The following is a 72,089-nucleotide window of genomic DNA, read 5'->3' on the forward strand; positions in this document are numbered from 1 at the left end:
GTCTATACTCCCTCTGGAGCTGAAGTACTGATTGGTCTATACTCCCTCTGGAGCTGAAGTACTGATTGGTCTATACTCCCTCTGGAGCTGAAGTACTGATTGGTCTATACTCCCTCTAGAGCTGAAGTACTGATTGGTCTATACTCCCTCTGGAGCTGAAGTACTGATTGGTCTATACTCCCTCTGGAGCTGAAGTACTGATTGGTCTATACTCTCTCTGGAGCTGAAGTACTGATTGGTCTATACTCCCTCTAGAGCTGAAGTACTGATTGGTCTATACTCCCTCTGGAGCTGAAGTACTGATTGGTTTATACTCTCTCTGGAGCTGAAGTACTGATTGGTCTATACTCCCTCTAGAGCTGAAGAACTGATTGGTCTATACTCCCTCTAGAGCTGAAGTACTGATTGGTCTATACTCCCTCTAGAGCTGAAGTACTGATTGGTCTATACTCCCTCTAGAGCTGAAGTACTGATTGGTCTATACTCCCTCTAGAGCTGAAGTACTGATTGGTCTATACTCCCTCTAGAGCTGAAGTACTGATTGGTCTATACTCCCTCTAGAGCTGAAGTACTGATTGGTCTATACTCCCTCTAGAGCTGAAGTACTGATTGGTCTATACTCCCTCTAGAGCTGAAGTACTGATTGGTCTATACTCCCTCTAGAGCTGAAGTACTGATTGGTCTATACTCCCTCTAGAGCTGAAGTACTGATTGGTCTATACTCCCTCTAGAGCTGAAGTACTGATTGGTCTATACTCCCTCTAGAGCTGAAGTACTGATTGGTATATTCTCCCTCTGGAGCTGAAGTACTGATTGGTCTATACTCCCTCTGGAGCTGAAGTACTGATTGGTCTATACTCCCTCTGGAGCTGAAGTACTGATTGGTCTATACTCCCTCTAGAGCTGAAGTACTGATTGGTCTATACTCCCTCTGGAGCTGAAGTACTGAGTGGTCTATACTCCCTCTAGAGCTGAAGTACTGATTGGTCTATACTCCCTCTAGAGCTGAAGTACTGATTGGTCTATACTCCCTCTGTAGCTGAAGTACTGATTGGTCTATACTCCCTCTGGAGCTGAAGTACTGATTGGTCTATACTCCCTCTGGAGCTGAAGTACTGATTGATCTATACTCCCTCTGGAGCTGAAGTACTGATTGGTCTATAATCCCTCTGGAGCTGAAGTACTGAGTGCCCTATACTACCTCTAGAGCTGAAGTACTGATTGGTCTATACTCCCTCTGGAGCTGAGGTACTGATTGTTCTACAGCCCCTCTGGAGCTGAAGTACTGATTGGTCTATACTCCCTCTGGAGCTGAAGTACTGATTGGTCTATACTCCCTCTGGAGCTGAAGTACTGATTGGTCTATACTCCCTCTGGAGCTGAAGTACTGATTGGTCTATACTCCCTCTAGAGCTGAAGTACTGATTGGTCTATACTCCCTCTGGAGCTGAAGTACTGATTGGTCTATACTCCCTCTGGAGCTGAAGTACTGATTGGTCTATACTCCCTCTAGAGCTGAAGTACTGATTGGTCTATACTCCCTCTAGAGCTGAAGTACTGATTGGTCTATACTCCCTCTAGAGCTGAAGTACTGATTGGTCTATACTCCCTCTGGAGCTGAAGTACTGATTGGTCTACACTCTCTCTGGAGCTGAAGTACTGATTGGTCTATACTCCCTCTAGAGCTGAAGTACTGATTGGTCTATACTCCCTCTGGAGCTGTAGTACTGATTGGTCTATACTCCCTCTGGAGCTGAGGTACTGATTGGTCTATACTCCCTCTAGAGCTGAAGTACTGATTGGTCTATACTCCCTCTAGAGCTGAAGTACTGATTGGTCTATACTCCCTCTAGAGCTGAAGTACTGATTGGTCTATACTCCCTCTGGAGCTGAAGTACTGATTGGTCTATACTCCCTCTAGAGCTGAAGTACTGATTGGTCTATACTCCCTCTAGAGCTGAAGTACTGATTGGTCTATACTCTCTCTGGAGCTGAAGTACTGATTGGTCTATACTCCCTCTGGAGCTGAAGTACTGATTGGTCTATACTCTCTCTGGAGCTGAAGTACTGATTGGTCTATACTCCCTCTAGAGCTGAAGTACTTATTGGTCTATACTCCCTCTAGAGCTGAAGTACTGATTGGTCTATACTCCCTCTAGAGCTGAAGTACTGATTGGCCTATACTCCCTCTAGAGCTGAAGTACTGATTGGTCTATACTCCCTCTGGAGCTGAAGTACTGATTGGCCTATACTCCCTCTAGAGCTGAAGTACTGATTGGTCTATACTCCCTCTAGAGCTGAAGTACTGATTGGTCTATACTCCCTCTAGAGCTGAACTACTGATTGGTCTATACTCCCTCTAGAGCTGAAGTACTGATTGGTCTATACTCCCTCTAGAGCTGAAGTACTGATTGGCCTATACTCCCTCTAGAGCTGAAGTACTGATTGGTCTATACTCCCTCTAGAGCTGAAGTACTGATTGGTCTATACTCCCTCTAGAGCTGAAGTACTGATTGGTCTATACTCCCTCTAGAGCTGAAGTACTGATTGGTCTATACTCCCTCTAGAGCTGAAGTACTGAGTGGTCTATACTCCCTCTAGAGCTGAAGTACTGATTGGTCTATACTCCCTCTAGAGCTGAAGTACTGATTGGTCTATACTCCCTCTAGAGCTGAAGTACTGATTGGTCTATACTCCCTCTGGAGCTGAAGTACTGATTGGTCTATACTCCCTCTAGAGCTGAAGTACTGATTGGTCTATACTCCCTCTAGAGCTGAAGTACTGATTGGTCTATACTCCCTCTAGAGCTGAAGTACTGATTGGTCTATACTCCCTCTAGAGCTGAAGTACTGATTGGTCTATACTCCCTCTGGAGCTGAAGTACTGATTGGTCTATACTCCCTCTAGAGCTGAAGTACTGATTGGTCTATACTCCCTCTAGAGCTGAAGTACTGATTGGTCTATACTCTCTCTAGAGCTGAAGTACTGATTGGTCTATACTCCCTCTGGAGCTGAAGTACTGATTGGTCTACACTCTCTCTGGAGCTGAAGTACTGATTGGTCTATACTCCCTCTAGAGCTGAACTGATTGGTCTATACTCCCTCTGGAGCTGAAGTACTGATTGGTCTATACTCCCTCTGGAGCTGAAGTACTGATTGGTCTATACTCCCTCTGGAGCTGAAGTACTGATTGGTCTATACTCCCTCTAGAGCTGAAGTACTGATTGGTCTATACTCCCTCTGGAGCTGAAGTACTGATTGGTCTATACTCCCTCTGGAGCTGAAGTACTGATTGGTTTATACTCTCTCTGGAGCTGAAGTACTGATTGGTCTATACTCCCTCTAGAGCTGAAGAACTGATTGGTCTATACTCCCTCTAGAGCTGAAGTACTGATTGGTCTATACTCCCTCTAGAGCTGAAGTACTGATTGGTCTATACTCCCTCTAGAGCTGAAGTACTGATTGGTCTATACTCCCTCTAGAGCTGAAGTACTGATTGGTCTATACTCCCTCTAGAGCTGAAGTACTGATTGGTCTATACTCCCTCTAGAGCTGAAGTACTGATTGGTCTATACTCCCTTCTAGAGCTGAAGTACTGATTGGTCTATACTCCCTCTAGAGCTGAAGTACTGATTGGTCTATACTCCCTCTAGAGCTGAAGTACTGATTGGTCTATACTCCCTCTAGAGCTGAAGTACTGATTGGTCTATACTCCCTCTAGAGCTGAAGTACTGATTGGTCTATACTCCCTCTAGAGCTGAAGTACTGATTGGTCTATACTCCCTCTAGAGCTGAAGTACTGATTGGTCTATACTCCCTCTAGAGCTGAAGTACTGATTGGCCTATACTCCCTCTAGAGCTGAAGTACTGATTGGTCTATACTCCCTCTAGAGCTGAAGTACTGATTGGTCTATACTCCCTCTAGAGCTGAAGTACTGATTGGTCTATACTCCCTCTAGAGCTGAAGTACTGATTGGTCTATACTCCCTCTGGAGCTGAAGTACTGATTGGTCTATACTCCCTCTGGAGCTGAAGTACTGATTGGTCTATACTCCCTCTGGAGCTGAAGTACTGATTGGTCTATACTCCCTCTAGAGCTGAGGTACTGATTGGTCTATACTCCCTCTAGAGCTGAAGTACTGATTGGTCTATACTCCCTCTAGAGCTGAAGTACTGATTGGTCTATACTCCCTCTAGAGCTGAAGTACTGATTGGTCTATACTCCCTCTAGAGCTGAAGAACTGATTGGTCTATACTCCCTCTAGAGCTGAAGTACTGATTGGTCTATACTCCCTCTAGAGCTGAAGTACTGATTGGTCTATACTCCCTCTAGAGCTGAAGTACTGATTGGTCTATACTCCCTCTAGAGCTGAGGTACTGATTGGTCTATACTCCCTCTAGAGCTGAAGTACTGATTGGTCTATACTCCCTCTAGAGCTGAAGTACTGATTGGTCTATACTCCCTCTAGAGCTGAAGTACTGATTGGTCTATACTCCCTCTAGAGCTGAAGTACTGATTGGTCTATACTCCCTCTAGAGCTGAAGTACTGATTGGTCTATACTCCCTCTAGAGCTGAAGTACTGATTGGTCTATACTCCCTCTAGAGCTGAAGTACTGATTGGTCTATACTCCCTCTAGAGCTGAAGTACTGATTGGTCTATACTCCCTCTAGAGCTGAAGTACTGATTGGTCTATACTCCCTCTAGAGCTGATGTACTGATTGGCCTATACTCCCTCTAGAGCTGAAGTACTGATTGGTCTATACTCCCTCTAGAGCTGAAGTACTGATTGGTCTATACTCCCTCTAGAGCTGAAGTACTGATTGGTCTATACTCCCTCTAGAGCTGATGTACTGATTGGCCTATACTCCCTCTAGAGCTGAAGTACTGATTGGTCTATACTCCCTCTAGAGCTGAAGTACTGATTGGTCTATACTCCCTCTAGAGCTGAAGTACTGATTGGTCTATACTCCCTCTAGAGCTGAGGTACTGATTGGTCTATACTCCCTCTAGAGCTGAAGTACTGATTGGTCTATACTCCCTCTAGAGCTGAAGTACTGATTGGTCTATACTCCCTCTAGAGCTGAAGTACTGATTGGTCTATACTCCCTCTAGAGCTGAAGTACTGATTGGTCTATACTCCCTCTAGAGCTGAAGTACTGATTGGTCTATACTCCCTCTAGAGCTGAAGTACTGATTGGCCTATACTCCCTCTAGAGCTGAAGTACTGATTGGTCTATACTCCCTCTGGAGCTGAAGTACTGATTGGTCTATACTCCCTCTGGAGCTGAAGTACTGAGTGGTCTATACTCCCTCTAGAGCTGAAGTACTGAGTGGTCTATACTCCCTCTGGAGCTGAAGTACTGAGTGGCCTATACTCCCTCTGGAGCTGAAGTACTGAGTGGTCTATACTCCCTCTAGAGCTGAAGTACTGATTGGTCTATACTCCCTCTAGAGCTGAAGTACTGAGTGCCCTATACTACCTCTAGAGCTGAAGTACTGAGTGGCCTATACTCCCTCTAGAGCTGAAGTACTGAGTGGCCTATACTCCCTCTAGAGCTGAAGTACTGAGTGGCCTATACTCCCTCTAGAGCTGAAGTACTGAGTGCCCTATACTACTTCTAGAGCTGAAGTACTGAGTGCCCTATACTACTTCTAGAGCTGAAGTACTGAGTGGCCTATACTCCCTCTAGAGCTGAAGTACTGATTGGTCTATACTCTCTCTGGAGCTGAAGAACTGAGTGCCCTATGCTATCGCTGGAGCTGAAGTACTGAGTGGCCTATTCTATCGCTGGAGCTGAAGTACTGAGTGCCCTATACTCTCTCTCGCTCATCCACACCATTAAAAGGCTTTGTTTTAATCCAGCAGGGATTCCAATGTCCCCTCAGTGGCCTTTAGGTCTTAGTGTGGGAGATAGCAAGGGGCAGGGAGGGTTTGAGCGCTGGTAGGAATGCCCAAACAGTGCTAAAACAACCACAGCATTTCAATCCTGTGAGTAAAAACAACATACCTGTTTTGATGAATGGGAGTTTCTGCCTAGTTTACTCTGCACTGTGAACACCAGGTCATTTTAGCTGAAACAACACACACATAGCTAACGCAACAGAAAAGAACAAGGTGAACGTAGGGAGTGTAGGGTAGAGGTAGCAGAGAGACTCTGCTAATGTGAAGAAGATAAGCTGTTCTTCCATGCCCAGTTACACACAAACAGACAAGGTCCTACGCACTACTGTTAGCATGTTAGCATTCCACTGATTTCTCACTGTGAGAATGCCACACAGAAAGTGGGTTCAAGACTCCACAGAACTCCCAGAACCCCAGCGGTGTAGTTATCGTGCTCACACTGTAGTCGCCATGCTAGGGAAAACTACTAGTTACACCACGTGTCATATTGATGGATGTGATGGACAGGTATTGTATGATAGTTCTGAAAATGCGAATGAAAACATGGCAGTGGTATAGGTCAACCCTGGATGTTTTCCTATGTTTCATAACAATGATACCACTTCGTCACACAATTGCAACCTAACATACTGACCAAACTTTGATGTGCGCAGGGCGTTTAAAAAAAAACTTGTTATTCAATAATTTCATCCAAACTGCACGTCAACAGGCGTCTGTATAACCCGGCTCTGAAAAAAAAAAAAACAGCTAGGTTATATTTTTTTAGACTCTTGACACGCTGCAAGTCCAGCCTCTCCCATCTCCTCATTGGTTTTTATGAGCATATACAGACGTGGGTGATTAAAAGATGAACTGAGGACCACACTCCACTCCAGTTAGAGGAGGTAATGAACCTTAAAGTTGGTTGCCACCTGCCAAATATAGAAAAGAAGAAGAAGTAGAAGAAGCAGAAGAAAGATGAAGAAGGAGAGATGAATCAAAACAGTTCCCCTTTTTATCTGTGGATTAATTGTCGGAGTAGAGAAACACACGATTTTGTGTGACTCAAAATTCTACAAAGATCCACCTAATAAAAAATGACATATGCATTTCAGGTAAAACAACAACCCAATGTTTATCTCCCATTACAAATTAGTTAGCAACAGCAAGCTAGCTAAATGTCCATAAATGTTTCATGTGTGTTTCAACTCCAAATGAAGATAGTTGTCTCACAGCTGGATTTGGTATTTTTAAATGCGTGTCATGAACGCGTCTGGTGGAGCTAGAAATAATGTGCACGATGGAGCAAGCAGACCCAGGAATGGAACCGGTTTGGTCCACACGCAGACCCAGGAATGGAACCGGTTTGGTCCACACGCAGACCCAGGAATGGAACCGGTTTGGTCCACACGCAGACCCAGGAATGGAACCGGTTTGGTCCACACGCAGACCCAGGAATGGAACCGGTTTGGTCCACACGCACACCCAGGAATGGAACCGGTTTGGTCCACACGCAGACCCAGGAATGGAACCGGTTTGGTCCACAAGCACACCCAGGAATGGAACCGGTTTGGTCCACACGCAGACCCAGGAATGGAACCGGTTTGGTCCACACGCAGACCCAGGAATGGAACCGGTTTGGTCCACACGCAGACCCAGGAATGGAACCGGTTTGGTCCACAAGCACACCCAGGAATGGAACCGGTTTGGTCCACACGCAGACCCAGGAATGGAACCGGTTTGGTCCACACGCAGACCCAGGAATGGAACCGGTTTGGTCCACACGCAGACCCAGGAATGGAACCGGTTTGGTCCACAAGCACACCCAGGAATGGAACCGGTTTGGTCCACACGCAGACCCAGGAATGGAACCGGTTTGGTCCACACGCAGACCTAGGAATGGAACCGGTTTGGTCCACACGCAGACCCAGGAATGGAACCGGTTTGGTCCACACGCAGACCCAGGAATGGAACCGGTTTGGTCCACACGCAGACCCAGGAATGGAACCGGTTTGGTCCACACGCAGACCCAGGAATGGAACCGGTTTGGTCCACACGCAGACCCAGGAATGGAACCGATTTGGTCCACAAGCAGACCCAGGAATGGAACCGGTTTGGTCCACACGCAGACCCAGGAATGGAACCGGTTTGGTCCACACGCACACCCAGGAATGGAACTGGTTTGGTCCACACGCAGACCCAGGAATGGAACCGGTTTGGTCCACACGCAGACCCAGGAATGGAACCGGTTTGGTCCACACGCAGACCCAGGAATGGAACCGATTTGGTCCACAAGCAGACCAAGGAATGGAACCGGTTTGGTCCACACGCAGACCCAGGAATGGAACGGGTTTGGTCCACACGCAGACCCAGGAATGGAACCGGTTTGGTCCACACGCAGACCCAGGAATGGAACCGGTTTGGTCCACACGCAGACCCAGGAATGGAACCGGTTTGGTCCACACGCAGACCCAGGAATGGAACCGGTTTGGTCCACAAGCACACCCAGGAATGGAACCGGTTTGGTCCACACGCAGACCCAGGAATGGAACCGGTTTGGTCCACACGCAGACCCAGGAATGGAACCGGTTTGGTCCACACGCAGACCCACGAATGGAACCGGTTTGGTCCACATGTAAACAAACAAGCTCCATATAAATGTGTGATCACCTGCATGGCTGACTTGTGCTGGTTCCGTGGTGTGGGAACACCTTTCACATCTTGACCTGAGACAAATGTATAGAGGAGAGTAGCAATACTGGGTGTCTCTGCTGTAGGGTTGTTACTGTGGGGCCACCTACGACCCTAGGTGACCCTAGGTGACCCCGTGCAGGGGGTCAGTGGCGTGCCAAATGGCCTGTCCATGTGACAGAGCAGCAGGCATGATAGATTATGGGACTGTTGTGTCAGGACGGCGAAGAACGATTGTCCAAAGTCAATTTCGAGAAAGGGAGTTCCCTCAAACGCTGTTCAATAGAAAAACAAGTTTTGTCTAAAACAAAGGGCAAGCAAGTGTCTTTAGTGGCTGTGAAAGACGTCTGTCTGTCTGTCTGTCTGTCTGTCTGTCTGTCTGTCTGTCTGTCTGTCTGTCTGTCTGTCTGTCTGTCTGTCTGTCTGTCTGTCTGTCTGTCTGTCTGTCTGTCTGTCTGTCTGTCTGTCAGAGAAGGAAGGCCAAGTGAAAAACAAGACTAGAAATTGTGATTTACCTTTTTTTTGGACCTTTGAAATACAATTCCCATGATTTGAGCATTCATAAAATATTGAAAATGTTTCAATAGATTTGATATATGTTGTGTTTTTTTCTTCTTCTAATTCTTTCACATTTTGTCCCCAGGCTTCTGTGATCTATGAGAAACATTTAAAGAGATCTGAGTTAGACATCTAAGAAGCAGGTCATCACGTAACGATCTATCTGAAAACTGAATACAAAACAGGAAACAAGACATGAGGGAGTGGAGAAATGTATAATCACACCACACCATTGTTGTCAAAATGATATATAGCGGCTGTGCTTTGTCAACACTGTAGGGCTGTATGTAATGACAATGTTTATTTTGTTGTTACCATGGATACTGTTCAAAAGTCTACGTATATGGAGGGCGGTATACTTTGACTACACATCATGCAAAGAAGAATTGGCTTGTTGGAATAATTCAACCATGGAACAGGCTGCAGCAACTCCAGCTAACCGAGGCTCTACAGGCTGCAGCAACTCCAGCTAACCGAGGCTCTACAGGCTGCAGCAACTCCAGCTAACCGAGGCTCTACAGGCTGAAGCAACACCAGCTAAGCAGGGCTCTACAGGCTGAAGCAACACCAGCTAAGCAGGGCTCTACAGGCTGCAGCAACACCAGCTAAGCAGGGCTCTACAGGCTGCAGCAACTCCAGCTAAGCAGGGCTCTACAGGCTGCAGCAACACCAGCTAAGCAGGGCTCTACAGGCTGCAGCAACTCCAGCTAAGCAGGGCTCTACAGGCTGCAGCAACTCCAACTAAGCAGGGCTCTACAGGCTGCAGTAACACCAGCTAAACAGGGCTCTACAGGCTGCAGTAACACCAGCTAAGCAGAGCTCTACAGGCTGCAGCAACACCAGCTGAGCAGAGCTCTACAGGCTGCAGCAACACCAGCTGAGCAGGGCTCTACATTGTGCTTTGAAGTATATTTCATCAACAGATTATCTGAAGGCAGAGAAAAAAGAACAGGAAGAAAAAAATATGAACTTAAAAAGAAGCACTCTCTTTTTCACTCTGTATTAACACACTGAGGCCAACAGGACACATTACATTCATAATACATAAAAGGCAGTCACTAATATCCATCAGTCAACACTCCTCTGGTCAACAAAAAGGCCCTCAACAAAACAATATTTGTCCAGATTTGTCTTTTTTTTACCAGAGGGTGTGTGGTGTCTCGGGTTTCTCTGTATCTCTGTTGACCGATCCCATGCTTTAGTATTTCAATGTTTCCGTATTTCTGTGTTTCAGATTTTCAGTGTTTCAGTATTTAATCTCAGCCCCTCTGTGAGAGAGAGATGTCTGTTGAAATACTGGTTTGAAGTGCAGGCAGGCTTTGATGTGGGCCTAATATGGCTTGTAAAAAAGGGATGCTGCACTTTGATGTGTTGGCTGAGGCTGTCCAGACACACACACACTAGCCAGGCAGGCAGGACGCTCTAGCTAGGCTAGCACCACTTGTCCTGTTTCTGCGGCTGGCTGGCTGTCATCCCTGGGCAGTAAAAGTAATGTAAACATTTGGAGGGACTAGTTACGGAGTGTCGTGTGGATCTGCGAGGAGAGTTGGGGTTGCATCCCAAATGGCACCTTATTCCCTATATAGTGCACTACTTTTGACCAGAGCCCCTATAGACCCTGGTCAAAAGTAGTGTACTAAATAGGGAATAGGGTGTCATTTGGGACACAACGAGAGAGAGAGAGAGAGAGAGAGAGAGAGAGAGAGAGAGAGAGAGAGAGAGAGAGAGAGAGAGAGAGAGAGAGAGAGAGAGAGAGAGAGGGAGAGGGAGGATCTGGAGGGGAATGGGAATGGTGTGTCTGTCTATATGCTGCCTGGCTGTCACATCAAGACAGTGAAGGCTAAGTACTGTGTGTTTATCTCCAGCCCTCCCTTTGCCACTGTGTACATCCCGTGTGAAAGGAGTGGGTCTTCTTTACACAGCACTTAGTGAATGACGGATCAAATGAATTCAGGTCTTGACAGATCCTACATAAACAAATTGTATAATATTTCAGTGATATTCTTTTGTTTGTTTTCTACTTAAGACTGATTGATTATACTGACTAAATGGTTTTGTATTATATTACAGATAACTATAGTTTACAGCCATGCAAGCAGCTCACAAAATTGATGGAAGTTGTATATTTCTAAACGACTAAATTCTTTCAGACTGTAATTGGCTAATATTCTCTGATCGTTCTCCAAGGGGAGCTGTATAGCAATGCAAGCAGCTCACAATTAATGAGAGTAGTAATTTTCTTGGGAGACTATAGCAGTGCTCAAATATGGCTGGTGTCGTGAGATGTGGTGAGATGAGGTGTGGTGTGGTGAGGTGTGGTGAGATGTGGTGAGGTGTGGTGTGGTGAGATGAGGTGTGGTGTGGTGTGGTGTGGTGAGATGTGGTGTGGTGTGGTGAGATGTGGTGTGGAGAAGTGTGGTGTGGTGAGGTGTGGTGTGGTGAGGTGTGGTGAGATGTGGTGAGGTGTGGTGAGATGTGGTGAGATGTGGTGTGGGGAGCTGTGGTGAGGTGTAGTGAGGTGTGGTGAGGTGTAGTGAGGTGTCGTGAGGTGTGGAGAGGTGTGGTGTGGTGAGATGTGGTGAGGTGTGGTGAGGTGTGGTGAGATGTGGTGAGGTGTGGTGAGGTGAGGTGTGGTGAGGTGTGGTGAGATGTGGTGAGGTGTGGTGAGGTGTGGTGAGATGTGGTGAGGTGTGGTGAGGTGTGGTGAGATGTGGTGAGATGTGGTGAGGTGTGGTGAGGTGTGGTGAGATGTGGTGAGGTGTGGTGAGGTGAGGTGTGGTGAGGTGTGGTGAGATGTGGTGAGGTGTGGTGAGGTGTGGTGAGATGTGGTGAGGTGTGGTGAGGTGTGGTGAGGTGTAGTGAGAGGTGGTGAGGTGTGGTGTGGTGTGGTGAGATGTGGTGTGGTGAGGTGTGGTGAGGTGAGGTGAGATGTTGTGAGGTGTGGTGAGGTGTGGTGAGATGTGGTGAGATGTGGTAAGGTGTAGTGAGGTGTAGTGAGGTGTGGTGAGGTGTGGTGAGTTGAGATGTGGTGTGGTGTGGTGAGGTGTGGTGAGATGTGGTGAGGTGTGGTGTGGTGTGGTGAGGTGTGGTGAGGTGTGGTGAGATGTGGTGAGGTGTGGTGAGATGTGGTGAGGTGTGATGAGATGTGGTGTGGTGAGATGTGGTGAGGTGAGATGTGGTGTGGTGAGGTGTGGTGTGGTGTGGTGAGATGTGGTGTGGTGTGGTGTGGTGTGGTGAGATGTGGTGTGGTGAGGTGTGGTGTGGTGAGGTGTGGTGAGATGTGGTGAGGTGTGGTGAGGTGTGGTGAGGTGTGGTGAGGTGTGGTGAGATGTGGTGAGATGTGGTGAGATGTGGTGAGATGTGGTGAGATGTGGTGAGGTGTCGTGAGGTGTGGTGAGGTGTGGTGAGGTGTGGTGAGATGTGGTGAGGTGTGGTGAGGTGAGGTGTGGTGAGGTGTGGTGAGATGTGGTGAGGTGTGGTGAGGTGTGGTGAGATGTGGTGAGATGTGGTGAGGTGTGGTGTGGTGAGGTGTGGTGAGATGTGGTGAGGTGTGGTGAGATGTGGTGAGATGTGGTGAGGTGTGGTGAGATGTAGTGAGGTGTGGTGAGGTGTGGTGAGGTGTGGTGAGATGTGGTGAGTTGTGGTGAGATGTGGTGAGGTGTGGTGAGGTGTGGTGAGGTGTAGTGAGAGGTGGTGAGGTGTGGTGAGGTGTGGTAAGGTGTGGTGAGGTGGGTGTGGTGAGATGTGGTGTGGTGAGATGTGGTGAGATGTGGTGTGGTGTGGTGAGGTGTGGTGAGATGTGGTGAGGTGTGGTGAGGTGTGGTGAGGTGTGGTGAGATGTGGTGTGGTGAGATGTGGTGAGATGTGGTGAGGTCTAGTGAGGTGTGGTGAGATGTAGTGAGGTGTGGTGAGGTGTGGTGAGGTGAGGTGTGGTGTGGTGTGGTAAGGTGTGGTGAGATGTGGTGAGATGTGGTGAGGTGTGGTGAGATGTGGTGAGGTGTGGTGAGATGAGGTGTAGTGTGGTGAGGTGTGGTGTAGTGTGGTGAGGTGTGTTGAGATGTAGTGTGGTGAGGTGTGGTGAGGTGTGGTGAGATGAGGTGTAGTGTGGTGAGGTGTGGTGTGGTGAGGTGTGGTGAGGTGAGGTGTGGTAAGGTGTGGTGAGGTGAGGTGTGGTGAGATGTGGTGAGATGGGGTGAGGTGTGGTGAGGTGTGGTGAGGTGTAGTGAGGTGTGGTGAGGTGAGGTGTGGTGAGATGTGGTGAGGAGTGGTGAGGTGTAGTGAGGTGTGGTGAGGTGTGGTGAGATGTGGTGAGATGTGGTGTGGTGAGATGTGGTGAGAGGTGTGGTTAGGTGTAGTGAGGTGTGGTGAGGTGAGAAGAGATGTGGTGAGATGTGGTGAGGTGAGATGTGGTGAGGTGTGGTGAGGTGTGGTGAGGTGAGGTGTGGTGAGATGTGGTGAGGTGTGGTGTGGTGTGGTGAGGTGTGGTGTGGTGAGGTGTGGTGAGGTGTGGTGTGGTGAGATGTGGTGAGATGTGGTGAGATGAGGTGAGATGTGGTGAGGTGTGGTGAGATGTGGTGAGGTGTTTTGAGGTGTGGTGAGATGTCGTGAGGTGAGATGTGGTGAGATTAGGTTTTGAGGTGTTTTGAGGTGTGGTGAGATGAGGTGAGATGTGGTGAGGCGTGGTGTGGTGAGGTGTGGTGAGATGTGGTGAGATGTGTTTTGAGGTGTGGTGAGATGTGGTGAGATGAGGTTTTGAGGTGTTTTGAGTGTGGTGAGATGAGGTGAGATGTGGTGAGATGAGGTTTTGAGGTGTGGTGAGATGAGGTTTTGAGGTGTTTTGAGGTGTGGTGAGATGAGGTTTTGAGATGTTTTGAGGTGTGGTGAGATGAGGTTTTGAGGTGTGGTGAGGTGTGGTGAGATGTGGTGTGGTGTGGTGAGGTGTGGTGAGATGAGGTTTTGAGGTGTGGTGAGATGAGGGGTTGAGGTGTTTTGAGGTGTGGTGAGATGAGGTGAGGTGTGGTGAGATGAGGTGAGATGTGGTGAGATGAGGTTTTGAGGTGTGGTGAGATGAGGGTTTGTGTCTGAGGTGTGAAGCGGATGTATATATCATGACGTAGGTAAAGGTCAGGCACAGTGCATCTAATTCTTCTCCTGATTGTTATGAAGGGCGTTGTGTCAGCATCCATCAGCCCACTTTATAAAATCTCCTGCCGGTTTGTAGTGCCTCTCTTCCAACAGGCCCTAATGCATTCTCTATGACCTCCTGGGTGTAAATCACATATCTGGCCTCAGATCTTCCACACACAGCGTGCGTGTGTGTGTGTGTGTGTGTGTGTGTGTGTGTGTGTGTGTGTGTGTGTGTGTGTGTGTGTGTGTGTGTGTGTGTGTGTGTGTGTGTGTGTGTGTGTGTGTGTGTGTGTGCTTACGTGCGTGTCCCCGTTGGTGTTTGTGTATGAAAATAGAGAAAAAGGGGATCCTCCTTTTTCTCTTTATGTTTAGACAAGTAGGACCTAGACAAGTAGGACCTAGACAAGTAGGACCTAGACAAGTAGGACCTAGACAAGTAGGATCTAGACAAGTAGGACCTAGCTTTCACATAACAATTGCTTTTAATATCAATATTGCTTTTAAATTACTACACGTTGGGAACTAACTTTGACTGTGGCCTACCATTCCAGACTCTCCTCTGTCTGCTCTCTCAGTGTAATATTGAGACCAACAGGTGGCAGTAGCTGGCTTGTGTTTCTACTGCAATGTTTTTTTACTAGGCTCACACAGTGAGTTACAGCATACACATAGGTCTGAGTAAATGCACCATCATTAACTAATCAAAGGACTTCAGAGGACTTCAGTCACTCCTACTATACTGACTGCATTTGCGTCGTTCCTCTAATATTTTAAGTAGAAATTGTGCACAAGTACTGCATTTAAAAAGCCTTTTGTATTAAATCATGTGCCTGTTTAATATAGACCAAATGAAAAATTCTATAAATCAGATTTTTCATATGAATAAAGACTTGATATATTGCCAAAATTCGACATTTTGACATGTACCTCTAAGCATCCACTGTGACTCACTTAATCCCAACATTTCTCCGTGTTTTCCCCCTCATTTTATCCCACTTAACCCCAACATTTCTCTGTGTTTTCACCATCATTTTATCCCACTTAACCCCAACATTTCTCCGTGTTTTCACCATCATTGTAAAGTCCTAGTGATGTTGTTGCTTTGACAATAATCTGAAGATGATTATTTATTTAATGTGATTAGTGATTCACTATAAATGTACAACAACAACAAAAAACTATGACTCATTTTAAGGTCAACCCTGTTAGGTGAACTGAGCTCTCATTTTAATATGGTGAAAAGATTCCTTAAAAAAAAAAAATCTCTATTCATAAGAAACATTTGACTATTAGTGTTAGATCAGCTGCGTTAGTTGTTCTCTTTTAGAACATTTTCTTGTGTTTTGTGGTGGAATACTGAGCGGGTCGAGCTTTATCACGTCAACCCTATTACCCATAGATAGACAGGCTAGAATTTGTTTTAACAATTTAAATGTTTTTTTTGGGGGGGGGGGTTTTTTGTGAAGCTTGCCTTCAATTGCCCCTCCTTGTTGCACACAACAAGCTTCCATTCCCTCTGTCACAAAGGGGATTTATGGCTGATTTAAAATGAAGACATCATCCCTGTTATGGCCAACCGTGTTACTTTATTTGGCACTTCATAGGCATATATTATAGTCATATATAAGTAACCTCTTGAGACATTTGCTCCTTATGACAGAATGTTAAAATTTGATGAAATCAAACTTTTTTTTTTCTTCTTCTTCCATTAAGTTACACTACTCAAGAAGTGCCTAATTGGTGGAATGACCGATAGTAGTACTACACATTGTATGCCTAAATATGACGTTTTCCCCCTTGATAGAAATGCATAATTCAATGTAGATGGATTTTAGATATGCAGCAGAAGGCAAACGTTATGTTTTATAATTTGAATAAAAACTTTTGGTTCACTTGGTTTATTATCCACAGAGCTGTCAACAAGACATTTGGGAGTGTTTTTATTTTATTTAGGAAACAACTATGCTTTGTTCTCAATAATTGCTTAGTTTAAATATTTAAATATACGATACTATCATTAGAATACAATAAAGCCAGATAGCGTGAGAACTGGGATGTACCAATATGCAAATAGGTTTGTGAGCGTGTTTATATCTGTTTAACTGTTGTGTACATGCTAAAACTCACAAATATTTATGGATACTTGCTCTGAATTGTTTTCTGGGGAATATCAGATAAATAATAGGAATCAATGTGGTCTTAATTAAATCCTTATCAAACGTACTGTTCGCATTCCAAAGGAGACATAATCAGTAGTTAACCAAGGAGGAAGACAGTGGCATCCTGTCTCTGTCTGAGTGTCTTCACTAAATCCTTCTACTGTTCTCTTCTTCCTCCTATAATCATTCACAGTCAATTCACCAAACTAAATAACCAACGTTTTGTATTCTTTAAAAAAAAAAAATTCTCAATATTCAGAATGTAACGATTTTGGAAGTAGCTATCTGTGAGATCAGGAGGCCTTGGCAGTAGCTGTGACTGTTGCCAAACACAACAGTCAGGTCTCCCCCAGTCACCTCAGCCCAAACATACACCTAATCCCACATGACCCACCAGATCAAAACTTAGAACGCACAAGACAGTTTAAAAATAGAGAGGGCAAAGGTAAAATCTACACAGGGATTTAGGGTCTTACCATTATCACGGAACGGCCAGCCTCTATGAGAAAGTAGTACCCCAGCCAGCCTGGAATATTATGGGGGGGGATTGCGTGTAGAAGTGGAATTCCGTAGGCTGAGGCAGGGGCCCGGAGCGAAGACGCCGTGAAGCAGTTTGAAGTGTGTATATTTAGGAAATAGCAATAGCCACTCATTGGTTCGGCAGGAGGGAGGCCGTGGAAAGTCAAACGGGAGCGTGTATTTACCCAGGTGATATCATAGAGAGAAAAAACAACATTTTGGCAGATCTGGGGGTGTAATCAGTGGGGAAACAGCTGATGTCGACCCCGTGACTATTGGTGATAACAACATGGAAACAGGGGGTCTGTCTAGCCAGTCCCTCACACTGTACCCCTAGTCTCCATCATGATGCCTTGTGTGCACAGGGGGTCATGTTATGAAGGACACCCAATATGAAGGGCACTTGTGGTATGATGAATAGCACTTCAGAAGGCCCATTTATTCCATTATGAGTGGTGTTCAAACACACTTTGAGAGCCACTGGGTTCAGTAGCTGCAGTGTATCAGGTAAAAGCTGCTAGGGGGGATTTTTCAAAGGCTATTTTCTTTTCTTTGTTTTGATCTTAACACCTCTGATTTGGGATCATGGACATACCCTTTGTCCTGGGAAAATGAAATTCCTCTCCCCATAGGACAACTTCATTTCTGGCCTATCTGAATTGATTGCATGGTGTGCTATGGTTTTATGATAATTCAATAATGCATAATAAACCAATTGGATAAATTATCAAAGAAACTTCTAAGATTTTTCTTTTTTTTTTTTAAGTTGAAAATAAACTGTTAAAAAAAGAAGAAAATAAATACCACTTAATTAAATATTCAGTAATTTTCAAGACATTGTAGCCTGTCTCTCAATCCACAGTAAGTAGCAGGATTTATTAACACCTTGTAGGTTATTACACTGTATACAAAGTCATTACCGACATGAAAACAGTTAAGCTCCTTAAAAGAAAAGGGTGTTCTGAAGCTTGACAACAACAAAAAAAAGTATGTTATTTCAAGGGGAGTCGGAGCTTGGGTTTATTGTTAGCTTTTGGCCACAAAAAAAATAGAGACAGAAATGCTTTAAAGCACACTCCAAAGCTGACCTTTACGGCTCAATCAAAAACAGACTGTTTGGCTAAATGAGGCAGGCAGCGAAGCTTTAGCACGTTGAAGCGGGAGAATGAACATTTTTACTGTGGTGCATTCCGATTGTAAAAAATGCTCATAGGAGCGAATGAAAAAAAAATTAAAAAATGAACAATAGAAAAGCAGTTGTCTCTGTCATTGGAAAAGAGCTAAATAACTTGCATTCTGTATAACCTGTCATTTGAGGAGTGAAGGCTTGAACAATAGCGCACACCGCACACTGACAAGCTGTAGTCACTTTCGGATCAATTCTTGACTAAACCTTTTGCGATTTTGAGACTTTTTTTCCCTATAACGTTAGAACATTCATTGTATTCAGTAGGCCTATATATTTATGCATATTTTCATGTTTGTAAATGTCGTTCATTGCATGAATGATTCTCTTTACTGTAATAGGCGAATTGTTCTTTATTTTCCTGTTAGGGTTATACCATTTAAAACACATACACGCAGGATAATTAGGCTAGACCTACTATTGTCTAAAAATAATAATATAAATTGTAAATCTTAAATGGGAAACAAAGAATAAATGACGCAGGCGGTCAGTTTTCACGACAATAATTAGCCTAAACACAAAAGCATCAGAGACGCGAAGTAATGAGGTCGACATTTTTTAAGAATAATTATTTTAAATTCGTAAAAGCTGTCAACCTTTAATCTTATATTTTATTTAAATTAAAACTCCACAAACGTATTCATGTATTGCACTCAGAAGGATGGGCTAGCCATATCTACTCAGAGGTACATTTGTTTAAATGAAAATGATTTATATTAGTTACTTACAAATGCAAACGCATCAAATCCTAGAACTTGAGGCTAATTCAATTGACATTTATTTGCGGCTTGAGATAAATTCATATTTTGTTAAGAGGCTAGTCACATGCACCATATAAAAAATTGGAACACATTCATGGCATTTGTCAACAGCCAATCATCAATTTCTTATTTATGCTCACGGAGAGAATAAGTTCGAACTTTTAAAATAGCATATTATTGCCACGTAGGCATACTGTAAATTACTGTAATTATTCCCATGTCAATTACTGTAATTATTCCCATGTCAATTACTGTAATTATTCCAAAGATAATTAAAACAATTGCTTCATCTTATTCTCTTCAACTATTGGTTTAAATTATGATTTAGTTTCCTGTCGTTTTACATGTCATTCTTTCTTTTTACAAAACAGACTGTCAGGTGCAATGGTGCTAAAGAAGAGTATCTAAGAGAAATTACATGACCCTGATTTGTTTCTATACTTATATGCATTTCCTTATTGTAAAAAAAACAAACTTTAGGCTATCACAAAGTTGACAGCTATTATCCTAACTAAAACTTAAACTGATTAAACAAATAAGGAAACATATGAAGAGTTTCATTCCAAAATGCTATATATCCATTTTCAGAAATGTTAGTATATTAGATTGTATTGTTTAGAGAAATTATGAAAGAGATTGGTGTCTAATCATGGCATGGGGTTGTTCAGTGACAGACATGTATTTGTTTAAAATCTACCACTCGATGGTTTCAAATGATCATATTTTATTATTTTTTAACAAAATCCTTTATATGCGCACTAATAGAAGAGGTAGGGCTGCTAGGTTTTATACAGTCAAATGTAACAAATAACTACTTTTTTTTTTATAAAGAACTGTACAAACTATACCTTTGTGACATCAACGTTTAAAAAAGGTTGAAAAAGAATAATTCAATACAGTAATATGAGATATTTGACATTTTAGTTATTTAGCAGTTCCTCTTATCCAGAGCAACTTCCAGTTTGTGCGTTCAACTTAAGACGGCTAGGTGACACAACGACATATCACAGTCAAACACAAGGGATAAGATCATTATATTCCAGCTAAACAACGGATATATAGCATTTTGCAAAAAACAAAATATATATACAAATTTCAATACACATCTAAAAATCTATGAATTAAAAATATGAGAATAGTAATAATTTTACGTACACATGAAGGTGCCCATAAGGAATCATTTCAGATGAGAAAAAAAAAGGAAAATAAATTGGTTGATATAGCATTTTGGAAATAAACTCCTCATATTTAAATTGATTGATTATCAATTATTCTATTTACAGACATTGCATCAAATATGAAAATTATGCCTCACCTTTTTCATTGTCCCTTTTTGATGCCATCAGTGTTTGTGTTTTGGTATTTCAATTTATAGACACTTTTCACATACACCAAAATGTATATGCAAACAAATAATAATACAAACGTGAATGGTATAGTGACATTATTTTCATAATTATTATGCTATCTCTCTGATATTATACATTTTGACAGAAAGCTCATTGAACTGGACTACAGTAGTAATTGCTTTAAAAAAATATAAAATAATAATCATCAAAACAAAACAAAACATATCACCATGCCCATTGATAGTGCATGATGTGTGATGTGATGGTAGGGGGGATGTAACTGGCCTCTACCTGGGGAGGGGGAGGGGGAGGGGGGTGTAACTGGCCTCTACCTGGGGAGGAGGAGGAGGAGGAGGGGGGGGATGTAACTGGCCTCTACCTGGGGAGGAGGAGGAGGAGGAGGAGGAGGGGGGGGATGTAACTGGCCTCTACCTGGGGAGGAGGAGGAGGAGGAGGAGGAGGAGGGGGGGGGGATGTAACTGGCATCTGAGGAGGAGGAGGAGGAGGAGGGGGGGGATGTAACTGGCCTCTCCCTGAGGAGGAGGGGGGGAGGAGGAGGGGGGGGATGTAACTGGCCTCTACCTGAGGAGGAGGAGGAGGAGGAGGAGGAGGAGGGGGGGGATGTAACTGGCCTCTCCCTGAGGAGGAGGAGGAGGAGGGGGAGGGGGAGGAGGAGGAGGGGGGGTGTAACTGGCCTCTCCCTGAGGAGGAGGAGGAGGGGGGGAGGGGGGGGTGTAACTGGCCTCTACCTGAGGAGGAGGAGGAGGAGGAGGAGGAGGGGGGGGTGTAACTGGCCTCTACCTGAGGAGGAGGAGGAGGAGGAGGAGGAGGAGGGGGGGGGGTGTAACTGGCCTCTCCCTGAGGAGGAGGAGGGGGGGATGTAACTGTCCTCTCCCTGAGGAGGAGGGGGGGGGGGGGGGTGTAACTGTCCTCTCCTTGAGGAGGAGGAGGACTTACCTCTTATTGTTCCTCACTTGAGCCTCCCAGGGATGAAAATGATTGACTCTACATAAAATCTGCTGCTTTCAAGTCCTCTGAGTAAAGAAAGAAAAAAGAGCAGAGAAGATATAACTGATATAAGACGTCAATCATCCTCTTTCTGATACACTGCCGTTTGGCATCACCTGTTTGAAACCCAAGTCGAAAGAACCTGAGTTGGGGTCAAATCTTTTGTTATGTTAGTAAATAGAGAAAACTTTATCAATTTCAGCAGTTGAAATTTGCCCATATCATTTTCAATCCATCAACTGAATTTAAATGTGTTTGTTAGTTGAAATACATTGAAATTGAACCCAGTTCCATGATACATGGCAATATTTTCAAAACAAATGAGACTTGTATAATTTGTTATTATAATCAAAATTCCTATAACCATTCTCTGCTAAGATTGGTATTATAGCTTCCATTATCAGAGCAAAATCAAGGGCCAGAAAACCTCCTCTACAGCAGCACCTACCTCAGGTAAAGGTTTGACCCCGCTACAATCTACACCATGACTTTCACAGGGTCTAGACCCCTCAAACTCAACTCTGGACCTCAAAGCCAGTTCCACTGCTTTTTTCCATTGTTCGCCCTCTAATCAAGACCTGTTTTAGACCTGGGACACCAGGTGGGTGCAATTAGTTATCAGGTAGAACAGAAAACCAGCAGGCTCCGGACCTCGTAGGGTAAGAGTTGAATAGCCCTGGTCTAGACCCTGCTAGAGTCAATACGGCGGGCTTGGCTCCCCAGCCTCCCAGCCTCACATCCTGCATCCTCCCAGCCTCCCAGCCTCCCTGCTCCCAGCCTCCCATCCTCCCAGCCTCCCAGCCTCCCATCCTCCCAGCCTCCCAGCCTCCCATCCTCCCAGCCTCCCATCCTGCATCCTCCCAGCCTCCCAGCCTCCCAGCCTGCATCCTCCTAGCCTCCCAGCCTCCTAGCCTCCCAGCCTCCTAGCCTCCCATCCTCCCAGCCTCCCATCCTCCCAGCCTCCCAGCCTCCCAGCCTCCCAGCCTCCCATCCTCCCAGCCTCCTAGCCTCCCAGCCTCCTAGCCTCCCATCCTCCCAGCCTCCCAGCCTCCCAGCCTCCCAGCCTCCCAGCCTCCCATCCTCCCAGCCTCCCATCCTCCCAGCCTCCCCTCTACTCTACTCTACTCCAGCGAGAGTGCACGGAGAGAGCAGCGTGGCGAGCAGATGTGGGGTGGCCAGGCCTAGCAGCGCTGCAGGGCCTCCCTCAGTCACATAAAACCTGAGCTGTGCTGAGTCCAGCACAATGGTGGGTTAGGATTACAGCTGCAAATAGGCCTCACAGAAAGCCAGGGGCCTAACAACTAATGTATCCAATTAAGGATAATCCAATGATGAAGCATTGTCTCAGTCAGATAACATAGCTGCTAAGTGCCCCTGCTAATGAGAATAGTGACAGACAGAGAAGCAATATCCCTCCTCTGAGGCCCTGGACGACATCAACATCCTTCCTCAGAGGAACTGGACAACAACAACATCCTTCCTCAAAGGTCCTGGATGACAACAACATCCTTCCTCAGAGGTCCTGGACGACAACAACATCCTTCCTCCGAGGTCCTGGACGACAACAACATCCTTCCTCTGAGGTCCTGGACGACAACAACATCCTTCCTCAGAGGCCCTGGACGACGACAACAACAACAACATCCTTCCTCAGAGGCCCTGGACGACGACAACAACAACAACATCCTTCCTCAGAGGCCCTGGACGACAACAACAACAACAACATTCTTCCTCAGAGGTCCTGGACAACAACAACAACAACATCCCTCCTCAGAGGTCCTGGACGACAACAACATCCTTCCTCAGAGGTCCTGGACGACAACAACATCCTTCCTCCGAGGTCCTGGACGACAACAACATCCTTCCTCAGAGGTCCTGGACAACAACAACAACAACATCCTTCCTCAGAGGCCCTGGACGACGACAACAACAACAACATCCTTCCTCAGAGGCCCTGGACGATGACAACAACAACAACATCCTTCCTCAGAGGTCCTGGACGACAACAACATCCTTCCTCTGAGGTCCTGGACGACAACAACATCCTTCCTCAGAGGTCCTGGACAACAACAACAACAACATCCCTCCTCAGAGGTCCTGGACGACAACAACATCCTTCCTCAGAGGTCCTGGACGACAACAACAACCATCCTCCGAGGTCCTGGACGACAACAACATCCTTCCTCAGAGGTCCTGGACAACAACAACAACAACATCCCTCCTCAGAGGTCCTGGACGACAACAACATCCTTCCTCCGAGGTCCTGGACGACAACAACATCCTTCCTCAGAGGAACTGGACGACAATAACATCCTTCCTCAGAGGTCCTGAACAACAACAGCATCCTTCCTCAGAGGTCCTGGACGACATCAACAACAACAACATCCTTCCTCAGAGGAACTGGATGACAACAACATCCTTCCTCCGAGGTCCTGGACGACAACAACATCCTTCCTCTGAGGTCCTGGACGACAACAACATCCTTCCTCAGAGGTCCTGGACAACAACAACAACAACATCCCTCCTCTGAGGTCCTGGACAACAACAACAACAACATCCCTCCTCAGAGGTCCTGGACGACAACAACATCCTTCCTCTGAGGTCCTGGACGACAAAATCATCCTTCCTCAGAGGTCCTGGACAACAACAACAACAACATCCTTCCTCAGAGGAACTGGACGACAACAACATCCTTCCTCAGAGGTCCTGGACGACAACAACATCCTTCCTCAGAGGAACTGGACGACAACAACATCCTTCCTCAGAGGTCCTGGACGACAACAACATCCTTCCTCAGAGGAACTGGACGACAACAACATCCTTCCTCAGAGGTCCTGGACGACAACAACATCCTTCCTCAGAGGTCCTGGACAACAACAGCATCCTTCCTCAGAGGTCCTGGATGACATCAACAACAACAACATCCTTCCTCAGAGGAACTGGATGACAACATCATCCTTCCTCAGAGGTCCTGGACGACAACAACATCCTTCCTCAGAGGTCCTGGACGACAACAACATCCTTCCTCAGAGGTCCTGGACGACAACAACATCCTTCCTCAGAGGTCCTGGACGACAACAACATCCTTCCTCAGAGGAACTGGACAACAACAACATCCTTCCTCAGAGGCCCTGGATGACAACAACAACAACAACAACATCCTTCTTCAGAGGCCCTGGACGACGACAACAACAGCCCTCACACACACGACTCTGTGTGTGATTTTAGGGACCATCGTCATGTGGATGCTGTGACATAATTGGATGTTAGATTAGATGCATTGATGAGATACCGTGTTGTACATCTCTGCTCCTGCCTGGATGGGTTGTGCTGTAGAGTGAAGCCCTCCTCTGCAGAGCAAAGGGACTACATAGAAAGTAAACAGTATCATATACTGCATGTTCTGAGTGGTATTTTATTAATGAAAAGAGAGTTCTAATCCAAAACAGCAGCTTTAACAGACTTTCGCCCTATCAGACTTTAGGCCTGTCAGACTTTCGACCTATCAGACTTTCGACCTATCAGACTTTAGGCCTATCAGACTTTCGACCTATCAGACTTTAGGCCTATCAGACTTTCGGCCTATCAGACTTTCGACCTATCAGACTAGACCTATCAGACATTCTAACCCTGTTCCTGGAGAGATACCCTCCTGTAGGTCTTCGTTCCAACCCCAGTTGTAACTAACCTGATTCAGTTTATCAACCAGCTAATCATTAGAATCAGTTGTGCTAGATTAGGGTTGGAGGTAAAACCTACAGGACTGTATCTCTTGGAGAGCCCTGTTATAACACATTATACAGTAGTAGTCAGGCATTTCTAAGTTGTAGTCTTCAGCAAAATCAACGGCTAATATAAAATTCATTTAAACGTTTTTTTTTTATTAAGTAAAAAAAAAAGGAAATTCTAATCCCGGATTACCCATTTAATGTAATTACAGTTTTTACGCTCATTGACGCTTTTACACCTCTGTACTAACACGGGGTTACGGTCACCTGTTAACAGGAATGCCATTTTAAACACCCGAGGAAAGAAAAGAGGTGTCAATTGTCCTTAAGTCTCTTCTAACCCAAACTAATTGAACTGACACTCAAACGCAATGGGCTAATTGGTAAGCGACGTTTGCTCAATGAATTATAATCTGCAGGTGTTCATAAAGTTGTATTTTTGGAGCGAAGTTATTAAAGGAGTCATGTGTTGCTGAATAAAAAGATATATCTGTGTGGGAGAGGCCTCTGGGGAATTTCTCATTCATTATTCCGGATTTAGTTTAATGGTGTACACATAATGAGACCTTTGCTCACAAAAACACCCGCTGGGAAAGCAGTTCAGTGTCAGAGAGAAGCACATTTATTCCAATACATTGGCTCTCACCACGTAACTAGAATGAATAGAATTATTAAAACCATAGAAATATATTCTTTTTCCGTGGCTCCAACCAAACCTCTGAATAATTCAGCTATACTAAAACATGTATATATTTGTGTAATACTAAAAACATGTATATATTTGTGTAATAATTAGTTATTTTTGTCCTTGTCAGTTATACGTCAATATTCTTTTAATTATTTAGCCATTAAATATTTTCTGGTAATAAAAATAATGATAATAGCAAATTTACAAAAATAGAAACCCAATTTTCCACACTCATTTAGGAACACAGAAATTCATTGCAGCAAGAAAATTCAGTTCACTCTACGGAGTCTTGAGTAGCTGAAGGAGCAAAATGATTGTATTGCTTGAGTGAAAGCCTCCTTCCCTCCATTTAAAACCTCACTGTGTTATCCAGCTGTCTGATCTGTGTCACTGTGTTATCTAGCTGTCTGATCTGTGTTATCCAGTTGTCTGATCTGTGTTATCCAGTTGTCTGATCTGTGTTATCCAGCTGTCTGATCTGTGTCACTGTGTATCCAGCTGTCTGATCTGTGTCACTGTGTTATCCAGCTGTCTGATCTGTGTTATCCAGCTGTCTGATCTGTGTCACTGTGTTATCCAGCTGTCTGATCTGTGTTATCCAGCTGTCTGATCTGTGTCATCCAGCTGTCTGATCTGTGTCACTGTGTTATCCAGCTGTCTGATCTGTGTTATCCAGCTGTCTGATCTGTGTCACTGTGTCATCCAGCTGTCTGATCTGTGTCACTGTGTTATCCAGCTGTCTGATCTGTGTTATCCAGCTGTCTGATCTGTGTTATCCAGCTGTCTGATCTGTGTCACTGTGTCATCCAGCTGTCTGATCTGTGTTATCCAGCTGTCTGATCTGTGTTATCCAGCTGTCTGATCTGTGTTATCCAGCTGTCTGATCTGTGTTACTGTGTCATCCAGCTGTCTGATCTGTGTTATCCAGCTGTCTGATCTGTGTTATCCAGCTGTCTGATCTGTGTTATCCAGCTGTCTGATCTGTGTTATCCAGCTGTCTGATCTGTGTCATCCAGCTGTCTGATCTGTGTATCCAGCTGTCTGATCTGTGTCACTGTGTCATCCAGCTGTCTGATCTGTGTTATCCAGCTGTCTGATCTGTGTTATCCAGCTGTCTGATCTGTGTATCCAGCTGTCTGATCTGTGTCACTGTGTCATCCAGCTGTCTGATCTGTGTTATCCAGCTGTCTGATCTGTGTTATCCAGCTGTCTGATCTGTGTTATCCAGCTGTCTGATCTGTGTTATCCAGCTGTCTGATCTGTGTTATCCAGCTGTCTGATCTGTGTCCTCCAGCTGTCTGATCTGTGTTCTCCAGCTGTCTGATCTGTGTCATCCAGCTGTCTGATCTGTGTTATCCAGCTGTCTGATCTGTGTCACTGTGTCATCCAGCTGTCTGATCTGTGTCATCCAGCTGTCTGATCTGTGTTATCCAGCTGTCTGATCTGTGTCATCCAGCTGTCTGATCTGTGTTATCCAGCTGTCTGATCTGTGTCACTGTGTCATCCAGCTGTCTGATCTGTGTCATCCAGCTGTCTGATCTGTGTTATCCAGCTGTCTGATCTGTGTTATCCAGCTGTCTGATCTGTGTTACACTGTGTCATCCAGCTGTCTGATCTGTGTTATCCAGCTGTCTGATCTGTGTTATCCAGCTGTCTGATCTGTGTTATCCAGCTGTCTGATCTGTGTTATCCAGCTGTCTGATCTGTGTCATCCAGCTGTCTGATCTGTGTCATCCAGCTGTCTGATCTGTGTCACTGTGTCATCCAGCTGTCTGATCTGTGTTATCCAGCTGTCTGATCTGTGTTATCCAGCTGTCTGATCTGTGTTATCCAGCTGTCTGATCTGTGTCACTGTGTCATCCAGCTGTCTGATCTGTGTTATCCAGCTGTCTGATCTGTGTTATCCAGCTGTCTGATCTGTGTTATCCAGCTGTCTGATCTGTGTTATCCAGCTGTCTGATCTGTGTTATCCAGCTGTCTGATCTGTGTCCTCCAGCTGTCTGATCTGTGTTATCCAGCTGTCTGATCTGTGTCCTCCAGCTGTCTGATCTGTGTTATCCAGCTGTCTGATCTGTGTTATCCAGCTGTCTGATCTGTGTTATCCAGCTGTCTGATCTGTGTCCTCCAGCTGTCTGATCTGTGTCCTCCAGCTGTCTGATCTGTGTCCTCCAGCTGTCTGATCTGTGTTATCCAGCTGTCTGATCTGTGTTATCCAGCTGTCTGATCTGTGTTATCCAGCTGTCTGATCTGTGTTATCCAGCTGTCTGATCTGTGTTATCCAGCTGTCTGATCTGTGTTCTCCAGCTGTCTGATCTGTGTCCTCCAGCTGTCTGATCTGTGTCCTCCAGCTGTCTGATCTGTGTCATCCAGCTGTCTGATCTGTGTCATCCAGCTGTCTGATCTGTGTCATCCAGCTGTCTGATCTGTGTTATCCAGCTGTCTGATCTGTGTCATCCAGCTGTCTGATCTGTGTCCTCCAGCTGTCTGATCTGTGTCCTCACTCAGATGGGGATCCTGACACTGGAAATGCTGAAGGAACTGGAAGCACTAATAACTTGGGCTTTACAACAGCATATCTCCTGTTAACCCCACTGGGTCTGTGTGTGTGTGTGTGTGTGTGTGTGTGTGTGTGTGTGTGTGTGTGTGTGTGTGTGTGTGTGTGTGTGTGTGTGTTTTTTTGTGTGTGTGTGTGTGTGTGTGTGTGTGTGTGTGTGTGTTTTGTGTGTGTTGTGTGTGTGTGTGGTGTGTGTGTGTGTGTGTGTGTGTGTGTGTGTGTGTGTGTACACATGTAATGTAACTGTCGTACTGTTTTAAGTTGAACTTTTGCAGATGCACAATCGAGAGCATCCTGTCGGGCTGTATCACTGCCTGGTACGGAAACTGCACCGCCCTCAACCACAAGGCTCTCCAGAGGGTGGTTTGGTCTGCACAAAGCATCACCGGGGGCAAACTACCTGCCCTCCATGACATCTACAGCATCCGATGTCACAGGAAGGCCAAAAAGATCACCAAGGACGACAACCACCCGAGCCACTGCCTGTTCACCCCGCTAACATCCAGAAGGTGAGGTCAGTACAGGTGCAACAAAGCTGGGACCGAGAGACTGAAAAACAGCTTCTATCTCAAGGCCATCAGACTGCTAAACAGCCATCACTAACTCAGAGAGGCTGCTGCCTACTTTGAGACCCAATCACTGGCCACTTTAATAAATTAATCACTAGCCACTTTAAATAATGCCACTTTAATAATGTTTACATATCTTACATTACTCATACCACATGTATGTACTGTATTTTATACCATCTATTGCACCTTGCCTATGCCGCTCGGCCATCGCTCATCCATATACTTACATGTACATATTCTCATTCACCCCTTTAGATTTGTGTGTATTAGGGAGTCGTTGGGGAATTGTTAGATTACTTTAGATATTAGATATTACTGCACTGTCATAACTAGAAGCACAATAATTGTGCTACACTCGCATTAACATCTGCTAACCATGTGTATGTGACCAATGACATTTGATAATATACATGTAATGTAACAGAAGTACTGTTTTAAATACACATGTAATGTAACTGTAGTACTGTTTTAAATACACATGTAATGTAACAGTAGTACTGTTTTAAATACACATGTAATGTAACAGTAGTACTGTTTTAAATACACATGTAATGTAACAGTAGTACTGTTTTAAATACACATGTAATGTAACAGTAGTACTGTTTAAATATACATGTAATGTAACAGTAGTACTGTTTTAAATACACATGTAATGTAACAGTAGTACTGTTTTAAATACACATGTAATGTAACAGTAGTACTGTTTTAAATACACATGTAATGTAACAGTAGTACTGTTTTAAATACACATGTAGCCATAGTACTGTTTTAAATATACATGTAATGTAACAGTAGTACTGTTTTAAATACACATGTAATGTAACAGTAGTACTGTTTTAAATACACATGTAATGTAACAGTAGTACTGTTTTAAATATACATGTAATGTAATAGTAGTACTGTTTTAAATACACATGTAATGTAACAGTAGTACTGTTTTAAATACACATGTAATGTAACAGTAGTACTGTTTTAAATACACATGTAATGTAACAGTAGTACTGTTTTAAATACACATGTAATGTAACAGTAGTACTGTTTTAAATACACATGTAATGTAACAGTAGTACTGTTTTAAATATGCATGTAACCATAGTACTGTTTTAAATACACATGTAATGTAACCGTAGTACTGTTTTCCTAGAAGTGCTTATACATACAGTACAAATCAACCAAATGTGTAGAGAAAAGCCTTGCTTGGCACCTACGATCATGTCTCTTTTATTGCTGGATAAATGCAGCCTTTGACATGGCGGAGGGAAAGAGAGGGCCAGTTGAACTTCTTGTAATTGGCTGCATTAGCATCATTATTGCTCACCGCCGGCCCCTCCCCCTGTGGCTCTGCCTCCTCTCCACTCATTGGCCGCCGCTGCATTCCAGTGAATTTACAAGCTACCTCGGGATTACTATATATATATTTTTTTTCCACATTGATTTCCTTCCCTGTGCTGCCAGGGCCTAATGAGCAGCCCTGGCCTGTGTGTTACTGTGACCGTGTCCAGAATAACACCCTATTCCCTTTATAGGGCACTACTTTTGACCAGGACCCATAGCGCACTATAAAGCGTGTAGGGTGCTGTTTGGAGCGTATATTGTGTGTTACTGCTGTTATCCCGTGCAGTAATAAGGGCTTCTAGAGCTAGGGTCTTGATTTGAGGTAGAGATACAGAGACAGACAGGTGATCCACAGGCCCTCTGGTTGGGGGGGGATGAGAGTGGCTGCCTACCTCCCGTTCTGGTTCTATTGAGTCAGGCTGGTGCAATGAGGTTCGGTTTGCTCCTAGCAGAAATCTGCATGCTTGGTTCGGTTTGCTCGTAGTAGAACTCAGGTAGGCGAAGTGAATGTCTGTGACTCACATACACCCTTAAAAGACCTTCGCTTGAAAAACGCAGCAATAGTACTGTTTGTCCCTCTTGAGACAATGGAGCCAGTATACACTTCCTCAAAATAGTCTGAATTAGTCTAAGATAATTCAAAAGAAATCAGTAATTCATTTCGAAGTTTTTGCCGAGGAGATCTTAGTCGCACAATTTTACATCGAAGATGTTTGGTGCAGTATTTCTCAAGTGAAAAACTGTGCATGAAAATGATTCGTCTCTCGTTGAATGACATCAAACCCATCATTGAAGAATCCCTACTGTTGACCAATCACTGACGGATGGGGCGTATACTTTTGGCCACCAAACTTCAGCTTGCCTCGAGAATTTGGAACAGCCGCAAAAACACTTGCCAAAGACCAAAACGAACGATAAAACGTCACAAAATGTTGTCATAACATATATGCAGGAACTGTTCCCGGACTGTTTCAGATGGGAAACATACAGCCTTAAGGGTTTCCATTCAATCCATTTTGTGGAAGTTCCACATTACATCGCGATTGAAATTTCAAGGTCATTTCCATATGAGCCGACATATGTAGCATTTACCGTGAATACAGTCTCTCCTAACGCGGGGACACTGTCGTTAAATGTCAATCGCGGATCTTTAGCGCTATGGATTGAATCGTGTCCTAAATATAGATAGTCTATACTCTGTATTGGACAAGATATCACAAAGACATCTTTAGAATTTGTATGCGACCACACACACGCCTGAGTAGCTAACCCTGTCTTGGTATTCCAGTCTAAAAGTCCACCATGTAAACAGACCCAGACAGACAGAGCAGTAAGCAGTATGACCTGTCAACAGTCAAGGCAGTCCAAAAGCTGTCCGACAAACTCTAAGTAATTAAATGGTCGCTGAAACACAAAACGCATACCAATCACACACACACACACACACACACACACACACACACACACACACACACACACACACACACACACACACACACACACACACACACACACACACACACACACACACACACACACACACACACACACACACACACACACAAAGGAGCGAAGCAGGATTGTCTTTTTCCCAGCCCAGCCAGGCTTAAGCCAGAGAGAGGCCCCCGAGGGAAGACACTCTTCCCATGAGCAGGGCCCTAATTGGGGCCCTATGCGCATACTACCAGCCTCTGTGGATCAGCTCCTTGGGAGGTCTGCACTGCAGAGCTGCATCCTTAGCTAGAGAGGATAAGAGCACTCGGACGGGGTAAGGCCTTAGCTGTGAATGAAGTTGTGGAAACGGCCCCTCCTTAGTCCATGTGAGGACATGCCCAGAGTAGGCTAGTGTATATTGGTACAAATGTTGGTATGCATGTGAGCTAACACAGAGGCTTTACACGTGAGAACTGTAAAACACTGTAAGTGTGTCTGTGTGTGTGTGTGAGTGTGTGTGCGTGCGTGCATGCGCGTGCGTGTGTGTGTGTGTGGGCAGGGGTGTTTAAGGGATGAGGATTTGGAATCATCTGTTGCTAAGCGATTGAGCAACAAACTGAAAGATTTTGTTTTCTGCGTCTTTCTCTTAAAGGCCTAGTGCAGTCAAAATGCATTTTTTTTCCCACAAAATGCTATGTTTTGTATCATATTGTAGTACAACAGTTGATGAAACTATTGTAAAAAATTTTTAAATTATACATGTTATTTCCTGATAGTTGTTTGTTGAAAATACAATCTGCACAGGCCATTCTAAATCAGCCTGTTTGCATTGGCGGGAGTTTCGGATTGCCTGGTGACAACACCAGGCGGTAAATTAGTTAATAGACCAATAAGAAAGAGTTCCAAACCTCTCTGCCAATAACAGCTAGTTTTCAGTTTTCCCCTCCTCACTCAGACCACTCCCAGACAGTCCAAGTAAAATCCTTCCTTGAGAAATAGTTTTTTTTTTGCAACAAAATAAAAAATATTCTTGTCAATTTTAATGGAAAACTATTACAGTAAGGTACTTAATTGTTACCCAGAAATGATTTGATATTGATATAAAAAAGAAAATTGCTACAAGGGGCCTTTAAGCGATCAGTAGGACTCTGGAAGGCCGGGAGGGGGGGAGGGGGGTTGTAGAGGAAATAGCACCACAGTTAGTTGCATCACAAGGCCAGTGACCACACACTTATCAAGTGGTTAGCCCATGTGCAAAACATAAAGACAGAAAACCCTGTGCATAGCGTCTGAATCCAGGTATTGGTTTTGGCAGGAACAACTAGTATCCAAAAACAAGTCTAAAAACCGCACACTAGAAAAAGACAGGCAGGGCCGACCTTGACTTTAGTCCTAGTTAATTTTCATGTTGCCTATGAGTTGACGTTCACTGGTCACACAACAATTTGAATAGACTTCAATAGACTGATTCTCAGTCAGCAGAGGATTCTACATACAGGAGCCACAGTACACTACGGTCACCCCAATGGTACCCTATACAATGCACTACCTTGGACCAGAGCCAAATGGGACGCAGTCCATTATAATCATATTTGACCGGACTCCTCCCAGTTAACTGTACTTCCACTAATTTCTAGGAATGTTGCCTAGGGGTGGTCTATCAGTCTGAACAGATATACCGTTGTAGCATGGGTGTGAATCTGACACTAATTCAGCACACTTTGTCCTCTATCTTTCCTCTCTCATTTATATTTCCTTTCTATCTTTACCCTGTCCAAAAAAAAAAAAATGAAACATAATTATTAGGACTGCCCCACACCTTAAAAAAATAAGAAAAAAAGAAAAGAGTTGCTGTGTAATCACTCCCTGAGGCGGCGGTAGGTTCCTAAACAGGATGTCATCTAGACCCTGCATTAAAGGATAATATATTAGTTCACTGTTATAGACATCAAAACTGGACACTCCTATCCTTTTTTACATGTACATCCATTGTAGAGATACACGACCGTTCAAAAGTTTGGTTTCACTTAGAAATGTCCTTGTTTTTTGAAAGAAAAGCACATTTTTGTCCATTAAAATATCATCAAATTGATTAGAAATACAGTGAAGTCATGGTTGATGTTGTAATTGACTATTGTAGCTGGAAACGGCAGATTTTTTATGGAATATCTACATAGGCGTACAGAGGCCCATTATCAGCAACCATCACTCCTGTGTTCCAATGGCACGTTGTGTTAGCTAATCCAAGTTTATCATTTTAAAAGGCTAATTGATCATTAGAAAACCCTTTTGCAATTATGTTAGCACATCTGAAAACTGTTGTCCTGATTAAAGAAGCAATAAAACTGGCCTTCTTTAGACTAGTTGAGTATCTGGAGCATCAGCATTCGTGGGTTCGATTACAGGCTCAAAATGGCCAGAAACAAAGGTCTTTCTTCTGAAACTCGTCAGTCAATTCTTGTTCTGAGAAATGAAGGCTATTCCAGGAATGTAACACTTGTTCTGGGAGATTTGTGATGATTTCTTTGTGATTTCCATGACTGTGCTTTTGCATTTCAATGTGTATATGTGTAACGCCCTGGCCATAGAGAGGGGTTTTGTTCTTTATTTTGGTTAGGCCAGGGTGTTACATTGGGTGGGCGTTCTATGTTCCTTTTTCTATGTTTTTGTATTTCTTTGTTTTGGGCCGTGTGTGGCTCCCAATCAGGCACAGCTGAAGTTCGTTGTTGCTGATTGGGAGTCACACATAAGGAGCATATTTTTCCTTTGGGTTTTGTGGGTAATTGTATTCTGTTAGTGTGTTTTCCTGACAGGACTGTTTCTGGTCGTTTTTGTTTCATTTTTGTAAAGTGTTCTCTTTTTGAATTAAAATTCTAATGATGAACACATCCTCGGCTGCACCTTGGTCTACTCTCTCTCCCGACAGCCGTTACAATATGTTTGGGTACAATGTGTATATTTATGTTGTATATAAAGGCCACATTTGTTAGAGACCTCTGTCTCTGTTTTCCCTGTTAAAATAAAGGTTAATACATAAAGGCTCAAAGGCTATATATACAGTTGAAGTCGGAAGTTTGCACACACTTAGGTTGGAGTCATTAAAACTTGTTTTTCAACCACTCCACAAATGTCTTGTTAACAAACTATAGTTTTGGCCAGTCGGTTAGGATATCTACTTTGTGCATGACTGTCACGTCCTGACCAGTAAAGTGGTTATTTGTTATTATAGTTTGGTCAGGACGTGGCAGGGTGTATTTGTTTTATATGGTTTTGAGTGCGTGTTTATGTAGAGGGGTGTTTTATTTATGTTTCTGGGGTTTTTGGTTTAGTTCTATGTTGTACAGTTCTATGTCTGTTTCTAGGGGGTTTATTTCTATGTTTAGTATTTGGGATTGGGGCCTTCAATTGAAGGCAGCTGGTTATCGTTGCCTCTGATTGAAGGTCCTATAATTAGGAGTTTGTTTGTTTTGGGGTTTGTGGGAGATTGTTCTTTGTACTGCTGTGTGAGCATACAAGGCTGTTTGTCGGCCGTTCATCATTTTCTTGTTTTGTTTCATGTTGAATAAAGATGAGCATTCACATACCCGCTGCGCCTTGGTCCATCCATTACAACGACCGTGACAATGACACAAGTAATTTTTCCAACAATTGTTTACAGACAGATTATTTCACATATAATTCACTGTATCACAATTCCAGTGGGTCAGAAGTTTACATACACTAAATTGACTGTGCTTTTAAACAGCTTGGGAAATTCCAGAAAATGATGTCATGGCTTTAGAAGCTTCTGATAGGCTAAATAATATAATTTAATTCGAGGTGTACCTGTGGATGTATTTCAAGGCCTACCTTGAAACTCAGTGCCTCTTTGCTTGACATCATGGGAAAATCGAAAGAAATCAGCCAAGACCTCAAAAAAATAATTGTAGACCTCCAAAAGTCTGGTTTATCCTTAGGAGCAATTTCCAAACGCCTGAAGGTACCACGTTCATCTGTACAAACAATAGTACGCAAGTATAAACACCATGGGACCACGCAGCCGTCATACCGCTCAGGAAGGAGACGCGTTCTGTCTCTTAGAGATGAATGTACTTTGGTGTGAAAAGTGCAAATCAATCCCAGAACAACTGCAAAGGACCTTGTGAAGATGCTGGAGGAAACAGGTACAAAAGTATCTATATCCACAGTAAAACGGGTCCTATATCAACATAACCTGAATGGCCGCTCAGCAAGGAAGAAGCCATCGCTCCAAAACCGCCATAAAAAAATCCAGACCACGGTTTGCAACTGCACATGGGGACAAAGATCATACTTTTTGGAAAAATGTCCTCTGGTCTGATGAAACAAAAATAGAGCTGTTTGGCCATAATGATCATCGTTATGTTTGGAGGAAAAAGGGGGAGGCTTGCAAGCCGAAGAACACCATCCCAACCGTGAAGCACGGGGATGGCAGCATCATGTTGTGGGGTTGCTTTCCTGCAGGAGGGACTGGTGCACTTCATAAAACAGATGGCATCATGAGGAAAATTATGGCATCATGAGGAAAATTATGTGGATATATTGAAGCAACATCTCATGACATCAGTCAGGAAGTTAAAGCTTGGTCGCAAATGGGTCTTCCAAATGGACAATGACCCCAAGCATACTTCCAAAGTTGTGGCAAAATGGCTTAAGGACAACAAAGTCAAGGTATTGGAGCGGCCATCACAAAGCCCTGACCTCAATCCTATAGAACATTTGTGGGCAGAACTGAAAAAGTGTGTGCGAGCAAGGAGGCCTACAAACCTGACTCAGTTACACCAGCTGTGTCAGGAGGAATGGGCCAAAATTCACCCAACTTATTGTGGGAAGCTTGTGGAAGGCTACCCGAAATGTTTGACCCAAGTTAAACAATTTAAAGGCAGTGCAACCAAATACTAATTGAGTGTATGTAAACTTCTGACCCACTGGGAATGTGATGAAAGAAATAAAAGCTGAAATAAATAATTCTCTCTACTATTATTCTGACATTTCACAGTCTTAAAATAAAGTGGTGATCCTAACTGACCTAAGACAGGGAATTTTTACTCTGATTAAATGTCAGGAATTGTGTAAAACTGAATTTAAATGTATTTGGCTAAGGCGTATGTAAACTTCCGACTTCAACTGTATACACACACACACACAGAGACAGACAGACAGACAGACAGACAGACAGTCAAAAGTTTGGACACACCTACTCATTCAAGGGTTTTTCTTTATTTTTACTATTTTCTACATTGTAGAATAATAGTGAAGACATATCTTCTGTATTCCAACCCTACCTTGTCACAACACCTCTGACTGTCTCAAACACAGTAAGAAGGAAAGAAATTCCACAAATTAACCTTTAACAAGGCACACCTCTTAATTGAAATGCATTCCAGGTGACTACCCCATGAAGCTAGTTGAGAGAATGCCAAGAGTGTGCAAAGCTGTCATCTATGCAAAGGGGTGGCTACTTTGAAGACACAAATATAAAATATATTTTGGATTTGTTGAACACTTTTCTTGGTTAATATATAATTCCATATGTGTTATTTCATAGTTTTGATGTCGTCACTATTATTCTACAATATATAAAATAGTAAAAAATAAAGAAAAACCCTTGAATGAGTAGGTGTGTCAAAACTTTTGACCGGTACTGTACATTGTTGCAGGAATTAATACAAATATACATTTCATAATAGACAGAAACCTCAGGAAGAGAGATGATCTGCTGGAGAGTCCCAGTCTAGGGACAAGTTAGTGGAGGGAGAGAGAAGGGCTGGCTCAGCCTACACTGCTTTGGAGACTGGGACACAATTAGGGTTCCTCTGTGATTCTTCCACTGCTGAAGGCTAATACTGTGTGAGGGGAAGGAAGCAAGAGGGCTGATGATGAAGGGGAGGTGAGAGGAGGTTGGGGAGGGGATTAATGATGAAGGGGATATGAGGACGGGGTGGGGTGAGTGAGGAGAAGGTTCAGTAAGCAGTGAGATGAGTGGGGTTGAGGGGGTACGAGGGGTGAGGGCTAGAGATACGGTAAGAAGGTGAGGGAGTTAAGAGGGGTGAGGGCTAGATATACGGTAAGGAGGTGAGGGAGTTAAGAGGGGTGAGGGCTAGATATACGGTAAGGAGGTGAGGGAGTTAAGAGTGGTGACGGCTAGATATACGATAAGGAGGTGAGGGAGTTAAGAGTGGTGAGGGCTAGATATACGATAAGGAGGTGAGGGAGTTAAGAGGGGTGAGGGCTAGATATACGGTAAGGAGGTGAGGGAGTTAAGAGGGGTGAGGGCTAGAGATACGGTAAGGAGGTGAGGGGGTACGAGGGGTGAGGGCTAGATATACGGTAAGGAGGTGAGGGAGTTAAGAGGGGTGAGGGCTAGATATACGGTAAGGAGGTGAGGGGGTACGAGGGGTGAGGGCTAGATATACGGTAAGGAGGTGAGGGAGTTAAGAGGGGTGAGGGCTAGATATACGGTAAGGAGGTGAGGGAGTTAAGAGGGGTGAGGGCTGGAGATACGGTAAGGAGGTGAGGGAGTTAAGAGGGGTGAGGGCTAGATATACGGTAAGGAGGTGAGGGAGTTAAGAGGGGTGAGGGCTAGATATACGGTAAGGAGGTGAGGGAGTTAAGAGTGGTGACGGCTAGATATACGGTAAGGAGGTGAGGGAGTTAAGAGTGGTGAGGGCTAGATATACGGTAAGGAGGTGAGGGAGTTAAGAGGGGTGAGGGTGGGAGGAAAGGAGATTGTTAAATTGGTTGCACAGAGAGGATTAACCAATGTGCCTCCAGCCTCTCCTCACTTAACACCAGACACCACCGTTACCTAGCAACCCTGCCTAAAGCCCCTCCCTGAGCTCCTCCCTGAGCTCTTTACTGAAACAATAAAGTCCTCAACTTTTTCCCTCCATTTCTTGTCCCTTCTTTTCCCCTTCTTTTATAGAATAGCCAGCCTAATCCTCAAGGTGTGGTTAAAGAATGCTCATTCTCATGGTTGGGAATTTCCATGATTGTAGCCCGTATCTCTCCTCTCCATCTCTGTCTCTGAGTCCTACAAGCCACCTGGATTAGCAGAAACACTCACACTAATAAATAATACCCAGGTAATGTAGTGAGTATATATCAAAGAAATCCACGTTTTCTTTCTTTTTGTTAGTTTTTTTTTTGTGGAAAAAAATGACCAACGAATGAATTCAATGAGACTTTCAATTAGATCATGTGAAAAAGAAGGTGCTGATAAATATTCTCTTCTAATGGGAAGATGTGTGATTAAAGGGGCATTCTGTGATTTAAAAAATACAACAACAACAAAGCAGAGACCCTGCCACTAAATGTGTTAAACAGCTGAGGGATGGAGCTGGATAGTTTTACGTTTTGTAGCCAAGTGTTCATTTACAATGACGTTGTTTACAAACAATGGATTAATACACGCTTGTTTTGTGGGTTTTAATGGGGTATGACAGTTAACCTAATGCTCATGAAGCATTAGTTAGTGCCTTTCGGGAAAGTATTCAGACCCCTTGCCTTTTTCCACATGTTGTTACGTTACAGCCTTATTCTAAAATTCATTTTAAAAAAACTCTGCAATCTATACATAGTACCCAATAATAAAGTGAAAACCGGTTGTAATTTTTTCGCCAATTTATTAAAAATAAAAAACAGAAATACCTTATTTACTTAAGTATTCAGACCCTTTGCTATGAGACTTAAAATTGAGCTCATGTACATCCTGTTTCCATTGATCATCCTTGAGATGTTTCTACAACTTGATTGGAGTCCAACTGTGGTAAATTCAATTGATTGGACATGATTTGGAAAGGCACACACCTGTCTATATAAGGTCCCACAGTTGACAGTGCATGTCAGAGCAAAAACCAAGCCATGAGGTTGAAGGAATTGTCCGTTGAGCTCCGAGACAGGATTGTGTTGAGGCACAGATCTGGGGAAGGGTACCAAAACATTTCTGCAGAATTGAAGGTCCCCAAGAACACAGTGGCCTCCATCTTTCTTAAATGGAAGAAGTTTGGAACCACCAAGACTTTTCCTAGAGCTGGCCGCCCGGCCAAACTGAGCAATAAGGGGGGGAAGGGATTTGGTCAGGGAGGTGACCAAGAACCCGATAGTCACTCTGACAGAGCTCTAGAGTTCCTCTGTGGAGATTGTACCTTCCAGAAAGACAACCATCTCTGCAGCACTCCACCAATCAGGCCTTTATGGAAGAGTGAACAGATGGAAGCCACTCCTCAATAAAAGGCACATGACAGTCCGCTTGGAGTTTGCCAAAAGACACCTAAAGTCTCTCAAACCATGAGAGACAAGATTCTCTGGTCTGATGAAATCAAGATTGAACTCTTTGGCCTGAATGCCAAGCGTCACGTCTGGAGGAAACCTGGCACCATCCCTATGGTGAAGCATGTTGGTGGCAGCATCATGTTGTGGGGATGTTTTTCAGCGGCAGGGACTGGGAGACTAGTCAGGATCGAGGGAAAGATGAGGGAAAGATGAACGGAGCAACTCCTGCTCCAGAGTGCTCAGGACCTCAGACTGGGGCAAAGGTTCACCTTCCAACAGGACAACAATCCTAAGCACACAGCCAACACAATGCAGGAGTGGCTTCGGGACAAGTCTCTGAATGTCCTTGAGTGGTCCAGCCAGAGCCCAGACTTGAACCCGATCAAACATCGGTCCCGAGTGGCGCAGCGGTCTATGGCACTGCATCGCAGTGCTATAGGCATCACTACAGACCCTGGTTCGATCCCGGGCTGTATCACAACCGGCCGTGATTGGGAGTCCCATAGGGTGGGTTAGGGGAGGGTTTGGCCGGGGTAGGCTGTCATTGTAAATAATAATTTGCTCTTAACTGACTTGCCTGACTTGCCTAGTTAAATAAAGGGTAAAGAAGTAAAATAAATAAATAAAAATACATCTCTGGAGGGACCTGAAAATAGCCCAAACCAGCATCATTAATTACATGCTTGTTCATGTGTTTCAATATGACTTAAAATTGATGACTTGGTTTGTGTTCACAATTCTTGATATGCAACAAATATCACCTGAGTGTTTGGTTCACCATCTAAATGAAGGCATTGTCTCAGTCCCAGTCAGCTGAACTAAACTGAGAACACAAAACACGGAACATTAACTCCAGAATTTCCTGCACCTCCAAAACTATCATTAGAACACCAAGTCAGGGGCATCCTTTTCACATCTGAGGCAACCATCATAATAGACAGATTAGATTAACCATGCACCTTGTTCAGTTCAGTCAGTGGTGCTGCAACAACAAGCAGCAGCAGGCCCTGACAGAGAGGAGTTCCACAGGAGACTCAGATTCTCCCAGGTTCCCACCCTATGAGAAAATACAGTAGAGCAGGTAACAACATCCTGAATACATTCACTAAAAAATTCATACACTTGAAAACAAAGTGGCAAATGTCACGTCAAGCCCAATATGATAGATGCAGTAGCATCCATATAATTACATATATAACTATTAATTATAGCATCTCTATGGTAGCAACACCTTGAATAGGGTACATCCTGTAAATGGTTGTAATTCTTTCTATGCTGTAAGCTTTGTAATTCCTGTCTGTTCTATAGTGCATTGTCTGGAGCTAAATAGCTGCTTTATGCTGTAGGGATGATGTTGGATCAAGTAAAGTCCCCTGAATGTGAACGAATCATGTTACCACTAGTCTCAATATAACTAATAGTGTTACCACTAGTCTCAATAGAACCAATAGTGTTACAACTAGTCTCAATAGAACTAAGGCTTTCCACTAGATGTTGGAACATTCCTGCGGGGACTTTCTTGCATTCAGCCACAAGAGCATTAGTGAGGTTGGGCACTGATGTTGGGGCGATTAGGCCTGGCTCGCAGTCGGCGTTCCAATTCATCCCAATGGTGTTTGATGGGGTTAAGGTCAGGACTGTCAAGTTCTTCCACACCAATCTCGACAAACCATTTCTGTATGGATCTCGCTTTGTGCAGGGGGGCATTGTCATGCTGAAACAGGAAAGGGCCTTCCCAAACTGTTGCCACAAAGTTGGAAGAGCAGAATTATCTAGAATATCATTTTATGCTGTAGTGTTAAGATGTCCCTTTACTGGAACTAAGGGGCTTAGCCCGAACCATGAAAAACAGCCCCAGATCATTATTCCTCCTCCACCAAACTTTACAGTTGGCACTATGCATTGGGGCAGGTAGCGTTCTCCTGGCATCCACCAAACCCAGATGCATCTGTCGGACTGTCAGATGGTGAAGCGTGATTCATCACTCCAGAGAACGCGTTTCCACTCCTCCAGAGTCCAACGGCGGCGAGCTTTACACCACTCCAGCTGATGCTTGGCATTGTGCATGGTGATCTTAGGCTTGTGTGTGGCTGCTCGGCCATGGAAACTCATTTCATGAAGCTCCCGACGAAAAGTTTTTGTGCTGACGTTGCTTCCAGAGGCAGTTTGGAACTCGGTAGTGAGTGTTGCAATCAAGGATAGACGATTTTTACGCGCTACGTGCTTCAGCACTCGGCGGTCCTGTTCTGTGGCCTACCACTTCAAAACTGAGCCGTTGTTGCTCCTTGACATTTTCACTTCACAATAACAGCACTTACAGTTGACCGAGACAGCTCTAGCAGGGCTGAAATATGACACACTGACTTGTTGGAAAGCTGGCATCCTGTGATGGTGCCACGTTGAAAGTCACTGAGCTCTTCAGTAAGGCCATTCTACTGCAAATGTTTGTCTGTGGAGATTGCATGGCTGTGTGCTCAATTTTATACACCTGTGTGTGGCTGAAATAGCCGAATCCACAAATTTGAAGGGGTGTCTACATACTTTTGTATATTTCGTGGATGTTGGCGGAGATCTTACTACATGTACAGTCAGTTTGTGTTTTGTTTTGGTCTGGTTGCTTATGTTTTGTTTGACCAGATATAAGCACATTTATTTGGGAACAATTGGAGCTCAAGTGGAGTGTATTTGAGCTGCTCCATACTAGAGCGGCAGTGCTGGTGGCTGTTGTGTTCTTTGCTGCAGTGTTCTCTGCAGACGTCCCAACCAACCAACCGTCTGATGCGATGCTGAGGCGAGCAACACAGACACACCTTGGGTCTTGGCAGTGCCTTAAACATATTTGTCATTACAATGCCGTGGTATTCAATCAAATGATTAAGATTAATGACGTGCAGACCCGGATAGATTATAGCTTTGTTTACCTCAGTAAGGGGCCAGCCAAAACCTCCAGGAGCACTCTTACGGGTTAACAGCCTCCACAGACCTGCTGGGGTGAACACAGTTCACATACACAGACAGACTAGGAGGAGAGGATACACACTGGAGTGTACGCCCACATCCAAAAATACTACAGTTTACTATAGAGTATAACAGTACTTACAGCTTCCCGAGTGGCGCAGCAGTCTAAGGCACTGCAGTGCTTGAGGCGTCACTACAGATCCTGGTTCGATCCCGGATGCACAATTGGCCCAGCATCATCCGGGTTAGGGGAGGGTTTGGCCGGCCGGGATGTCCTTGTCCCATTACGCACTAGCGACTCCTGTGGCGGGCCGGGCGCATACACGCTCACATGGTCGCCAGGTGTACAATGTTTCCTCCGACACATTGGTGCGGCTGGCTTCCAGGTTAAACGAGCAGTGTGTCAAGAAACAGTAAGGCTTGGCAGGGTCGTGTTTCAGAGCACGCATGGCTCTTGACCTTCGCCTCTCCCGAGTCCGTACGGGACTTGCAGCGATGGGAGAAGACTGTAACTACCAATTAGATCACAAAATTGGGGAGAAAAAGGGGTAAAATTTTACAAAAGAAATGTCTGTAGTATACTGTATAATACTATACTACACACTGAAGTATCCCTCAAAGTGTAGTATTTAGCATAGAATTGTGTAGTATACTGTAGAATACTATAGTAAATACTACAGTTTTTAATTTGCATATACACTGTCCATTCCCCTCCCCCTATCCCAATTTGTGCTTCCCATAAGTGAGAAACCTACATGCCAAGTATTGACGATATAGTGTGTTTCCTACAAATGATAGGGAAGACCAAAAGCTTTGAATTCTCGGTTCAGATCCCAGACCTACCTACCTACAGATCATAGAAGATTTGCTCTTTTAGTATTTCTCCAGATGGTTTCCTGAAGGAGAAAGCCTCCGCCTCAATGTCAATGTCAAAGACAATAAAACAAAAACACTATAGTAAATACTACAGTAATGCCCGCAAAAACACTTCAGCATTACAGTATTATTACAGTATTTGCAGTAACTGTACATTTTACTGTATTCTTCAGTATACTAAAGTGAATACTACAGTAAATACTACAGTAATGTCCGCAAAAAAACTACAGGAAATACACACAAAAAAATGTGCTACAGTATTTATAGTATAGTTAACTGTAAATGTTACAGTATACTTCAGTATACTAAAGTGAATACTACAGTACAGACTTCAGTCCATAGTGAATACTACAGTATTCTTACCATAGTATGTCAAATAGCTCATTCCTTTCGTCTGAGGTAATTATTGACTGAGTGAAATGCTGTTAGGGGTTATCCTTCGTATGGCTTTACAACCAGGATCTTTTATTATGTCTTAGCACAGCATATATCAACATAAACAATCATTAACCTATTCAACATATTGACACAGGCAGAACCTACCAATGATAACCAAGCCGTGGTTTACTCACTGCAACACAGAACCTGCCAATGATAACCAAGCCGTGGTTACTCACTGTAACACAGAACCTACCAATGATAACCATGCTGTGGTTTACTCACTGCAACACAGTGACACATATCCACCTAGTATAGTAGAATATATTTAAACCCCAGACTCCTAGTAGAGTAGAATATATTTAAACCCCAGAATCCTAGTATACTAGAATATATTTAAACCCCAGACACCTAGTAGAGTAGAATATATTTAAACCCCAGACACCTAGTATAGTAGAATATATTTAAACCCCAGACACCTAGTATACTAGAATATATTTAAACCCCAGACACCTAGTATACTAGAATATATTTAAACCCCAGACACCTAGTATAGTAGAATATATTTCAACCCCAGACACCTAGTATAGTAGAATATATTTAAACCCCAGAATCCTAGTATAGTAGAATATATTTCAACCCCAGACACCTAGTATAGTAGAATATATTTAAACCCCAGACACCTAGTATAGTAGAATATATTTAAACCCCAGACACCTAGTATACTAGAATATATTTAAACCCCAGACACCTAGTATAGTAGAATATATTTCAACCCCAGACACCTAGTATAGTAGAATATATTTCAACCCCAGACACTTCTATTGCAACAGCAATCATTTTATCACACCAGAATGACTCTCCACCCTCTGACAGATAAAATAAACACCACTTGTGTGTTCTCTCACGGGTGGCTAACATAACTGGGGCCGGCACTATCAGAGACAATCACAGGATTGCACGGAGACAACCCCAGACATCTAGAACAGTATAACACTGTATATTTCAACCCAAGACATCCAGTACAGTATAACATATTTCAACATCAGACACATCTTTCACGACAGCAATTGTTTTATCACACCAGAGTGACTCTAAACCATCTGACAGAGAAAATAAACACCACTTGTGTGTTCTCTCACGCGTGGATAACATCACTGAGGACGGCACCATGAGAAACAATCACAGGATTGGTCTGTGCAATCTTAGCAAATCTGGAACTAACTTGTGATGATCTGTTGATGCCTCAATATGTCTTGAAGATCCGGCACTTCGGAGGGTTTTGACAGTGTGTTGTGTTTTGATTAGCTGTTGCCTTAACGCAGGGTGGTTAGAGAAACTTCACACTTACAGCACTTTCATAAAAATGCAATCGGCTAGAAGTTACTGACACCGACACATGTTACTGCCCACCACTAGACTACACATGTTACTGCCCCCCACTAGACTACACATGTTACTGCCCACCACCAGTCTGTACATGTTACAGCCCACCACTAGACTATACATGTTACTTCCCACCACTAGACTACATATGTTACTGCCCACCACTAGTCTATACATTTTACTGCCCACCACTAGACAATACATGTTACTGCCCACAAATAGTCTATACATGTTACTGCCCACCACTAGATTATACATGTTACTGCCCACCACTAGACTATACATGTTACTTCCCACCACTATGCTAAAAATGTTACCTGCCACCACTAGACTTTTCAAGTTACCGCCAACGACTAGTCTATACATGTTACAGTCCACCACTAGACTACACATGTTACTGCCCACCACTAGTCTATACATGTTCAAGTCCACCACTAGACAACACATGTTACTGCCCACCACTAGACTACACATGTTACTGTCCACCACTAGACTATACATGTTACTGCCCACCACTAGACTATACATGCTACTGCCCAGCACTAGACTACACATGTTACTGCCCACCACTAGACTTTACATGTCACTGCCCAGCACTAGTCTATACATGTTACTGCCCAGCACTAGACAACACATGTTACTGTCCACCACTAGACTATACATGTTACTGTCCACCACTAGTCTATACATGTTACTGCCCACCACTAGACTACACATGTTACTGCCCACCACTAGTCTATACAGGTTGCCGCCGACCACTATGCTAAACATGTTACTGCCAAACACTAGACTATTCATGTTACCTGCCACCACTAGACTATACAAGTTACCGCCGACGACTAGTCTATACATGTTACTGTCCACCACTACACAATACATGTTACTGCCCACCACTACAACATACATGTTACTGCCCACCACTAGACTATACAAGTTACCGCCGAAGATTAGTCAATACATGTTATTTTCCACCACTAGACAGTACATGTTACCTCCCACCACTAGTCTATACATGTTACTGCCCACCACTAGACTATACATGTTACTGCCCACCACTAGACTATACATGTTACTGCCCACCACTAGACTATACATATTACTGTCCACCACTAGACTATACATGTTACTGCCCACCACTAGACTATACATGTTACTGCCCACCACTAGACTATACATGTTATTGCCCACCACTAGACTATACATGTTACTGCCCACCACTAGACTATACATGTTACTGCCCACCACTAGACTATACATGTTACTGCCCACCACTAGACAATACATGTTCGTGCCCACTAACTACACTATACACGTTACTGCCCACCACTAGACTACACATGTTACTGCCCACCACTAGACTATACAAGTTACTGCCCACCACTAGACTATACCAGTTACTGCCCACCACTAGACTATACATATTACTGTCCACCACTAGACTATACATGTTACTGCCCACCACTAGACAATACATGTTCGTGCCCACTAACTACACTATACACGTTACTGCCCACCACTAGACTATACATGTTACTGCCCACCACTAGACTATACAAGTTACTGCCCACCACTAGACTATACCAGTTACTGCCCACCACTACACTATACACGTTACTGCCCACCACTAGACTATACATGTTACTGCCCACCACTAGACTATACCTGTTACTGCCCACCACTAGACTACACATGTTACTGCCCACAACTAGACTATACATGTTACTGCCCACCACTTGACTATACAGGTTACTGCCCACTACTAGACTATACATGTTACTGCCCACCACTAGACTAAAAATGTTACTGCCCACCACTAGACTACACATGTTACTGCCCACCACTAGACTATACATGTTACTTCTCACCACTAGACTAAACATGTTACTTCTCACCACTAGACTATACATGTTACTGCCCACCACTATACTATACATGTTACTGCCCACCACTAGACTATACCTGTTACTGTCCACCACTATACTATACCTGTTACTGCCCACCACTAGACTATACATGTTACTTCCCACCACTAGACTACATGTGTTACTGGCCACCACTAGTCTATACAGGATACCGCCGACCACTATGCTAAACATGTTACTGCCAAACACTAGACTATACAAGTTACCGCCAACGACTAGTCTATACATGTTACTGTCCACCACTAGACAACACATGTTACTGCCCACCACTAGACTGAACATGTTACTGCCCACCACTAGACTATACATGTTACTGCCCACCACTAGACTATACATGTTGCTTCCCACCACTAGACTATACATGTTCCTACCCACCACTAGACTATACATGTTACTGCCCACCACTAGACTATACATTTTACTGCACAACACTAGACTATACATGTTACTGCCCACCACTAGACTATACATGTTACTGTCCACCACTAGACTACACATGTTACTGGCCACCACTAGACTAAACATCTTACTGCCCACCACTAGACTACACATGTTACTGCCGACCACTAGACTAAACATGTTACTGCCCACAACTAGACTACACATGTTACTGGCCACCTGTAACACCCTGGCCATAGAGAGGGGTTTTTTGTTCTTTATTTTGGTTAGGCCAGGGTGTTACATTGGGTGGGCGTTCTATGTTCCTTTTTCTATGTTTTTGTATTTCTTTGTTTTGGGCCGTGTGTGGCTCCCAATCAGGCACAGCTGAAGCTCGTTGTTGCTGATTGGGAGTCACACATAAGGATCATGTTTTTCCTTTGGGTTTTGTGGGTAATTGTTCCTGTTAGTCTTTGCACCTGACAGGACTGTTGGCTGTCGGTTTTCTCTTTTCTTGTTTTTGTATAGTGTTCACGTTGTTCAATTAAATATTAAATGATGAACACTAACTCCGCGGCACCTTGGTCCACTCTCTTCATCGAGAGTTGGTACACCAACACTAGACTAAACATTTTACTGCCCACCACTAGACTACACATGTTACTGCCCACCACAAGACTAAACATGTTACTGCCCACCACTAGACCATACATGTTACTGACCACCACTAGACAACACATGTTACTGCCCACCACTAGACTAAACATGTTACTGCCCACCACTAGACTACACATGTTACTGGCCACCACCAGTCTATACATGTTACTGCCCATCACTAGACTATACATGTTACTGCCCAACACTAGTCTATACATGTTACTGCCCACCACAAGACTAAACATGTTACTGACAAACACTAGACTACATATGTTACTGGCCACCACTAGTCTATAGAGGTTACCGCCGACCACTATGCTAAACATGTTACTGCCAAAAACTAGACTATTCATGTTACCTGCCACCACTACACTATACAAGTTATCGCCGACGACTAGTCTATACATGTTACTGTCCACCATTTGACTACACATGTTACTGCAAACCACTAGACTATACATGTTACTGCACACCACTCGACTATACATGTTACTGCCCACCACTAGTCTACACATGTTACTGTCCACCACTAGACTACACATGTTATTGCCCACCACTAGTCTATACATATTACTGCCCACCACTAGACTAAACATGTTACTGTCCACCAGTAGACTATACATGTTACTGCCCACTACTAGACTACACATGTTACTTCCCACCACTAGTCTATACATGTTACTGCCTACCACTAGACTAAACATGTTACTGTCCACCACTAGACTACACATGTTACTGCCCACCACTAGACTATACATGTTACTGTCCACCACTAGACTACACATGTTACTTCCCACCACTAGACAATACATGTTACTTCCCATCACTAGACAATACATGTTCCTGCCCACCACTAGACTATACATGTTACTGCCCACCACTAGACTATACATGTTACTGCCCACCACTAGACTATACATGTTAATGCCCACCACTAGACTATACATGTTCCTGCCCACCACTAGACTAAACATGTTACTGTCCACCACTAGACTACACATGTTACTGCCCACCAGTAGACTATACATGTTACTGTCCACCACTAGACTACACATGTTACTTCCCACCACTAGACAATACATGTTACTTCCCATCACTAGACAATACATGTTCCTGCCCACCACTAGACTATACATGTTACTGCCCACCACTAGACTATACATGTTAATGCCCACCACTAGACTATACATGTTACTGCCCACCACTAGACTAAACATGTTACTGTCCACCACTAGACTACACATGTTACTGCCCACCAGTAGACTATACATGTTACTGTCCACCACTAGACTACACATGTTACTTCCCACCACTAGACAATACATGTTACTTCCCACCACTAGACAATACATGTTCCTGCCCACCACTAGACTATACATGTTACTGCCCACCACTAGACTATACATGTTACTGCCTACCACTATGCTATACATGTTACTGTCCACCACTAGACTATACATGTTACATTCCACCACTAGACTAAACCTGTTACTGCCCATCCCTAGACTATACATGTTACTGCCCACCACTAGACTACATGTGTTACTGGCCACCACTAGTCTATACAGGATACGGCCCACCACTAGACTATACATGTTACTGCCCACCACTAGACTAAACATGTCACTGCCTACCACTAGACTATACATGTTACTGTCCACCACTAGACTAAACATGTCACTGCCTACCACTAGACTATACATGTTACTGTCCACCACTAGACTACACATGTTACTTCCATACCACTAGTCAATACATGTTACTGTCCACCACTAGACTATACATGTTACTGCCCACCACTAGACTATACATGTTGCTGCCCACCACTAGTCTATACATGTTACTGCCCACCACTAGTCAATACATGTTACTGCCCACCACTAGTCTATACATGTTAATGCCCACCACTAGACTATTCATGTCAATGCCCAACACTAGACTATACATGTTACTGCTCACCACTAGTCTATACTTGTTACTGCCCACCACTAGACTATACCTGTTACTGCTCACCACTAGACTATACATGTTACAGCCCACCACTAGTCTATACATGTTACAGCCCACCACTAAACTATACATGTTACTGCCCACCACTAGACTATACATGTTACTGCCCACCACTAGACTATACATGTTACTGAACACCACTAGACTATACATGTTACTGGCCACCACTAGACTATACGTGTTACTGCCAACCACTAGACTATACATATTACTGTCCACCACTAGTCTATACATGTTACTGCCCACCACTAGACTACACATGTTACTGCCCACCACTAGACCATACATGTTACTGTCCACCACTAGACAATACATGTTACTGCCCACCACTAGACTACACATGTTACTTCCCACCACTAGACTACACATGTTACTGGCCACCACTAGACTAAACATGTTACTGCCAAACACAAGACTACATATGTTACTGGCCACCACTAGTCTATACAGGTTACCGCCGACCACTATGCTAGACATGTTACTGCCAAAAACTAGACTATTCATGTTACCTGCCACCACTACACTATACAAGTTACCGCCGACGACTAGTCTATACATGTTACTGTCCACCACTAGACTACACATGTTACTGCCCCACCACTAGACTATACATGTTACTGCCCACCACTAGACTATACATGTTACTGCCTACCACTATGCTATACATGTTACTGTCCACCACTAGACTATACATGTTACATTCCACCACTAGACTAAACCTGTTACTGCCCATCCCTAGACTATACATGTTACTGCCCACCACTAGACTACATGTGTTACTGGCCACCACTAGTCTATACAGGATACGGCCCACCACTAGACTATACATGTTACTGCCCACCACTAGACTAAACATGTCACTGCCTACCACTAGACTATACATGTTACTGTCCACCACTAGACTACACATGTTACTTCCATACCACTAGTCAATACATGTTACTGTCCACCACTAGACTATACATGTTACTGCCCACCACTAGACTATACATGTTACTGCCCACCACTAGACTATACATGTTACTGCCCACCACTAGTCTATACATGTTACTGTCCACCACTAGACTACACATGTTACTGTCCACCACTAGACAATACATGTTACTGCCCACCACTAGACAATACATGTTCCTGCCCACCACTAGACTATACATGTTACTGCCCACCACTAGACTATACATGTTACTGCCTACCACTATGCTATACATGTTACTGTCCACCACTAGACTATACATGTTACATTCCACCACTAGACTAAACCTGTTACTGCCCATCCCTAGACTATACATGTTACTGCCCACCACTAGACTACATGTGTTACTGGCCACCACTAGTCTATACAGGATACGGCCCACCACTAGACTATACATGTTACTGCCCACCACTAGACTAAACATGTCACTGCCTACCACAAGACTATACATGTTACTGCCCACCACTAGACTAAACATGTCACTGCCTACCACTAGACTATACATGTTACTGTCCACCACTAGACTACACATGTTACTTCCATACCACTAGTCAATACATGTTACTGTCCACCACTAGACTATACATGTTACTGCCCACCACTAGACTATACATGTTGCTGCCCACCACTAGTCTATACATGTTACTGCCCACCACTAGTCAATACATGTTACTGCCCACCACTAGTCTATACATGTTAATGCCCACCACTAGACTATTCATGTCAATGCCCAACACTAGACTATACATGTTACTGCTCACCACTAGTCTATACTTGTTACTGCCCACCACTAGACTATACCTGTTACTGCTCACCACTAGACTATACATGTTACAGCACACCACTAGTCTATACATGTTACAGCCCACCACTAAACTATACATGTTACTGCCCACCACTAGACTATACATGTTACTGCCCACCACTAGACTATACATGTTACTGAACACCACTAGACTATACATGTTACTGGCCACCACTAGACTATACGTGTTACTGCCAACCACTAGACTATACATATTACTGTCCACCACTAGTCTATACATGTTACTGCCCACCACTAGACTACATATGTTACTGTCCACCACTAGTCTATACATGTTACTGCCCACCACTAGACTACACATGTTACTTCCCACCACTAGTCTACACATGTTACTGCCCACCACTAGACTAAACATGTTACTGTCAACCACTAGACTACACATGTTACTGTCCACCACTAGACTACACATGTTACTTCCCACCACTAGTCTGTACATGTTACTGTCCACCACTAGACTATACATGTTCCTGCCCACCACTAGTCTATACATGTTACTGCCCACGACTAGTGTACACATGTTACTGCCCACCACTAGACTATACAAGGTACTGCCCACCACTAGACAATACATGTTCCTGCCCACCACTAGACTATACATGTTACTGCCCACCACTAGACTATACATGTTACTGCCCACCACTAGACTATACATGTTAATGCCCACCACTAGACTATACCTGTTACTGCCAACCACTAGACAATACATGTTACTGCTCACCACTAGACTACACATGTTACTGCCCACCACTAGACTACACATGTTACTGCCCACCACTAGACAATACATGTTCCTGCCCACCACTAGACTATACATGTTACTGCCCACCACTAGACTATACATGTTACTGCCCACCACTAGACTATACATGTTACTGCCCACCACTAGACTATACATGTCACTGCCCACCACTAGACTAAACATGTTGCTGCCAACAACTAGACTACACATGTTACTGCCCACCACTAGACTATACCTGTTACTGCCCACCACTAGACTACACATGTTACTGGCCACCACTAGACTACACATGTTACTTCCCACCACTAGACTACACATGTTACTGGCCACCACTAGACTAAACATGTTACTGCCAAACACAAGACTACATATGTTACTGTCCCCCACTAGACTACACATGTTACTTCCCACCACTAGTCTGTACATGTTACTGTCCACCACTAGACTACACATGTTACTGCCCACCACTAGTCTATACATATTACTGCCCACCACTAGACTAAACATGTTACTGTCCACCACTAGACTATACATGTTACTGCCCACCACTAGACTATACATGTTCCTGCCCACCACTAGTCTATACGTGTTACTGCCCACCACTAGTCTATACGTGTTACTGCCCACCACTAGTCTATACATGTTACTGCCCACCACTAGACTCTACATGTTAATGCCCACGACTAGTGTACACATGTTACTGCCCACCACTAGACTATACAAGGTACTGCCCACCACTAGACAATACATGTTCCTGCCCACCACTAGACTATACATGTTACTGCCCACCACTAGACTATACATGTTACTGCCCACCACTAGACTATACATGTTACTGCCCACCACTAGACTATACCTGTTACTGCCAACCACTAGACAATACATGTTACTGCCCACCACTAGACTACACATGTTACTTCCCACCACTAGTCTATACATGTTACTGCCCACCACTAGACTACACATGTTACTGCCCACCACTAGACAATACATGTTCCTGCCCACCACTAGACTATACATGTTACTGCCCACCACTAGACTATACATGTTACTGCCCAACACTAGACTATACATGTTACTGCCCACCACTAGACTATACATGTCACTGCCCACCACTAGACTAAACATGTTGCTGCCAACAACTAGACTACACATGTTACTGCCCACCACTAGACTATACCTGTTACTGCCAACCACTAGACAATACATGTTACTGCCCACCACTAGACTACACATGTTACTTCCCACCACTAGACTACACATGTTACTGGCCACCACTAGACTAAACATGTTACTGCCAAACACAAGACTACATATGTTACTGGCCACCACTAGTCTATACAGATTACCGCCGACCACTATGCTAGACATGTTACTGCCAAAAACTAGACTATTCATGTTACCTGCCACCACTACACTGTACAAGTTACCGCCGACGACTAGTCTATACATGATACTGTCCACCACTAGACTACACAGTTTACTGCCCACCACTAGACTATACATGTTACTGCACACCACTCGACTATACATGTTACTGCCCACCACTAGACTACACATGTTACTTCCCACCACTAGTCTATACTTTTTACTGCCCACCACTAGACTAAACATGTTACTGTCCACCACTAGACTACACATGTTACTGCCCACCACTAGACTATACATGTTACTTTCCACCACTAGACTACACATGTTACTTCCCACCACTAGTCTATACATGTTACTGTCCACCACTAGACTACACATGTTACTGCCCACCACTAGTCTATACATATTACTGCCCACCACTAGACTAAACATGTTACTGTCCACCACTAGACTATACATGTTACTGCCCACCACTAGACTATACATGTTACTGCCCACCACTAGACTATACATATTACTGCCCACCACTAGACAATACATGTTACTTCCCACCACTAGACAATACATGTTCCTGCCCACAACTAGACTATACATGTTACTGCCCACCACTAGACTATACATGTTACTGCCCACCACTAGACTATACATGTTACTGCCCACCACTAGACTATACATGTCACTGCCCACCACTAGACTAAACATGTTGCTGCCAACAAGTACACTACACATGTTACTGCCCACCACTAGACTATACCTGTTACTGCCAAACACTAGACAATACATGTTACTGCCCACCACTAGACTACACATGTTACTTCCCACCACTAGTCTATACATGTTACTGCCCACCACTAGTCTATACAAGTTACTGCCCACCACTAGACTACACATGTTACTGCCCACCACTAGACAATACATGTTCCTGCCCACCACTAGACTATACATGTTACTGCCCACCACTAGACTATACATGTTACTGCCCACCACTAGACTATACAAGTTACTGCCCACCACTAGACTACACATGTTACTGCCCACCACTAGACAATACATGTTCCTGCCCACCACTAGACTATACCTGTTACTGCCAACCACTAGACAATACATGTTACTGCCCACCACTAGACTACACATGTTACTTCCCACCACTACACTACACATGTTACTGGCCACCACTAGACTAAACATGTTACTGCCAAACACAAGACTACATATGTTACTGGCCACCACTAGTCTATACAGATTACCGCCGACCACTATGCTAGACATGTTACTGCCAAAAACTAGACTATTCATGTTACTTGCCACCACTAGTCAATACATGTTACTGTCCACCACTAGACTACACATGTTACTGCCCACCACTAGTCAATACATGTTACTGTCCACCACTAGACTACACATGTTACTGCCCACCACTAGACTATACATGTTCCTGTCCACCACTAGACTACACATGTTACTGTCCACCACTAGTCTGTACATATTACTGCCCACCACTAGACTAAACATGTTACTGCCAAAAACTAGACTACACATGTTACTGCCCACCACTAGACTACACATGTTACTGCCCACCACTAGACCATACATGTTACTGTCCACCACTAGACAATACATGTTACTGCCCACCAATTGACTACACATGTTACTTCCCACCACTAGACTATACATGTTACTGCCCACCACTAGTCTATACACGTTACTGCCAAACACTAGACTACATATGTTACTGGCCACCACTAGTCTATAGAGGTTACCGCCGACCACTATGCTAAACATGTTACTGCCAAAAACTAGACTATTCATGTTACCTGCCACCACTACACTATACAAGTTATCGCCGACGACTAGTCTATACATGTTACTGTCCACCATTTGACTACACATGTTACTGCCCACCACTAGACTACACATGTTACTTCCCACCACTAGTCTACACATGTTACTGTCCACCACTAGACTACATATGTTATTGCCCACCACTAGTCTATACATATTACTGCCCACCACTAGACTAAACATGTTACTGTCCACCAGTAGACTATACCTGTTACTGCCAAACACTAGACAATACATGTTACTGCCCACCACTAGACTACACATGTTACTTCCCACCACTAGTCTATACATGTTACTGCCCACCACTAGTCTATACAAGTTACTGCCCACCACTAGACTACACATGTTACTGCCCACCACTAGACAATACATGTTCCTGCCCACCACTAGACTATACATGTTACTGCCCACCACTAGACTATACATGTTACTGCCCACCACTAGACTATACAAGTTACTGCCCACCACTAGACTACACATGTTACTGCCCACCACTAGACAATACATGTTCCTGCCCACCACTAGACTATACCTGTTACTGCCAACCACTAGACAATACATGTTACTGCCCACCACTAGACTACACATGTTACTTCCCACCACTAGACTACACATGTTACTGGCCACCACTAGACTAAACATGTTACTGCCAAACACAAGACTACATATGTTACTGGCCACCACTAGTCTATACAGATTACCGCCGACCACTATGCTAGACATGTTACTGCCAAAAACTAGACTATTCATGTTACTTGCCACCACTAGTCAATACATGTTACTGTCCACCACTAGACTACACATGTTACTGCCCACCACTAGTCAATACATGTTACTGTCCACCACTAGACTACACATGTTACTGCCCACCACTAGACTATACATGTTCCTGTCCACCACTAGACTACACATGTTACTTCCCACCACTAGTCAATACATGTTACTGTCCACCACTAGACTACACATGTTACTGTCCACCACTAGTCTGTACATATTACTGCCCACCACTAGACTAAACATGTTACTGCCAAAAACTAGACTACACATGTTACTGCCCACCACTAGACTACACATGTTACTGCCCACCACTAGACCATACATGTTACTGTCCACCACTAGACAATACATGTTACTGCCCACCACTAGACTACACATGTTACTTCCCACCACTAGACTATACATGTTACTGCCCACCACTAGTCTATACACGTTACTGCCAAACACTAGACTACATATGTTACTGGCCACCACTAGTCTATACAGGTTACCGCCCACCACTATACTAAACATGTTACTGCCAAACACTAGACTATTCATGTTACCTGCCCACCACTACACTACACATGTTACTTCGCCGACGACTAGTCTATACATGTTACTGTCCACCACTTGACTACACATGTTACTGCCCACCACTAGACTATACATGTTACTGTCCACCACTAGACTACACATGTTACTTCCCACCACTAGACAATACATGTTACTTCCCATCACTAGACAATACATGTTCCTGCCCACCACTAGACTATACATGTTACTGCCCACCACTAGACTATACATGTTAATGCCCACCACTAGACTATACATGTTACTGCCCACCACTAGACTAAACATGTTACTGTCCACCACTAGACTACACATGTTACTGCCTACCAGTAGACTATACATGTTACTGTCCACCACTAGACTACACATGTTACTTCCCACCACTAGACAATACATGTTACTTCCCACCACTAGACAATACATGTTCCTGCCCACCACTAGACTATACATGTTACTGCCCACCACTAGACTATACATGTTACTGCCTACCACTATGCTATACATGTTACTGTCCACCACTAGACTATACATGTTACATTCCACCACTAGACTAAACCTGTTACAGCCCATCCCTAGACTATACATGTTACTGCCCACCACTAGACTACATGTGTTACTGGCCACCACTAGTCTATACAGGATACCGCCAACCACTATGCTAAACATCTTACTGCGAAACATTAGACTATACAAGTTACCGCCAACGACTAGTCTATACATGTTACCGTCCACCACTAGACAACACATGTTACTGCCCACCACTAGACTACACATGTTACTGCCCACCACTAGACTATACATGTTACTGCCCACCACTAGACAATACATGTTATTGCCCACCACTAGACTACACATGTTACTTCCCACCACTAGTCTATACATGTTACTGCCCACCACTAGACTATACATGTTACTGCCCACCACTAGACTAAACATGTCACTGCCTACCACAAGACTATACATGTTACTGTCCACCACTAGACTAAACATGTCACTGCCTACCACTAGACTATACATGTTACTGTCCACCACTAGACTACACATGTTACTTCCCACCACTAGTCAATACATGTTACTGTCAACCACTAGACTATACATGTTAGTGCCCACCACTAGACTATACATGTTGCTGCCCACCACTAGTCTATACATGTTACTGCCCACCACTAGTCAATACATGTTACTGCCCACCACTAGTCTATACATTGCCCACCACTAGACTATTCATGTCAATGCCCAACACTAGACTATACATGTTACTGCTCACCACTAGTCTATACGTGTTACTGCCCACCACTAGACTATACCTGTTACTGCTCACCACTAGACTATACATGTTACAGCCCACCACTAGTCTATACATGTTACAGCCCACCACTAAACTATACATGTTACTGCCCACCACTAGACTATACATGTTACTGCCCACCACTAGACTATACATGTTACTGAACACCACTAGACTATACATGTTACTGGCCACCACTAGACTATACGTGTTACTGCCAACCACTAGACTATACATATTACTGTCCACCACTAGTCTATACATGTTACTGCCCACCACTAGACTACACATGTTACTGCCCACCACTAGACCATACATGTTACTGTCCACCACAAGACAATACATGTTACTGCCCACCACTAGACTACACATGTTACTTCCCACCACTAGACTACACATGTTACTGGCCACCACTAGACTAAACATGTTACTGCCAAACACAAGACTACATATGTTACTGGCCACCACTAGTCTATACAGGTTACCGCCGACCACTATGCTAGACATGTTACTGCCAAAAACTAGACTATTCATGTTACCTGCCACCACTACACTATACAAGTTACCGCCGACGACTAGTCTATACATGTTACTGTCCACCACTAGACTACACATGTTACTGCCCACCACTAGACTACACATGTTACTTCCCACCACTAGTCTATACATGTTACTGCCCACCACTAGACTAAACATGTTACTGTCAACCACTAGACTACACATGTTACTGTCCACCACTAGACTACACATGTTACTTCCCACCACTAGTCTGTACATGTTACTGTCCACCACTAGACTACACATGTTACTGCCCACCACTAGTCTATACATTTTACTGCCCACCACTAGTCTATACGTGTTACTGCCCACCACTAGTCTATACATGTTACTGCCCACCACTAGACTCTACATGTTAATGCCCACGACTAGTGTACACATGTTACTGCCCACCACTAGACTATACAAGGTACTGCCCACCACTAGACAATACATGTTCCTGCCCACCACTAGACTATACATGTTACTGCCCACCACTAGACTATACGTTACTGCACAACCACTAGACTATACATGTTACTGCCCACCACTAGACTATACCTGTTACTGCCAACCACTAGACAATACATGTTACTGCCCACCACTAGACTACACATGTTACTTCCCACCACTAGTCTATACATGTTACTGCCCACCACTAGACTACACATGTTACTGCCCACCACTAGACAATACATGTTCCTGCCCACCACTAGACTATACATGTTACTGCCCACCACTAGACTATACATGATACTGCCCACCACTAGACTATACATGTTACTGCCCACCACTAGACTATACATGTCACTGCCCACCACTAGACTAAACATGTTGCTGCCAACAACTAGACTACACATGTTACTGCCCACCACTAGACTATACCTGTTACTGCCAACCACTAGACAATACATGTTACTGCCCACCACTAGACTACACATGTTACTTCCCACCACTAGACTACACATGTTACTGGCCACCACTAGACTAAACATGTTACTGCCAAACACAAGACTACATATGTTACTGGCCACCACTAGTCTATACAGATTACCGCCGACCACTATGCTAGACATGGTACTGCCAAAAACTAGACTATTCATGTTACCTGCCACCACTACACTGTACAAGTTACCGCCGACGACAAGTCTATACATGATACTGTCCACCACTAGACTACAAATGTTACTGCCCACCACTAGACTATACATGTTACTGCACACCACTCGTCTATACATGTTACTGCCTACCACTAGACTACACATGTTACTGTCCACCACTAGACTATACATGTTACTGCCCACCACTAGACTATACATGTTACTGTCCACCACTAGACTACACATGTTACTTCCCACCACTAGTCTATACATGTTACTGTCCACCACTAGACTACACATGTTACTGCCCACCACTAGACTATACATGTTACTGTCCACCACTAGACTACACATGTTACTTCCCACCACTAGTCTATACATGTTACTGTCCACCACTAGACTACACATGTTACTGCCCACCACTAGTCTATACATATTACTGCCCACCACTAGACTAAACATGTTACTGTCCACCACTAGACTATACATGTTACTGCCCACCACTAGACTATACATGTTACTGCCCACCACTAGACTATACATATTACTGCCCACCACTAGACTATACATGTTACTGCCCACCACTAGACTATACATGTTACTGCCCACCACTAGACAATACATGTTCCTGCCCACCACTAGACTATACATGTTACTGCCCACCACTAGACTATACATGTTACTGCCCACCACTAGACTATACATGTTACTGCCCACCACTAGACTATACATGTTACTGCCCACCACTAGACAATACATGTTCCTGCCCACCACTAGACTATACATGTTACTGCCCACCACTAGACTATACATGTTACTGCCCACCACTAGACTAAACATGTCACTGCCTACCACAAGACTATACATGTTACTGTCCACCACTAGACTAAACATGTCACTGCCTACCACTAGACTATACATGTTACTGTCCACCACTAGACTACACGTGTTACTTCCCACCACTAGTCAATACATGTTACTGTCCACCACTAGACTATACATGTTACTGCCCACCACTAGACTATACATGTTGCTGCCCACCACTAGTCTATACATGTTACTGCCCACCACTAGTCAATACATGTTACTGCCCACCACTAGTCTATACATTGCCCACCACTAGACTATTCATGTCAATGCCCAACACTAGACTATACATGTTACTGCTCACCACTAGTCTATACGTGTTACTGCCCACCACTAGACTATACCTGTTACTGCTCACCACTAGACTATACATGTTACAGCCCACCACTAGTCTATACATGTTACAGCCCACCACTAAACTATACATGTTACTGCCCAACACTAGACTATACATGTTACTGCCCACCACTAGACTATACATGTTACTGAACACCACTAGACTATACATGTTACTGGCCACCACTAGACTATACGTGTTACTGCCAACCACTAGACTATACATATTACTGTCCACCACTAGTCTATACATGTTACTGCCCACCACTAGACTACACATGTTACTGCCCACCACTAGACCATACATGTTACTGTCCACCACTAGACAATACATGTTACTGCCCACCACTAGACTACACATGTTACTGGCCACCACTAGACTAAACATGTTACTGCCAAACACAAGACTACATATGTTACTGGCCACCACTAGTCTATACAGGTTACCGTCGACCACTATGCTAGACATGTTACTGCCAAAAACTAGACTATTCATGTTACCTGCCACCACTACACTATACAAGTTACCGCCGACGACTAGTCTATACATGTTACTGTCCACCACTAGACTACACATGTTACTGCCCACCACTAGACTACACATGTTACTTCCCACCACTAGTCTATACATGTTACTGCCCACCACTAGACTAAACATGTTACTGTCAACCACTAGACTACACATGTTACTGTCCACCACTAGACTACACATGTTACTTCCCACCACTAGTCTGTACATGTTACTGTCCACCACTAGACTACACATGTTACTGCCCACCACTAGTCTATACATATTACTGCCCACCACTAGACTAAACATGTTACTGTCCACCACTAGACTATACATGTTACTGCCCACCACTAGACTATACATGTTCCTGCCCACCACTAGTCTATACGTGTTACTGCCCACCACTAGTCTATACGTGTTACTGCCCACCACTAGTCTATACATGTTACTGCCGACCACTAGACTCTACATGTTAATGCCCACGACTAGTGTACACATGTTACTGCCCACCACTAGACTATACAAGGTACTGCCCACCACTAGACAATACATGTTCCTGCCCACCACTAGACTATACATGTTACTGCCCACCACTAGACTATACATGTTACTGCACAACCACTAGACTATACATGTTACTGCCCACCACTAGACTATACCTTTTACTGCCAACCACTAGACAATACATGTTACTGCCCACCACTAGACTACACATGTTACTTCCCACCACTAGTCTATACATGTTACTGCCCACCACGAGACTACACATGTTACTGCCCACCACTAGACAATACATGTTCCTGCCCACCACTAGACTATACATGTTACTGCCCACCACTAGACTATACATGATACTGCCCACCACTAGACTATACATGTTACTGCCCACCACTAGACTATACATGTCACTGCCCACCACTAGACTATACATGTCACTGCCCACCACTAGACTAAACATGTTGCTGCCAACAACTAGACTACACATGTTACTGGCCACCACTAGACTAAACATGTTACTGCCAAACACAAGACTACATATGTTACTGGCCACCACTAGTCTATACAGATTACCGCCGACCACTATGCTAGACATGGTACTGCCAAAAACTAGACTATTCATGTTACCTGCCACCACTACACTGTACAAGTTACCGCCGACGACAAGTCTATACATGATACTGTCCACCACTAGACTACAAATGTTACTGCCCACCACTAGACTATACATGTTACTGCACACCACTCGACTATACATGTTACTGCCCACCACTAGTCTATACATGTTACTGTCCACTGATTGACTACACATGTTACTGTCCACTGATTGACTACACATGTTACTTCCCACCACTAGTCTATACTTTTTACTGCCCACCACTAGACTAAACATGTTACTGTCCACCACTAGACTACACATGTTACTGCCCACCACTAGACTATACATGTTACTGTCCACCACTAGACTACACATGTTACTTCCCACCACTAGTCTATACATGTTACTGTCCACCACTAGACTACACATGTTACTGCCCACCACTAGTCTATACATATTACTGCCCACCACTAGACTAAACATGTTACTGTCCACCACTAGACTATACATGTTACTGCCCACCACTAGACTATACATGTTACTGCCCACCACTAGACTATACATATTACTGCCCACCACTAGACTAAACATGTTACTTCCCACCACTAGACAATACATGTTACTTCCCACCACTAGACAATACATGTTCCTGCCCACCACTAGACTATACATGTTACTGCCCACCACTAGACTATACATGTTACTGCCCACCACTAGACTATACATGTTACTGCCCACCACTAGACAATACATGTTCCTGCCCACCACTAGACTATACATGTTACTGCCCACCACTAGACTATACATGATACTGCCCACCACTAGACTATACATGTTACTGCCCACCACTAGACTATACATGTCACTGCCCACCACTAGACTAAACATGTTGCTGCCAACAACTAGACTACACATGTTACTGCCCACCACTAGACTATACATGTTACTGCCCACCACTAGACAATACATGTTACTGCCCACCACTAGACTACACATGTTACTTCCCACCACTAGACTACACATGTTACTGGCCACCACTAGACTAAACATGTTACTGCCAAACACAAGACTACATATGTTACTGGCCACCACTAGTCTATACAGATTACCGCCGACCACTATGCTAGACATGTTACTGCCAAAAACTAGACTATTCATGTTACCTGCCACCACTACACTGTACAAGTTACCGCCGACGACTAGTCTATACATGATACTGTCCACCACTAGACTACAAATGTTACTGCCCACCACTAGACTATACATGTTACTGCACACCACTCGACTATACATGTTACTGCCCACCACTAGACAATACATGTTACTGTCCACTGATTGACTACACATGTTACTTCCCACCACTAGTCTATACATGTTACTGTCCACCACTAGACTATACATGTTACTGCCCACCACTAGACTAAACATGTTACTGTCCACCACTAGACTACACATGTTACTGCCCACCACTAGACTATACATGTTACTGTCCACCACTAGACTACACATGTTACTTCCCACCACTAGTCTATACATGTTACTGTCCACCACTAGACTACACATGTTACTGCCCACCACTAGTCTATACATATTACTGCCCACCACTAGACTAAACATGTTACTGTCCACCACTAGACTATACATGTTACTGCCCACCACTAGACTATACATGTTACTGCCCACCACTAGACTATACATATTACTGCCCACCACTAGACTAAACATGTTACTTCCCACCACTAGACAATACATGTTACTTCCCACCACTAGACTAAACATGTTGCTGCCAACAAGTAGACTACACATGTTACTGCCCACCACTAGACTATACCTGTTACTGCCAAACACTAGACAATACATGTTACTGCCCACCACTAGACTACACATGTTACTTCCCACCACTAGACTACACATGTTACTGGCCACCACTAGACTAAACATGTTACTGCCAAACACAAGACTACATATGTTACTGGCCACCACTAGTCTATACAGATTACCGCCGACCACTATGCTAGACATGTTACTGCCAAAAACTAGACTATTCATGTTACCTGCCACCACTACACTGTACAAGTTACGGCCGACGACTAGTCTATACATGTTACTGTCCACCACTAGACTACAAATGTTACTGCCCACCACTAGACTATACATGTTACTGCACACCACTCGACTATACATGTTACTGCCCACCACTAGACTACACATGTTTCTTCCCACAACTAGTCTATACATGTTACTGTCCACTGATTGACTACACATGTTACTTCCCACCAATAGTCTATACTTTTTACTGCCCACCACTAGACTAAACATGTTACTGTCCACCACTAGACTATACATGTTACTGCCCACCACTAGACTACACATGTTACTTCCCACCACTAGTCTATACATGTTACTGCCCACCACTAGACTAAACATGTTACTGTCCACCACTAGACTACACATGTTACTGCCCACCACTAGACTATACATGTTACTGTCCACCACTAGACTACACATGTTACTTCACACCACTAGTCTATACATGTTACTGTCCACCACTAGACTACACATGTTACTGCCCACCACTAGTCTATACATATTACTGCCCACCACTAGACTAAACATGTTACTGTCCACCACTAGACTATACATGTTACTGCCCACCACTAGACTATACATGTTACTGCCCACCACTAGACTATACATATTACTGCCCACCACTAGACTAAACATGTTACTTCCCACCACTAGACAATACATGTTACTTCCCACCACTAGACAATACATGTTCCTGCCCACCACTAGACTATACATGTTACTGCCCACCACTAGACTATACATGTTACTGCCCACCACTAGACTATACATGTTACTGCCCACCACTAGACTATACATGTCACTGCCCACCACTAGACTAAACATGTTGCTGCCAACAAGTAGACTACACATGTTACTGCCCACCACTAGACTATACCTGTTACTGCCAAACACTAGACAATACATGTTACTGCCCACCACTAGACTACACATGTTACTTCCCACCACTAGTCTATACATGTTACTGCCCACCACTAGTCTATACATGTTACTGCCCACCACTAGACTACACATGTTACTGCCCACCACTAGACAATACATGTTCCTGCCCACCACTAGACTATACATGTTACTGCCCACCACTAGACTATACATGTTACTGCCCACCACTAGACTATACATGTTACTGCCCACCACTAGACTATACATGTCACTGCCCACCACTAGACTAAACATGTTGCTGCCAACAACTAGACTACACATGTTACTGCCCACCACTAGACTACACATGTTACTGCACACCACTAGGCTATACATGTCACTGCCCACCACTAGACTAAACATGTTGCTGCCAACAACTAGACTACACATGTTACTGCCCACCACTAGACTATACCTGTTACTGCATACCACTAGACAATACATGTTTCTGCCCACCACTAGACTACACATGTTACTTCCCACCACTAGACTACACATGTTACTGGCCACCACTAGACTAAACATGTTACTGCCAAACACAAGACTACATATGTTACTGGCCACCACTAGTCTATACAGATTACGGCCGACCACTATGCTAGACATGTTACTGCCAAAAACTAGACTATTCATGTTACTTGCCACCACTAGTCAATACATGTTACTGTCCACCACTAGACTACACATGTTACTGCCCACCACTAGTCAATACATGTTACTGTCCACCACTAGACTACACATGTTACTGCCCACCACTAGACTATACATGTTACTGTCCACCACTAGACTACACATGTTACTTCCCACCACTAGTCAATACATGTTACTGTCCACCACTAGACTACACATGTTACTGCCCACCACTAGTCTGTACATATTACTGCCCACCACTAGACTAAACATGTTACTGCCAAAAACTAGACTACACATGTTACTGCCCACCACTAGACTACACATGTTGCTGCCCACCACTAGACCATACATGTTACTGTCCACCACTAGACAATACATGTTACTGCCCACCACTAGACTACACATGTTACTTCCCACCACTAGACTATACATGTTACTGCCCACCACTAGTCTATACACGTTACTGCCAAACACTAGACTACATATGTTACAGGCCACCACTAGTCTATACAGGTTACCGCCGACCACTATGCTAAACATGTTACTGCCAAACACTAGACTATTCATGTTACCTGCCACCACTAGTCTATACATGGTACAGTCCACCACTAGACTACACATGTTACTGTCCAACACTAGACTATACATGTTACTGCCCACCACTAGACTATACATGTTACTGTCCACCACTAGACTATACATGTTACTGCCCCACACAAGACTATACATGTTACTACCAAACACTAGACTACAAATGTTTCTGCCCAACATACATGTTACCGCCGACCACTAGACTAAAAATGGTACTTCTCACCACTGGACAATACATGTTGCTTTCCACCACTAGACAATACATGTTGCTTTCCACCACTAGACTATACATGTTACTGCCCACCACTAGAATATACATGTTACTGCCCACCACTAGACTATACATGTTACTGCTCACCACTAGACTACACATGTTACTGGCCACCACTAGACAATATATGTTACTGGCCACCACTAGACAATACATGTCAAAGCCCAGAACTAGACTACACATGTTACTGTCCACCACAAGTGAATACATGTTACTGCAAACCACTAGACTACACATGTTATTGCCCACAACTAGTCTATACATGTTACTGTCCACCACTACACTACACATGTCACTGTCCACCACTAGACTGTACATGTTCCTGGCCACCACTAGACTATATCTGTTTCTGCCCATCACTAGACAATACATGTTACTGCCCACCATACATGTTAACGCCGACCACTAGACTAGAAAATTGAACTTCTCAACACTAGACAATACATGTTGATTTTCCACCACTAGAGAATACATGTTGCTTTACACCACTAGACTATACAAGTTACTTCTCACCACTAGACTATACATGTTACTGCCCACCACTAGACTATACATATTACTGCCCACCACTAGACTAAACATGTTACTTCCCACCACTAGACAATACATGTTACTTCCCACCACTAGACAATACATGTTCCTGCCCACCACTAGACTATTCATGTTACTGCCCACCACTAGACTATACATGTTACTGCCCACCACTAGACTATACATGTTACTGCCCACCACTAGACTATACATGTCACTGCCCACCACTAGACTAAACATGTTGCTGCCAACAAGTAGACTACACATGTTACTGCCCACCACTAGACTATACCTGTTACTGCCAAACACTAGACAATACATGTTACTGCCCACCACTAGACTACACATGTTACTTCCCACCACTAGTCTATACATGTTAAAGCCCACCACTAGTCTATACATGTTACTGCCCACCACTAGACTACACATGTTACTGCCCACCACTAGACAATACATGTTCCTGCCCACCACTAGACTATACATGTTACTGCCCACCACTAGACTATACATGTTACTGCCCACCACTAGACTATACATGTTACTGCCCACCACTAGACTATACATGTCACTGCCCACCACTAGACTAAACATGTTGCTGCCAACAACTAGACTACACATGTTACTGCCCACCACTAGACTACACATGTTACTGCCCACCACTAGACTATACATGTCACTGCCCACCACTAGACTAAACATGTTGCTGCCAACAACTAGACTACACATGTTACTGCCCACCACTAGACTATACATGTTACTGTCCACCACTAGACTATACCTGTTACTGCATACCACTAGACAATACATGTTTCTGCCCACCACTAGACTACACATGTTACTTCCCACCACTAGACTACACATGTTACTGGCCACCACTAGACTAAACATGTTACTGCCAAACACAAGACTACATATGTTACTGGCCACCACTAGTCTATACAGATTACCGCCGACCACTATGCTAGACATGTTACTGCCCACCACTAGTCAATACATGTTACTGTCCACCACTAGACTACACATGTTACTGCCCACCACTAGTCAATACATGTTACTGTCCACCACTAGACTACACATGTTACTGCCCACCACTAGACTATACATGTTACTGTCCACCACTAGACTACACATGTTACTTCCCACCACTAGTCAATACATGTTACTGTCCACCACTAGACTACACATGTTACTGCCCACCACTAGTCTGTACATATTACTGCCCACCACTAGACTAAACATGTTACTGCCAAAAACTAGACTACACATGTTACTGCCCACCACTAGACTACACATGTTGCTGCCCACCACTAGACCATACATGTTACTGTCCACCACTAGACAATACATGTTACTGCCCACCACTAGACTACACATGTTACTTCCCACCACTAGACTATACATGTTACTGCCCACCACTAGTCTATACACGTTACTGCCAAACACTAGACTACATATGTTACAGGCCACCACTAGTCTATACAGGTTACCGCCGACCACTATGCTAAACATGTTACTGCCAAACACTAGACTATTCATGTTACCTGCCACCACTAGTCTATACATGGTACAGTCCACCACTAGACTACACATGTTACTGTCCAACACTAGACTATACATGTTACTGCCCACCACTAGACTATACATGTTACTGTCCACCACTAGACTATACATGTTACTGCCCCACACAAGACTATACATGTTACTACCAAACACTAGACTACAAATGTTTCTGCCCAACATACATGTTACCGCCGACCACTAGACTAAAAATGGTACTTCTCACCACTGGACAATACATGTTGCTTTCCACCACTAGACAATACATGTTGCTTTCCACCACTAGACTATACATGTTACTGCCCACCACTAGAATATACATGTTACTGCCCACCACTAGACTATACATGTTACTGCTCACCACTAGACTACACATGTTACTGGCCACCACTAGACAATATATGTTACTGGCCACCACTAGACAATACATGTCAAAGCCCAGAACTAGACTACACATGTTACTGTCCACCACAAGTGAATACATGTTACTGCAAACCACTAGACTACACATGTTATTGCCCACAACTAGTCTATACATGTTACTGTCCACCACTACACTACACATGTCACTGTCCACCACTAGACTGTACATGTTCCTGGCCACCACTAGACTATATCTGTTTCTGCCCATCACTAGACTATACATGTTACTGCCCACCATACATGTTAACGCCGACCACTAGACTAGAAAATTGAACTTCTCACCACTAGACAATACATGTTGATTTTCCACCACTAGAGAATACATGTTGCTTTACACCACTAGACTATACAAGTTACTTCTCACCACTAGACTATACATGTTACTGCCCACCACTAGACTATTCATGTTACTGCCCACCACTAGACTACACATGTTACTTCCCACCACTAGACTAAACATGTTACTGTCCACCACTAGACTACACATGTTACTGCCCACCACTAGACTATACATGTTACTGTCCACCACTAGACTACACATGTTCCTTCCCACCACTAGTCTATACATGTTACTGTCCACCACTAGACTACACATGTTACTGCCCACCACTAGTCTATACATATTACTGCCCACCACTAGACTAAACATGTTACTGTCCACCACTAGACTATACATGTTACTGCCCACCACTAGACTATACATGTTACTGCCCACCACTAGACTATACATATTACTGCCCACCACTAGACTAAACATGTTACTTCCCACCACTAGACAATACATGTTACTTCCCACCACTAGACAATACATGTTCCTGCCCACCACTAGACTATACATGTTACTGCCCACCACTAGACTATACATGTTACTGCCCACCACTAGACTATACATGTTACTGCCCACCACTAGACTATACATGTCACTGCCCACCACTAGACTAAACATGTTGCTGCCAACAACTAGACAATACATGTTACTTCCCACCACTAGACAATACATGTTCCTGCCCACCACTAGACTATACATGTTACTGCCCACCACTAGACTATACATGTTACTGCCCACCACTAGACTACACATGTTACTGCCCACCACTAGACTATACATGTCACTGCCCACCACTAGACTAAACATGTTGCTGCCAACAACTAGACTACACATGTTACTGCCCACCACTAGACTACACATGTTACTGCCCACCACTAGACTATACATGTCACTGCCCACCACTAGACTAAACATGTTGCTGCCAACAACTAGACTACACATGTTACTGCACACCACTAGACTATACATGTTACTGCATACCACTAGACAATACATGTTTCTGCCCACCACTAGACTACACATGTTACTTCCCACCACTAGACTACACATGTTACTGGCCACCACTAGACTAAACATGTTACTGCCAAACACAAGACTACATATGTTACTGGCCACCACTAGTCTATACAGATTACCGCCGACCACTATGCTAGACATGTTACTGCCAAAAACTAGACTATTCATGTTACTTGCCACCACTAGTCAATACATGTTACTGTCCCCCACTAGACTACACATGTTACTGCCCACCACTAGTCAATACATGTTACTGTCCACCACTAGACTACACATGTTACTGCCCACCACTAGACTATACATGTTACTGTCCACCACTAGACTACACATGTTACTTCCCACCACTAGTCAATACATGTTACTGTCCACCACTAGACTACACATGTTACTGCCCACCACTAGTCTGTACATATTACTGCCCACCACTAGACTAAACATGTTACTGCCAAAAACTAGACTACACATGTTACTGCCCACCACTAGACTACACATGTTGCTGCCCAC

At 44.0% G+C, this 72,089-nt stretch overlaps 1 non-coding gene across 1 annotated transcript; it reads left to right on the forward strand.

Annotated features, from left to right (window-relative positions):
• Positions 1 to 43,663: 43,663 nt before the first annotated feature.
• Positions 43,664 to 43,717, forward strand: LOC123742640 (U7 small nuclear RNA). The gene has a single exon (XR_006769790.1). It is a non-coding gene; the product is annotated as a U7 small nuclear RNA (small nuclear RNA).
• Positions 43,718 to 72,089: the final 28,372 nt, after the last annotated feature.

This window comes from Salmo salar, chromosome ssa04 (genome assembly GCF_905237065.1).
Source record: "Salmo salar chromosome ssa04, Ssal_v3.1, whole genome shotgun sequence".
Classification (NCBI taxonomy): Eukaryota; Metazoa; Chordata; class Actinopteri; order Salmoniformes; family Salmonidae; genus Salmo; species Salmo salar.